Source organism: Alosa sapidissima, chromosome 11, assembly GCF_018492685.1.
Source record: "Alosa sapidissima isolate fAloSap1 chromosome 11, fAloSap1.pri, whole genome shotgun sequence".
Classification (NCBI taxonomy): domain Eukaryota; kingdom Metazoa; phylum Chordata; class Actinopteri; order Clupeiformes; family Clupeidae; genus Alosa; species Alosa sapidissima.
Window position 1 is genome coordinate 35,733,608 of NC_055967.1, and position 60,948 is coordinate 35,794,555.

Here is a 60,948-nt window from a genome sequence, read left to right on the forward strand (position 1 = left end):
GCGGCGAAGACGCATTCCATTGAGCCTGTGTCGGTACTGTGGTGCGGCTGACCATCAACTACAGGACTGCAAGTTGAAACCATCTCAAGCCAGGTTTAATCCCAGAGGTGATGCAGACAGAACAACTTCTGTTCCTGGGGTGAGTAAACCTTCAAATCCCTTGTCAGTCATTTCTGATTCCTGCAATCAGACACTGTTCTCCACTTCAGTACTCATTGATTCTGGAGCTGCTGGGAACTTCATAGATTAGGCTTTAGCAAAAGAATTACAGATTCCAGTCAGACTTCTCCAGTACCAGTGAAGGCCCTGGATGGAAGACCCATAGGAACAGGATTAGTCACACATTTTACTGACCCCCTCTCCCTAACTGTTGACCAGATCCATCAGGAGAGTCTTAGCTTCTTAGTCATTCAAGCCCCAGTCCATAGAATAATTCTTGGCTTTCCGTGGCTCCAACTCACAACCCTTCCATCTCCTGATCAGACCTGAGTGTCACTTGGTCAACCTTCTGCCAGAGGAATTGTCAGCCTGCCATGCTGTTCGACCCTAGTGGAGAGTCCCCCAGTTTCACATCAACCCATGATACCTGAACCCTACCTCGACCTGAAGGAGGTTTTTTCCAAGGCTAGGGCTACCCACCTGCCTCCTCATGGCCCATGGGATTGTGCCGTAGACCTCCTACCCACCTGCCTCCTCATCGCCCATGGGATTGTGCCATAGACCTCCTCCATGGGATTGTGCCGTAGACCTCCTCCATGGGATTGTGCCGTAGACCTCCTACCTGGTGCCTCCCCTCCACGTGGCAAGATCTACCCACTGCGCCATGGACGAGTATATCCAAGAGGCACTGAGTCACGCGCCATGGACGAGTATATCCAAGAGGCACTGAGTCACGCGCCATGGACGAGTATATCCAAGAGGCACTGAGTCACGCGCCATGGACGAGTATATCCAAGAGGCACTGAGTCACGCGCCATGCGCCATGGACGAGTATATCCAAGAGGCACTGAGTCACGCGCCATGGACGAGTATATCCAAGAGGCACTGAGTCACGCGCCATGCGCCATGGACGAGTATATCCAAGAGGCACTGAGACACGCGCCATGGACGAGTATATCCAAGAGGCACTGAGTCACGCGCCATGGACGAGTATATCCAAGAGGCACTGAGACACGCGCCATGGACGAGTATATCCAAGAGGTACTGAGACACGCGCCATGGACGAGTATATCCAAGAGGCACTGAGTCACGCGCCATGGACGAGTATATCCAAGAGGCACTGAGTCACGCGCCATGGACGAGTATATCCAAGAGGCACTGAGTCACGGGTTTATTCGGCCTTCCACCTCTCCTGCCTAATCAGGATTCTTCTTTGTGCAGAAGAAAGACGGAGGCTTGCTGCCATGCATCGACTACCGGGGTCTTAATGCTGTGACGGTCAAATACAGATATCCTCTCCCTCTGGTGCCATCTGCCATTGAACAACTCCGGGGTTCAAGCTCGACCTCCGCAGTGCCTACAACCTCATCCACATTCGCGAAGGACACGAGTGGAAGACTGCTTTCAGGACCACCAATGGCCACTATGAGTATCTGGTAATGCCCTATGGATTGTCTAACTCGCCTTTTGTCTTTCAGGCATTCATTAATGAAATTTTTCGTGACGTGCTGGGAGGACAGGTGGTGGTGTACATTAATGACATACTCCTTCATTCTGCCACGTTGGACGAACACATCCCTCTTGTCCAGAAAGTGCTCCAGCGACTCCTTGACAATCACCTCTTTGTGAAACTGGAGAAGTGCTTGTTTCATCAATCCAGTATCTCTTTCCTGGGATATAAGATCAGTGCCGAGGGTGTAAAAATTAATGAGCAGAAGGTAGAGGCTGTCAAGACCTGGTCGGAACCCAAGACCATCAAAGAGCTGACGAGGTTTCTAGGCTTCGCCAACTTTTATCGCCGCTTCATCCAGGGTTTTAGCACTGTGGCAGCTCCTCTCACTACACTCCTGAAAGGGGACCAACGCAAATTGGCCTGGGGAGAAGCTGCTGCTACTGCTTTCCACAACCCTAAGGAGCGCTTCACTTCGGCCCCCCTGCTCAAACATCTGGATCCCTCCTAGTGCTTCACTTCGGCCCCTCTGCTCAAACATCCGGATCCCTCCTAGCGCTTCACTTCGGCCCCCCTGCTCAAACATCCGGGTCCCTCCTAGCGCTTCACTTCGGCCCCCCTGCTCAAACATCCAGATCCCTCCAGACCGTTTGTGGTTGAAGTCGATGCTTCCGAAACCGGCGTAGGAGCCGTCCTATCACAGAGACAAGGTACTCAAGGTATTTTTTTATCATTCCACATTTATGGATGTATTTCTTCAATAGTATGTGTGTGTGTGTGTGTGCATGCGTGCATGTTTTGTAATAATTTCAATTTGTCTGTTTTACAATTATTCTGTTGATCAGCATGTGTGTGTGACGTATTTCTTGATGTATTTTCTTGATTTCGGATTCAGTGATTATTACTAACAACTTGGCATGTGGGAGTGAATGGGTGCGTATGCATGTAGAAGAGCAGGGAAGTGAAAATACTCACGTGACAACACCAGCACCTCCAGTTCCACTATCCTCGTGTGAGCTGCATCCAATGCACCTACCTGATGCAAACAAATAGACAAGTAGAGAAATAATGAAACAGATCACAACACCTCTTTAAACTCAGTCCATATCAAGAATAGCTTATTTTCCTGATGCTGACATCCTGGTAAACTGTAAACAACAATGCTAATTAATTAATTACGATACACTACAATTACTGTAGTGTGCAATGATGACATACTGTAGTAAGTTATGAGTGCTGTGACACAAAATGACATCACAATAATCTGTGTTTCAGTAAAAGGTGTATGAAATATATAAGCATGAAATAATCTTGTTTAGTTTAAAACAGACACAGACACACTAACACAATTTGCTGTCTAAACCTAGCTAACATTACTATCTATATCTTTGCTTTGTTACCTAGGGCTATTGGCTCTGTGCACTAGGTAGAGACAAACTCCACTTAGTGCGCGTAGGCGGGTGCAGAGGTGGAAAGTAACGAAATACATTTACTCACGTCACTGTATTGAGTAGTTTTTCTGTGTATTTTGTATTTTTTAAGTAGTTTGGTAAAATTGGTATTTTAAATTTTACTTGATTACATTTTGAGTGAAATATTGTACTTCGCTACATCAAAAATCCCATCCGTTACTTGAGTAAAACAAAAAGTTAAGACTAACGAAAACAGAAAGGGAGAGAAAAAGAATCGCGCCCTAAACCACTAGCCTAGTGATAATGATCAGCATGTAGCCTACAACAGAACATGAATCAAGCTGGCGCCATGCAGTCTTTCTGAAAGTGATGGAGGTGGAGCTGGATCACGAGATGCATCAGATTAGCCTAACCTATGAAAGTGTATTTTCCGCTATTCCAATGGGTTGTCTCAGTTCGTTTTAGCACCAATGATTGCGGAGATATTCAAGCAAACACCATGGGATTTCGTGTTTTGACGTTTGTGCTCACCTTTCTTTGGAAAGAAGTTTATTAGCAGTTGTTTCCCCTCATGTTGATGTCTCTCTTTTTCCTGTTTTGGCCTTTGTTTTTAGTAACCTTACTTGGCTTTCTTGGAGAAAGACATTGCACCAGCAGCACAACAATTAGCGGTCCACTAGCGATGCTCAACTAAATAAACAAAAGATAGACTACCTTATGAATCGTGCAGGTGGACTAAACCATTTAGCTCTTTAGCAAGGGAGAGTGAGAGTGACCTTAGACCAGTGTTTCTCAAACTTTTTTTCTGGGGACCTACTTTTTAAAAATGACAGACTATCGTGACCCAACTCGTGACTGTGAACTAGACAGTTTTCACTATGTTTTGTATACAAAATCCAGTTAGTCAAACTTTACATTTCGTCTGACATTCATTTTGACATTTAATTTGTAAGTTAAAATATTCAGGTAAAATAAATATATGGTGGAAATAAGTATTGAACGCTTAATTGTTTTTCAGTAATTAGCCTAAACTTTCAGTGAGTATATTTGAAATTTTCACCACACATTATATTAACACACATATAAAAAATCCAAACATAAGAGTTATGTGTAATAAAGTGGAATGACACAGGAAAAAAAGTATTGAACTGAAATTTCTTCAATACTTTGTGCCCCCTGTATTCCACTTTTCAAGGGCCCTCTCCTCCATTGGGGCCCTATACTTCCCACTTTCCCCCACCAGTTCGACACCCTTTAACCTGCTGAACCTTCTGCTCGTTTCCAAATATAAAAAAAACTTTCTGCAACTCAACATTGGCCTGCCTGCCTCAGCTGCCTGTGAGGGGCTTTTCAGTTGTGCTGGATTACTGTTCACTGCAAAGTGACCCAAGGATGAGTGCAGCTAACTTTGAAAATCAGCTACTGCTCAAACTTAAAGGAGAACTCCGGTGATTTTTCACATAGATCTCCATTTCCCAACGTCCTTATCAGGCAAGTACCTCCACTCGGCGGCCATATTGCAACACTTTTTGGGCACTTATCGTGCATCTATTTCGGCAGAAATGCGTGTGCGTAAGGCTTCACGACACCAATCTTGCTCCAGCAGCGAGATCGCAACAGATGATTGGCACGATGTCTTCACAGCACACCACTTGATTGGCTCAATGTATTTTACAACACACCACATGATTGGCTCAATGTACTTACATGTCGACGTTTTGCCGTAGAAGGGTTGTGATATGTGTAGACAACTGCGTTACAAACTAACCCCATGCATTACTATGGAGGATTTTTTGAGTGCTGTATCTCCTCATTAGAAAGTCTCTGGTAAAACTAGTTGTTCTGGTACCCCCCCCCCCCAAAAAAAAAGTAACTAAGTAACTTTTACTTAAAGTACATTTTAAATGAACTACTTTTTACTTTTACTTGAGTACATTTTCAGATCGGTATTGTAGCGATCTCACCCTCAGACAAGATTCACCTTTGGCCAGGACGGCCATTTATTGGAACAGGAAGACTCGGACACAATCAGACAACTACATAGGGCAACACAGGGGTAGTCTCAGCCGCACATGTAACACACAATAAGGGTTCACCACACACATCAACACGTGGATAAACACATGAGGTACAACCAAAGAGACTAACACGCTAACAAATACACAACATGCTAAACGTAACTACAACTATTATAACCGACATTACACATTCTAGCATTCACTCGCACTGCATTCTGGGAGACACTCATTCAACGTTAAACATGTACATCCACCGACGCTACAGTATTTTAACTTGTACTTGAATAATATTTCATCAAGGTATTGGTACTTTTACTTGAGTACAATATTTTCGTACTTTTTCCACCTCTGGGCGGGTGGAAGCTAAAATCACGTAAATATCTACTTGAAGCCGAGCAGACTGGCACACAGCAGTGCTCCTTGGAGCTGCCCACGGGTTTAAGAAGCGTAAAACACTTGCATAAATTGTATTTCATACATTTTGGCACAACTGAAGCATTCATCTTTAGGTGCTTTTTTAAAGCGATTACAACGAGCGAGAAACGTGTGCCGTTCACCCACCATAACACAAACACGAAGTTCGTCTTTCATATCATGCCGTAGGCTGGTGTATTTAGGAAAAAGGTGGAAGCTAAAATTGCGTTTAAATATCGACTTGAAACCGAGCAGACTGGCACACCAGTGCTCATCAGTCACCCATGGTTTTAAGAAACTTAACACTTGCACATTGGAACGGTATTTCTTACGTTTTAGTACAATTGAAGTACTCATTATCTAGTGCACAGAGCCAGTAAAATCCTCCAAATAAACATAATGTATATGCAAATGTACATCTGGCTATTTATCTCCTTGCCAGTTCATCTACTCAGATCAAATCTTACCAGGGGATGGTCGTGCGTCGTAGTCGTGGTCCGTAGCTAAGCTAGCTAGCTAAGCCAGCTAGCAACATCAACATCTTCGATTCCACAAGGTTGTTGGACTTCATTAACATCAAACCCCAGTCTCTCAGTTGTCCTCTCAAAAACAGACTTCCTGGCTTGGGTTGTGTCAGAGACCCATGAAAAAACAAAAGGTACCACGTCTTGTTTAACTCTGGTTTGTTAAAACCACTAGGTGTTTTGTACAGGTCACTGCTACGGAAATGCATACTAGAAACGACTGTGCTATTAGAGACGTTAAACAGTGGGCCTTCCTCTCTCCTGATGGCTTAAATCCATTTTCTTCGACGGTCCACATCACGGGGAAAATTATGAAAGCTCAAATATGGTTGTTTTTGTCTGCTGTTGGTACACAGAGGTACACAATACCGCCTTGTGCAAATCGTCTGTGCCATTGCCATTTACCGTGAATGGTGCTCCGCATGACCGGAAGTAGCGATCCGTCTTAACATCGCAAAACGGAAGAGACGCCATTTTTAGATGAGATAGGCCTATTCACACCAAAGATCCGCGTTGAGACGAAACAGTCGCAGAAGGAGTTGCAGCTGTGTGAATTAAATGGTGCACGTTGTTGCCAGCTGTTGCAAGCCATTGGAAAGCATTTAACGTTACCTATATCTAGTCGCAGCTCATCTCGTTGCGAATCTACCTAGATGATGGCCCTAGTTTCGGACTCCTAAATAGGTGTGTCAAAACATAAACTTTTCTCTTTTGTCATTGCTTGTGTGTGATGCCAATGAAACACACTTTCGGACATGGAATAAATCATTTAATTTTGTCTGTTAACCGAGCTAGTTAGCTAACGTTAGCATAGTAAACTGAAAGTGAATGGGAATGATGGCTAGTGATGTTCGCTAGCTAGGTAGCAGCTAAAGACTTTAGTTAAACTTATATGTAGATAGATAGATAGATAGATAGATAGATACTTTATTGATCCCCAGGGGAAATTCAAGGTCTCAGCAGCATACATACAACACAAACACATTCTTCAACAGCAGAAAGAGTAATTAAAGTATATAATATAAAAACACAACTAAGCAGTAAGGACAGTAGAAGATAAAAAATATGCTAAATATACTAAAATACAAATTATACTAACACTTAATACAATATATAAAAATATACTAAAATACAAATTACAAAAATACAAATTATACTAACACTTAATCTAAATCAATTCTAAAAACAGTATCCACATAGTGGTGATTAATAAATCAGAGGCGCTTGCAATGACTGAGGCAGGGACTGAGCCTGTGATTCTCTGTGCATAGTAAGGTATGGTAAGGTGCTCTAAGGTGCTCTGTGTGAAGGAGTGTCATGGTGGTAGTGCAATGGTGATAGTGGTCATGGTGATAGTGGAAATGAGTAAGTCAACAGTGCAACAATGCAGAAATAAAGTAAAGTAAAGTGTAGAAAAGTGTGTAAAGTAAAGTGTGGCCACAGTTCGGCTGTGGCATGGAGGGGGGGGGGGGGGGGGGGGGGGGGGGTTATGCATATGTGCTAATGTGCTAATATAGCACGCAAACAGTGAGGCATAAAGACAGTGGTACAAGTGGCTAGTGGACAGACAGTACCAAACATGGAGGGGGTGAAGAGGCAGACAGACTATGCAGAGAAGTCTATCTCTCCTCTTCCCTTAAGTGAGGCATTGAACAGTTATGTATGTCAATGTATGATACATTGTTGCAAACTAACCTGAAATAACATACATTCAGCAACTGTGTGGTAGGTCCGCTAGTTCTAGCAAAACTATGGTAGGTTAGTTTATCTGTAACTGTCTCTGGGTCTAGAGCACTTTGAACAGGTGGCTGTGCACAAGAGTTTTGCTGAGACAGTGACAGATCACGAATAAAGTTATTTTTTCTCTTAATATGTGTTTCGTTAAAATACAATGCCAATGTCGGAATGTTACGAAGACATGTAGTTTGTAGAAAATTAGTTCATAACTTACATCGCTGAATGTAGGGAAATTCAGCAGATGAATCCAAGAAAGTTTTTCTTCGCATGCCAAAGAAGGCGCTGTATTTCACAAATGTCCCCAGCTGCTCACCGTTATTTTAAAATGGCGCACGTAGATGGAGCGTTACAACCCCAATTATCACCACTTTAGTTAGGAAATTCTAAAACAACGATGTTTTTTAACACTTCAAAATAACATTTGCTAAATAAACCTTACATTTTTCAGTAGCCATAGGTGTGTAGATTTGAACAAAATCTGGTTTGGTTCTTAACGGGAGCATTTACTGCCTGAAATATCCGATTTTGATTACCACGCTCGGAATTATAGTGCTGGCCTGATGGGTCGCCTATTTACGCCGTTTCAACGGCACATGAACGGTTAGACTGAGAATTCTCGTCATGAAATTAAAATTTCACTGGAGCTCCAAGCGGATGTGTACACACAGCCTTACAACACTGTTTTCAGCTCTTCGAGTCACGGTAAAATGTCATTTTTGGTACATAGCTAATTTAGATACACCTATGGTGTGGGTGCTTGCGTTTCGTTAGGAATCTGCCGTCTTGGTTTGTATAGAAATGGATATTAAGTGACACATACACAAGACGGCGGAAATACAGGACCGACGGTAATGGGGGAGTTCTGATATGTATGTTATGCCGATTTCTAAGCCCATATGTGGGTGTTTCTTCAACTCCGGGCACTTTTGGCCTTTCAACTTTTAGAAAATTAATTATCTCCAAACACACATTCAAAATCATTGATACACTCATTAATATGTCTTGAAACAAAGTATGATACTGGGCACAATTGCATGACATGGAATATTGTTATTTTTTATCAGTTTTCTAAATCGTAAGGGGAAAATGTCATTTCCACCACACCTCAAATGATGTCCTTTATTTGCAGATTATACAATATAATTCATTATGTTACATTATATATCAGTTACCATGTCTATGACTACCTAATCATACCACATAACAAATCCTAAGACTTTGTGAACTAAATGTATATTGCTTGAAGTTGCTCGGTACAATGAATTATGTTTTTCATAATCAAAAATACTCTTTATTTAAAGTATACATAAATGATTAAAGTCACTCACATGTTTTTCTATTAATAATGAAGTATGGATTATAGTTTCTGAAAATAGTATAAGTCTATGTCACCTGGAATTATGTTTTTTTCCCTTACAACATATGTCGTGATGGTCATTTTGTGGTGGAAATGACTGTGGGGACTGTGGTGGAAATGCCATTGCATCACTGTCTTGCTGACTTTGTGGTGGAAATGACCTCAATTTGTGGTGGAAATGACATTCTCACAGTTTTCAGCCATATATAATCACATTCCATTGCCATACCCAGATACTTTTGGAGATAAGGCACAATGTATCCAAAATACACACAACTATGCTTTTTTTTCACTTTTTCACTTATTTTGCATATTTTGACAAAGTTACAGCTGTGGTGGAAATGACGTCGAATAAAAATACTCTATTCTCAAGTGATGGTTACAATGATTTTTCTTCAGTTTCTGATCACCATATGTCTCTGATATTTGCCATCAACCTTCCTCTTTAGTAACATGTTTTCCCCTGGTAAACAAATAAACATTTTTAGGTAAAAAACTATATATTACTGACACGTGACTTAAGTCACGTGACGGCTCCATGCTGGACGGCAAAAAGATGGGAGACGGACGGCAAATTACATTATGTCATAAAGATTATGATGAACTGAACACCATTACTATAACATCTTTGTAGTTCAATGTATTGCTGTTTGGGGTCTGATAGTCAAAGAAGATGCCAGTGGTGTTGTTAGATGAAATGGGTCATGATCGCAAATGTAAAGTTGGTTATGGATGGATGGATTTAGCAGACGCCTAAAGTTATTAAAAGGTGGTAACAGCAAGGGGAGATAACATTACGTTAGGCTACTGTAATTAACATTATGGTAAATGAACACCCATAAGTATTTCTGGACTAAAATATTGCAAAGCGATTTGGTTACTTTATTTGTCTTGCTTTTATCAGTTGTAACATAGTCAAAACGTTAAGAATGTCATATCAGAACATTAAATAACTAGATGTACCGCATAGCGGTACAAAATATGACCGCCGCTCAGTCCTGTACATCCGTTCCGCGAAAATAAATCACACTTCAATTTGTCTCCATATTTTACTCCATCCCCCACTCTTGAAACTTTTGTGTATGCTTGTTTGGCATGCCTGAGTGTGTGTGTGCGGCTGCACAGAAAGTACCCTACTGGTGCTGAAAAGGTGAATAGAATGTTTCTTCTTCTACATAAGATTTTAGTCATCTTTAGTTCATGTAATACTTTATTGTCAATGCACAAATTAAGTAACAGTAGTCTGAAACGTTATTGTTAATGCACAAATTAAGTAGCCTAGTCTGAAACGAAATGCTGTTTTACATCTAACCAGTGGTGCAAATAACTGACATGTCCAAATGGGCCTTGATGAAATGCGTCGCTAGACTGTTCATACACATTTTAACGGGCCAAAGTTGAAGAGCTTTTGTCCGTTATTGTTAGTGCAAATATAGGCTGATTCATGTTCCCTTGCATTGTTTAACTGAGGTCCATGGCTAGACTGGCTTTCATCAGACCAAGCTCAATCTTTTAAGAAATCAAAAAATAAATAGCGGGCAGATCAGGCTGGGTTCACCCAGCCTAGTCCATAGGCACCCGATATTGTTTAATTTTCCGATTGAGATATACACGCTCTGGCTATTCTAAATGCAAAAATGCATCAGGGAGTTATGACAAAACGGTAACTAACAAACTAGATCCTAATAGAAAGCTGTTAGCTTCCCTAAACTACAGGTAGGATTATAAGGTAGGCCTATTTACAACATAAATTGTCAATAGGCTATGCTGGCGACACAAATAAAATCTCCTTTGGAAACCAATAGCTTACGCCTTACAGTATCAAGCGGACTTAAACTGTCATATCGTGGCGAAAAGTTGTAATAACATTCACGCAGCTCCATGAGTCAAGGAAAGCTCGAATGAAGTAGCCACTTCTAAATGGGACCCACTACACAGTAGCTTAAGGTGTTTTGCTAAAGCAGCCATAATGAAATGAAGGTGTCATTGTTTGGATACTTCACACACACGTGCTTTTTAATTTCACAGACTACAACTACCAAGCTGTAATCAAAGCACATCGATTCCCCTCTCACACCCTGCACACACTTAAAACAAAATAAACAGGCGTCTCAGTCTCACGCATGTATAGGCAAAACTGTATCAGACCGGTGTAACGTTGGTAAATCTTCCATTGCACAAAATGATTTTGTAGCACGTGCAATAAATGACAGTCGAAACATACAAACAGTGCTGCTATACATTTGCTTGGTATAACCGCATTTATAGTTTTCTACAAATGCAATAAATCAAATGCCTCCATCACTCAACCAACGCTAACGGTAACATTACCTAGGTCCTTATTGATATTACAAGATTAACGTACCTGCAGTAAAAACCAAGCATGTCCGATAAACATCCTCAGATTTATTTCGGCTTCAAGAAGAAATGGGAATTACACTTCATGTGAACATCGTCCTATCCTTATTAGATGTTCGCTGCGGTAAATTACAGTCCTTGTATGAAGCGTCCATTGTTTTTTCCAACCCACTTTTAACTTCCAACAAAATTACGTCTCACTGCAACGATGCGCCATCTAGTGGACAAACGACTACTTCTCGACAATACTGAAAATGCAGCCATGACGATGATGATGAATATTTATTTTGGCTTTCTTTTAATCCTACTGATTTTCATTTTTTCCGGGGGGGCAAATCACAAATGAGTGATTATGAGCCAGGTTGATGTGGGCCCTTGAGACCAACATACCATAAAAGATTCACAGAGAACTGTGTCTGCCCTACCCTCCTTTCGGGGGGTCCAGTCCAGCGGGGGGGCTGCAGATGAAAACGAAAAATGACGGTTCCATGCTATCCATGTGGGGGTACATGCCCACCAAGTTTTGTGTACCCCGGTCTTTCAGTGTCCCGGGAATCCTTGTTGGTGTACGTCACTAAATGTACACATAAATTATTTTATTGTAAGGCCCCCCATGAACGAAAGTACACAAAACTTGGCATGCATTCAGAGGGTGTCATAATGATCCTACACTTTTAATTTCGTGCAGTTTTGACCTTGTCAGCCAGAGATATTGAGATGAAAACACCTAATTTTTTGCTTTTTAATTTTGAACTAGGTGGCGCTATACATGAAATAAGTGGTAATGGGATGGGTTGACATGCCCCCTTAAGACCAACATACAAAAAAAAGGTGGACCTCCTAGGCCCTACGGTTCTCGAGATATTCACAGAAAACTGTCTCCGGCCACCTACAGGCCAGTTGGTGTATAGTAACATAAATTAATTTATTGTGTGGCCCCCCATGAACGGAATTCCACAAAACTTGGCGTGCATACAGAGGGTGTCATAATGATCCTACACTTCCAATTTCGTGCAGTTTTGACTATGTTAGGTCACAGATACCTTCAATTACACCACCTCATTTTTACTTTTTTGTGTTTAACTAGGTGGCGCTATACATGAAATGAGTGGTTATGAAATGGGTTGACATGGCCCCTTGAGATCAACATACAAAAAAAAATGAGATATTCACAGAAAACTGTGTCTGCCCTACCCTCCTTTCGGGGGTCCAATTCAGCGGGGGGGCTACAGATCAAAACGAAAAACGATGGTTCCATGCTATCCATGTAGGGTTACATGTCCACCAAGTTTCGTGTACTCCGGTCTTTCAGTGTCCCGGGAATCATTGACGGAAATTTGGGCATGCGAAAAAGAAAAAAAAAAATTTTATATCATAATAACTAGCTGCCACACTTAGAAGCTAGCTATTCTAGCTAACGTTTATCGTAGCTCATAGTGCTAGGGCTAATGTATCTCGTCAGTTTGTACGTTGCCCAGCGAATAAACTTACTTCTTACATGTCTTAAGTTAAAGAATTGAAAGAAATAGGAAATAAAAAAAAAACTTGAACGGTATTATCTGTTTACATTCAGATCTTGCCAAAGACTTTGCCTAAGTGCTATCTGCCGTCCTGTTCAGAGTCTATGGTTGCTATAGCAACCGCTGCTGTGCTTCATTCACTGAGGAGATAAGCATGCAATTGTGGTTGAAATACTCCCGAAACACAAAGAAAACAAACCAAAATATATCTATGCAAGAACATGGGATGTTGTTGTATTCCAAACAATAAGCCAACAGTCGTGGAAGGGCATTACTACGGTTAAATCTCACTAGAATCTCCTAGCTGTGCGATATGTCCCATTACAACCCATTGATTTGATTCGTGTTCTTGCCGTCCACTAGGCTATTTTGCTGTGGCGCGAACAAAACGTGACGTCACTTGCGGGGTGAATAGTTTGTGTGGTGGAAATGACGGAAAACCTGGGGACACTGATGTTTTCCCTAAAAAATAGTATAAATATATTATTTGCATTAGAAATTGAAATGGTATGTGTTTATTTAACTATTTCTTGCAACAAACATGGTACAAAATCATCTAGGTTTAGGTCTTTAGTGTATTTTAACAGTTAAAGGTTACAAGTCTGGGTTGGGGACAAGCTCAAAACAACCAAATCCACTGATAAAAGCCCCTCTAAGAGCAGTAAATCAGAATATATAGGCATGATTAATTTTTTATAGGATACTGGTGATCTGGCCTTTGGAAATTGACATGATTGAAACAAAAATATTAGGCTATATTTTTCCACAAAAACAACCACAAGGACACAAAAGTGCCTGTAGTTGAGAATCACCCATGTATGCTTCGGTGGTGGTGGTAATTATACATGAATGAGGCCACATTCTACTGTATGCACAATTGCACAATTTCAGCCAAATTTTGCTGCTCTTATTTCTTCATTGTATGTGCCTTCTTATTTTTACTTTTTATATTGTTTACTTGAATGTTATGTTTGTCTGTGGACCAAATTGGTAAAAGATGTCTTGTCTCCACCGTGGGATAGTAGGAAACGCAATTTCAATCTCTTTGTATGTCTTGACATGTGAAGAAATTAACAATAAAGCAGACTTTGACTTTGACATTTATGAATGGGAACTGTTAATATAGGCCTAGGCCTACAACCCCAAAACAGAAAAAGTTGGGACATTGTGTAAAATGCAAATAAAAACAGAATGTGATAATATACAAGTCTCCCAAACCAATATTTATCAGCAAAAAGGACATAGACAATGCATCAAATGTTGAAAATGAAAATTTGGACTATTTCATGGAAAATATATGTTCATTTTGAATTTGATGCCAGCAACATAAAAAAGTTGGGACCGGAGCATGTTTACCACTGTGCTGCTTCAAGTCTTTAATTAACAAAATTCTGTAAATGTTAAGGAACTGAGGAGATCACTGCTAGAGTTTTGAGTGTGAAATGTTGTCCCATTACTCCCCAATATAGGATTTCAGTTGCTCAACAGTATGGGGTATTCTAAGTCATGTTTGTCATTTCATTATGCACCTAATTTGACAAATCTGGACTGCAGACAGGCGATTTTAGCACCTGGACTAGGTCTATGGAGAAATACTAAAATATGTGCAGAATTCATTTTGGCATTGTTTTCCTGAAATATTCAAGGTCTTCCCTGGAAAATGCATTGCCTGGATGGGAGTATATGTTGCTCGAAACCTGTATACATCATTCAGAATTGATTGTGCTTTGCCAAATGTGCAAGATGCCCATGCTGTAGGCACTATGCTCCTCCACACCATCATAGATCTTGGGTTTTGAACTGAAGACTAAAACAAGTTGGATAGGTTGGATACTTGGATAGGCCCTCTCCTCTTTAGCCCAGATGAGTCCACGATTTTCAAAAAGAATGGCAAATTTTGATTGGTCTAACCACAGGACCTGTTTCATGTTACCTCAGTCCATTTTAGCCCCAGATAAGACGGTGGTATTTTCTGTATCATGTCTCAATACAATGTTGGCTGTTTTGACTGTTACAATTTTGGCTGTAGTTTTTTAATTGAGTATCAAATGGTTATCAGAGATTTTCCTGAGCCCCAACAATGACAGGTCTGGAAACAGGTCTGGTGTTGATGCAGTGCCATCTGAGGTCCAAAAGACCATGGCCATCCAATTTGTTTTTCAGCTCTTTCCCTTGTTTGCAAAGATTTCTCTGGATTCTCTGAATGTTCTAATGATATTATGTCCTGTAGATGACGAACTCCCCAAATACTTCACAATTGCATCTTAAGAAACATTTAAATTACATTGTTTCATCATTTGTGCACACAGGTTTACACAGAGTGATGAATACCCCTACCCTACATCTTTACTTCTAAGGGACCCTGCCTTTCTGGGATGCTCTTTTTCATACCCAATCGTGTTGCCAGTTACCTTTATTAGCTGTGAAATATTCCTCCTTTTGTTTTCTTTATCATTGCACAACTTTTCCAGCATTTTAGCCGTGTCCCAACTTTTTTTGAAACATGTTGCTGGTATCAAATTCAAAATTAACATATATTTTCCATGAAATAGTCACATTTGTCATTTTCAACATTTGATATATTGTCTGTGTCCTTTTTGCAACTTAATATGAGTTTAAGAAAGTTGCAGATTATTACATTCTGTTTTTATTCACATTTTACACAATGTCCCAACTTTTTCTGTTTTGGGGTTGTAGCTAACAAATAACTGAAAACATTCCACACTGTCCCGTTAAGTTTCCACCTCTGTTTATTGCGAGACAACCGTTCATTGAGGGCTGTGCTGTAATGGAAACCTTTTTGCATAGCCAAGTAGGCCTAGCCTAAAATGATTTATTGGTTAATTATGCATGATTTACTTTTTAGTAAATTCGTAGGCTGGAATGCCTTCAGTCGCGGCAACAATTGTGTTTAGTAACCTATACTTCAGCCTAAGCTCGAAGGGGAGGTGGATTGATAGCCCTACTGAAGGCAATTAGGCTATGTGTTCTACCCCGTCTTGTATTTGGGGATGCCTTTTATTTGTCCGGCTATAAATAGAATAAATCCTGGGCATAATTTGAGGATTTATGGTAGCCCTCCTGCTCATCCCGACATTAGTTGTTATGTTTATTTATAACAAACTCAACTAGCCTACTAATCAACTTGTTTTCACTAACTTATAAAATACAAGTCTTTTTTTTCAAACATAATTTCAAGACACAAAAGCTGAGAATTTAGCATGTCACTTCTGCCTGTCAGTAGGCCTGACTATTTAATCATGTATGTTTGGATCATTGGCTTGATGAACTTTTGTTCATTCATGGCTTTATAAAATATCAACATCCCATGTTGCTTTTAGAGTATTCTACCATTGGCCCAAGTAGTGTGAAATAAATCTAAAAAATAAATAAAAGTAGAATTGCACACAAGAAGCTGGTCTGAGGGCAGATCTGGCGTTGTGCTTATCTCACAGTTTTTACTATTTTTATCATGACATTTTCAGTCATGTAACCTGACCCACTTGACTGTAAGCTCCTAATATTATTTTTTTCAGCTGTTCTTTGGGAATGATTAAACAGAAAAGTTAGATCTAATGTTTATAAGCTGTGTACTGTATATGTGGCATACAATTGGCACAAGCAGATGTTGCCCGTACTGTATGTCGTCCTGCAGCGAGTGCATGAAGTGGACCCTTTTGGCTTCCTCAGTTGACATTCTTTTTTTCTTTTCAACAATAAAATTGTTGTTGTTTTTTTTTTACAGAAAAATCCCTATTTAGGCCAACTTTGTAGATCTTATAGCTTTTGAATAAAACAGCTAACCATTTTAAAACTTCTTCAGCATAAACATTCCCTCATGGACTCTACTTCTACAAAGTTTGAGATTGTAAGTGCTCCGCATTCAAAATCACTACAGAATAAAACTAGCAGATTTTCCAGTTGCAGTTCTAAATGAATTGGATCCTTACTTCCGGAATCGGAGTGGGCGGTCACTGTTTAGCTGTAAGTAGGCCTAGCCTATGGACGGACAACAAGGTTGAATTGTTATTAACTCATTGAGTGCCAACCTTCCCATGCGTTGAGTGCCAAAAACGTAATATTACGTTTTTAGCTTTTTTTTTTTTTTATTACGAAACTAGACACTCTAACATATGTGATTTTGGGAACTCTGTGATGAATGGAAATGAAATATATGACGATCGTGAAACTCATGAAAACGCACAATCTGGACATTTTATCATAACTGGCGTTGCCGCTTTGGGTCGAATCAGTGACGCATGCACGTCATGTCAAAACCAGGCCATTTTCGTGGGTCTATCACTAGGTGGCAGTCTCGCCAGGTCTCGCTGATCACTTCCCGGAAAGTTTACACAAGTAAGTAACATGCAACACTTCATATTTCATGAAAGATGTTATATCTCCATTTCTAGAAAAAAACAGCGATTTTGATGCAAACTAGCCACTATTTAGCTTGGGATTTCTCAGGAACAGAGGTGTGTAGAAATACACTGTTTGCACCCACCGAGAGCTTAGTCTCACCATTTAATCGAGCTATTGTATGTGTTCATAGCTATAACACAGAACATGCTGTGGCTGTACAAAAATCATCAACAATGGTCTAGATTGCTGGCACTCTAGGACAAAGCTCCTGAAAACAGTTTGCCATTAATGAGTTAAATGACACATTACTTGAGCTACGGGTCTTGCTATAGCAAAATGGCATTTTTAAAAAATAGCCATTTGAGTGAGCTAAAATGCTTACATGTGGACAAAAGACCCAAATGCTTAAGAAAATGTTTAAAAAAATATCCAGGAAAGTGTGCATGGTCTTATTTTAGAGGCATAATTTTGATGTGTAGTAAAGTCCTCTTCTATGTATTCTTTTTGTATCCTCAGCAGGAGATGGATGTTGCGGGTCAGGGGTACTGTGTGAGGGCAGCCAGGGCCAGGGATCAAATCTGCAGCCCAAGAGAGGTGCCAAGGAGAAAAGCTGTACTGCGGACATGTGATCCAGGTAAGCGATATGCCACTGGGGCGTCCACTCTCCCTCTGTAGTTGTGGGTAAAATCAGCTGAGTGTGCAGAGACTCCAGGCCGTAAATGAAGAAAAATATTTATCAACATGCTGCTCTCAAGCCAATCAGAATACTTCCCATGCCCGCGTCCGCCGCAGTTCATCTAGTCAAGGAAGCTAGACCTTCAAACAAAGGTGATTGTGCCCGTGGCTGACCCTATCAATCAACATAATTACATGTATAGTGATTTCATCTGCGGTTTCATATGGTGATTATTCTTAGTAAAACAATGAAAGTTGGAGATACCCACTCTTCATAATAAAGTCCTCTACATCAACATCCTGAATTTCCCCTCGGGGATCAATAAAGTATCTATCTATCTATCTATCTATCTATCTATCTCTAAAGTAGCAATAAATAAACATGTTCATATTTAACATGTGTTGCCCATAAACATAGAGAGAGAGAGAGAAAGAGAGAGAGAGTTGGTGAGTTATGCACAAATATGTGATAGAATATGGGGTTTTTGATAAATTACCACTATTTGCTTTAAAGTATCTATGTTTCATGAGATATTAATTTCATATTCATATTAATGTATATTTGTCAGACTTAAAAGTGTATGCGAAAAATGAATTCATAAGTTGGGACAAGTAACACAAGAAAATATTGTATTGTGAAATTGTTTGGGAAATCACACAGTCTCCTCATCTTTCTGAGCTAGCATATTATCCAATTTGTGATGTTATGATGGGGGACGGACAAAGGTAAGGTATGACCATAATAACGGAGTTGTATTCGGTTGTGAAACTCGGTATACAGTACATAATGTGGTAGACACATTCTGACATGCTTGGTTCACTAACTCATTTTCTTTATAGCTTACAGACAGAATTATGATGGCAACAAACTACTTTTTTTCAAAGTAGATAGTACTGTTTTAACACACTTGGCTGTTCTTCTTCTGTCATTGTCATTAAAGGAAAATTCAGGTTCAAATATTGAGCGGTTGAGGTGTCTGAATAAATAGTTCCACAATAGCAAATAAGACGGCTGGAAATCATACATTGCGCCGATATATTTGCTTTTAATAATCAACGAACACCACTAACCACTCTGTGAGTTGCACAGTTTTGAAAAACGAACGTTAAGGGTTGTTTTAGGACATGTTTGAGTAGCCTACAGTATGCCTGTTGGCAGCCACTCTGAGTAGTCAAAGGCGATTCAAAACGAGTCAGAAAAGTCGAGACATGACCAATCGTCAAAATTTCGGTGTCCACCACTCTAGTTCATCCAAAACAAACCAAAAAAGGGACTCAAAGTGCTAAATACCGGAATTTTCCTTTAACCTTTTTGGGTATGAATGTAGTTCACATGAGCAGAAGCTGACTTCCTTGCATACTTTATGGGCCCATGTATAAAGGTGGCTTGTGCTGCATGTGGCCATAGTGGTAAACAGTAACATTGTGAAAGTGAGTTCTTTTCCAAAGTGTTTTTTAAACTGATATTAAATCTTCCATCACTCAGTCTATAAAAAGGCTGGATGCTTCCCCCAGACACTTTCTGACCAGAATGGTCAGGGAGTCATGAATGGGATTCAGCTAGAAGGTGCCTAGACAGAACTAAGCAGTTGCCAAATACAAAAATGTTGTGTAACCTAAATTTAGGTTATCATTTTTAAGGCCCTTTCATTGCTTGGACACAAAAGCTTCTGGTATGGAAATCTGAATAGTGGCTAGTTATGTAGTAGTCATGTTGGTCTACGCTGAATAGATTCCCTAATAAAGGCTTTAATAAAACATGACAAGATTAGACTTGCCAGTGGTCTGAAAACATAAACACTTGCACTGAGAGATGTGGAAAACTGGGCTTCCAGATGTCATCTTTGCAAACCTGGTTTCCAACAGTAAGGTTTCCAGGGAGCTGAGGCCCACAGTGACAGGATAGAAGAGAAAGGAAAAACAAAAAAACAGGCGAGGGGAAAAAAGAGCGAAAAAAAAAGAGTGTGTGAGGAGATAAAATCAGCACACTGTCTGATAGAGAAGTATGTAAAGACACTTAATGACCTGAAGTACACATAAACCATTTTCAGAAATGTGGAGTTGGAAAAGAAGTGGATGAGAGTATGAGAAGGTCTACACAGCTTAATAACCATTTATGAGAGCCAACATACATGTTGTTGTAGAATGCAAAACCAATCATAAAGTTGGCAAAAGAGAATTTCCATCATCAAAGTTAGTCGAAATGACCAACTTTCACATATAATGTTATTGGGGTTAAGATATATTACACAACCTGTTACATAATGTGAAATGAGATAGATAGATAGATAGTAGATGGAAAGCATTATATTGTACTACTGTATGTACAGTGGTTTCTGAGTATGGCTCAGGGGAAAGTGTTTTCTCCTACACTCGTAGTCGTGTGCTTCCACTTGGTATTTTGTGTGTAAAAATATTTGAGGATGTTGCACTGAATCATAATATAAGTCTCCACAGTGCACTTATTTTAGAAATAGCAGGGTGTAGACTTCAACAGTTATTGCACAAGCAAACAAAAGCAAACAAAATGGAAACTTCTACCCTTAATAAAGTGGTTCTCAATAAGAAAAGCCCCATGAAAGCCTTATTAAAATGACTGATTAAAATGTTACCAAATAGAGAAAGCTCCATGGACTTGAGTCAGAAGGAAGAACTGATCTAATCTTGACACAGAAAAGGCCTAGCCTTGTTATTATAAGCTGTGCTATGGTGATCCTTTCACAAGCATAAAATTGTTCTGACTCGCAGGTACCAAAGTGTCTGTTTAAGCATAAACAGAATTAGTAGCTGATCTATTTGTCACTAAAAGCCTCGTCTAAACACAACACCATTCTGTGTTTACTTAAGGTGTTTTATGTTAACAAAGCACAATGATTTGACCTTGCTCCAAGAGAGGGTGTAAATCTTACGGTTTTAGAAATATTAAGAGACTAAGAACTGAATTATTGTTCTTTATTACTTATGGCAAGCACATACAGGATGGTAATGTTTAACCACTGAATAAGAATAAAAGGAACCATTTCATCCCTCATAAACAATATCATGGGAAGAAAACAAGAATAAGTCTTTACAAGCCATAATTGTTCGTAGATTCATCACATGTCGTAAAATGTCATTAAGTTCACTTTTCCATCCTATTTAACTGTCATTCACTTACTGCTGTAGGCCACGGGCAGGGAAAGAAACCCACACTGAACTTCAATTAGGGGGCAAATAAATACTAACGACCTGATTGACATTACACAGTGTGCTTTTATCCATTACAGAAACGGAGCTGGGAATACAACAGTGACCTAATGTGACGGACCCTCGGCCATAAATAGAGTAATTGGGTATAATGATCAGCGGTTTGGCCTTACTGCCATTCTTGACATTAAAGAACACTTCCTGTACATAAAGTTTGTACACTGCCCTGCTAAGCTAGACCATTCACTCGTTTCATCCTCTGATTTTCTTTCTTTGCTGTGACCTCCTAAGCATTGCTTCCATCCTTATATTTGAGGCACTGAGGCTGCATCTGAAACAAAAGCACAATTATGGGTCTGGTTTGGCTGGTTGGGAATGGAATGACCCAGGCATGTGGTTCTGCCGCGCCAGACCAAGGAGAGGTGAGGTGAGGAGAGGAATTTGTGTGAATCTACTGTGTATTTGAAGAAAGCCCAACCGCAGCTAATTTGAATGCGACATTAGCAGTGGGCGGGGGGGACCTAAAGCCGAGGCCAGCGGATGCGCGCACAAGAGCCACATAGTCCTAAAGACATCACTTGCTTGGACGTTAGAGGCGTGACATGAAGGGGACCCTCTGGCCGGCTGGCTACTTATCACCTCGTTTGTAAGGGAACAGGACTGTTGTCTCAAATGACCATTTCTTCCCACACTGTTTATCATGGTCAGGGTTAACGGCAGGAACAGTCCTGAGACTGGGATATGACTCATGCAAACAATAATGACCGTAATCTGCTATTTTAGTCCTAATTTTGTGTGTAGGATTAGTGTAGGATTTAATGCCCCCAAAATGTGAGTATATCAAGTTATGATGATTATACTGTAGAGTGAGAGATTGAAGTGTCCAGTATATTAACTCGAGGTGACTCGTTTCACCCCTTGGACTTGATTAGAGACACAGAAAGGAAATGTTTTAAATAGAAATCACACACAAGCAACAATGACCAAAAAAGGCTTTACAGATACATGAGCTCTGTGAGAGTTCCCTCCTGTGGACTGGTGTCAAACTGTGTGGTCTCCCGGCCATATTTATAACCCGTGGGTGACCACTGGACAATTAGGTGCACCATGCATCACAATGGAGGCAGCGAGTGAAATTCTTTTTAATGGAACAGCCCTCCACATGTTTACCTCTCATACGCTCTGCTGTTCAGCATAGGCATGTGATCCGTCTGGGTCAGGATGATTACATGATATGAATAACATCATGATAACTGCACAAGACAGTGTTGTTTACGGACTAAGCCATGAGTCTTAGCTCTTTTTCGTGGAAAGTCTTACAGCATGCAAATTTGACCATTTGAGGTTAAGGAAGAAAATTGGAAAGACAAACCCAATGTTCTGGAGCGGAGGAGTGTGATGTATCTCAGGTGACGTTTCCCACAAATGTGCAACGTCCATCTTATGTGGTCCTCCTCAGCAGTTGGGTGACTAAGGTATGCTCATACTGTAGCTGCCCCTAGGGAGCCCACTGTTAGTCAGTCTTAAGCCATTGGACTGCAAGATAGCTCCTTTAAATTGGCCAGATTAGGATGTCTCCAAAACTATATCAGTTGTTTCCATATTGGTAATGTGGTTCGCCTGAGTGTATTTGACTGGGGAAAAAAATGAATGCTGCAGTGTAATGATGTGGTTTGAGGGCCACTATCTTTGGCTCCACACTATCGTCAACTGCACATGCACTGGATTTTGTTTGATACCCAGAAAACTGGATTCTGTAATATCCAGAAAACTGTATACTGTAATATCCTTAGTAAAAGTGTATTGATGGCGTGCTCGTGAAGTGTTGACATGGTTCAGGTTTGGGGTGTGCTGCATTAGCTCCCCGCCCCCACGTAGACCGTTGCCCATCCACAAGCGTGAGCTGTCTAAATCTTTAAATTACCATAGTCACTTGACACTTGCCAATGAAAAGCATCATTTTTGCAAAATCCACAATGTTTTCATGCCATCCCCTTTGCCCCCTACAATTATTGTACCACACACAGTCCATTTAGAATAACAACACTCACCCCGAGTTTGTAAAACCATCTTCTTGGCAACAAAGTTCTCTAACTGGTGGGTTTAATGGAATTAATTGACTTTCCCTCAAATTGGCATTCAGTGTTCCTGAGCTGGAGTAAGGAAGCGTGGGATGTGCTACAGTCGTATCCCATGTCTCCTGGCCAACATGGAAAATGGCATTACTCACACACCAATTTAGCTACTGTACACTGACAAGTCACTTTAAAAATAACACCATCAGTGGAATTGTGAAAACAGGATTAAAAAAAAAAAATCCGTTGTCTCTTTTCTGCATTGCCTGTATTTGACAAGTTCCAGGAGGAGTCGGTCCTCTCGTAGAGTTGTTCCTCATGTGTTCTAGTAGCGTGTGAGAGAAAGACTGGCTTGGCTGATCCTCCAGCTTTGGCTAGACGTTGAGGCCTTAGAGTGACCAGTGACCATTCACAGCCCACTCTGAGCCCGCTGCCATCCCCCAGCCACTGCTATGGTGAGCGGGCACTGGCCAGGACGTGCCTGGGGCAAGGTGATGTGTGTGGTCTCTGCAGCTCCAAGGACAGTTGAGGCCTTTGGCCAAATCCACAATGGTGCATAAGAGGTAATGACACATTCTCAAGTTAAGAAATCATAATTTAGGAAATCTGGAAGAACCTTGCAAAATACACAGTTTTTGTGCTGATTTTTAGAAAGATGAAACTTACCACTATAATCACACACTAACTGCCATGGCTTAAAAAATGTCCTTCATGCATACATCTGATTATTTGTTCTAATTAAACATAACATGACTCATTCCACGAGCAGTGTCAGGCTTCATAGGCCATAGCCTGATGAGCAGAAACAGAATCTTTCAAGTTTATGTCATATGCACACAAAGTGTCAAGAACATATGTACAATAAAATGCTTGCGGTGAGATTCAGATATGCACATCTCTTCATAACCTAACATACAGCCTAACCAAATATTTAATGATACTAATAATATTATTTATTAAATTAGTGATATATATTGAAAAGGTTTAACATAATCACCGTAATAGAAGAAGTGTAATGTCACAGATCTAAACAGCAAGTGTCATTTCCCAAATCCAAGTAAGTCCTTAGCAGTGGTAGGTGAGATGAAGTGCTATTGAACCATTTCAGCATACTAGAAGTATTAGATGAGTTCATTAAGATGAGGTCATACCCGTTGGTTCTGGATGCTGCAGTCCCGTCTACCAGATGGCAGGCAGAACAGGTTGTGTGGTTGCAGTCCCTGATGAGTGCCTTGTGAGGCTTCCTCAGACGTTGTTGTTGATAGATGGAGTTTGTTGCTGATGATGCTCTCTGCTGTTCTCCTCACTCTCTGGAGGGCCTTATGGTCACCAAGGGGATCCGTTGCATTACCAGACAGTGATGTAGCTAGTCAGTATGTTCTCAATGGTGTTCATGTAGAAGTTGATCAAGATTTGAGGGCAAGAAAATATTTTCTGAGTTGCTGACGATTTCATCACTGTGTTGTCCTTGATCGATGTTGTCCACATCAACTTCAGAGCTGTATGATTGTGAAGAGTTCATATTTTCACAGTGACATAATCCCATTGTAACTTGACATGGTTGAGAGGAGAGATGCTCAAATTCTGCAATGCCCCAGACAAAGATGTTCTGCACTCAATTGTGGCGACAGCGATCATTCCTTTTTTTGTTTCATCTCTGAGACAAACAAGGGGTACAGTAGTTCGCAGAGACTGCATTTTCCATGGAAGAATAGCCACAAAACAACATTTTAAAAAGCTGTCAAGAATCATTGGCTAGGAATGTGAAACTTTTACTTTCACACAGAAAGAAAGAATAAACAAATTCAAAAAACAAAACACGGATTTGAATTGGCTTGGCAGATAGAACCAGGCTTTGCCAAGATTTCAGCGACAGGGGCCCTGCTGGAAAACAAAGGGACTGAGTAAACCACCATTCTCCTGCACTATTGCTCACATTTGAAACTGGTTCTGGGGTTGGAAGCCACAAGACCTAAACAAAAATCCCCATTGTAGCTGCAGTGGGTGAGCCAGACAGCCTCGTCTGTGAGACAAGTAGTCCCGTTTTACTTGTTGTTTTCCATTTTTGTCGTCAGAGTTGTTTATTTCCAGCTGCCTCTGGAGGAGACACTTGTGGGATATAAAAATGTCCAGGACACCACATTGTAGGACTGGGATCACACAACCTGTACACCAGATCTGGAATGGGCTTTGGCTTATGTGGATTGTCTTGAGAGTTTTAAAGACTTTGGACATGTAGAGAGGAATTATGTGAGATGTATTATTATAATATATTCTTATATATTAATATATAATCTTATTAATATATTCTAATATATTCGTATGCATTAGTTTTCTTCATATATAGCATAGGATAATAGGATATCCTACTTGACTTAGGGTGACAGAGCTGAGAGATATTGCTGTTTTTTCTTATGGAAATGGGGGGGGGGGGGGGGGGGGGGAGTCAGAAGGCACAGGCTTTGATGGCTGGTTGACTGTTTGCATTGCAGTGGAGTGAAAGGATCCATGGTTCTCTTGATGTTCCCCATGTCCCCAGCCAGCCACAGTAACAGGATCTCCTGGTTAATAGTTTAATGCAGCTGAGGAGCCGAGCAAGTGGTTTCCATTCGGCTGCACTGCTGGTAAACGTTTGCCCCAGCAACCACAACAAAGGGCTGAGACATGGGGGAGACTTCCTCGCTAACCCTCTCACTAAGCATGTCAAGGGGGATCCCTGAGGTGGGTCGTCTGTTGGGTTACAGAAAATCCGACCAGTCTGCTGATTGCACTGCACTGCGAACTCCCCCCATCCCACCCCCTCACTCTAATCCCCTATGATTGGAATATGCCAGGAAATGGCAAAGAAGAATACTTAATACCTAGACTTGCTTCTCAGGTAGCCGATATATTGTATGTCAAATGACAAAAGACAATGTTTAGATCGAATACCATTAAATTCCATCACTGACACTAGAGCCTGGAGACAAATTCTAGAACAATACTTAAATATGCCCATTGGCAGAAAGGGATTTCCATCCACTCAAACTGGATGCTGGCTTTTATAACTTAGCAAACAGCTGTACTTGCATCTGCGCATTTTTCCTCTGCACTTCGGTTGGGAGCTGGAGTTAAGGGGCCGAGGCATACTTGAGATCGAAGACTTTGTTCTTTTGTTCAAAGGGGAAGAAGGAATGTGGACACTCCAAAAGAGCTCTGAATCAACACAGACTATGGTCAGAGTCTACTTGCCATACACATGCATATACGTATTCATTCACGTACAAGCACACACACACACATGCACTTCTGTGACAAGAACAAGGAGGTGATGGAACAGCATATCTCACACAGTCATTCTATAAGATTAAACATTAACAGCTATGACTGTGTGCTAACTAGTACCAAAACAAAAATACAATGATGGATTTCACCCTGGCGTGCCCAAACAAAAAGAAGCCAAGGCCCACTTTTCAAGAGCCAATGCAGGCAATTAGTAATTATTAGCAATAGCTTGCCACATTTTGTTTTCTCACACCAATCATTCATTACATATTCACTTCAAAACATCTCGCACTCATTTGTAACAGGGGGACAGCCTCTTTCTTTCTAACAGCCTCCCAGTCTAGTACTTTTCAGCGGCTGGAAAAGGAAATAAAATCATGCAGACGTGCAGCAAGTGGGTCCAGAGCAGGAGGCGGTTCAAAGCTGTGACGGTGCTGAAAAGGGGAACTGGGGAGTTGACAGGAACATCATGTGACTGCAGCAGCTAAATGTTAAACTCTCTGTAAATCTAATGTTCCAGCTGGAATGTGTGTCATGGAGTTTCTCTCACTCTAAAGCTTTTTTTTAGCTTTCTGTGTTTTAAACAGACATAGCCTGTGTTTACATGCACTTGAGTATCCTGATTCTGATGCTTATTCTGATTTTGATCATATTCAGGGTATGGTGTGTATATGAACAGAGAGAAAGGTGGTTATTAATATCCCTCTATACATAATAAATACTAGTATCCCTGTTACAAATAATAAAGTTCTGTTAGCACAGTAGCGCATGTTTGCATAAGGAACCAGGATAATGTGTAGGCTATGGAACAGGATCCCGGATTCTTTCGCCATACTCCAGCTAGCATAACCGGATTTCTCAAAATCGGGATAAGGGCTTGTCTGGGGTCCTGAAATCAGGATATGATGTTTACATGTGCAAACACAAAACTGGGATTCAAAATACCAATAGTGATATTGATACTGAAGTGCATGTAAACGCAGTCATTGGTAGTGGTACGACACAGATCTGGAGACCGTACCCTTCTGAATTGCTCGATCATTTCGTGGAAATACAGTTTGTGGATCATTGATCACGAGATGTTAAAATTCAGTTCACAGTTTTCATAGAGATGATCTGAAACAGAAAGTTGAATGAGGAGGACAAAGTGGTACTTTTAAAATTTGTAACTGTGTTTCAAACCATAAAGATTGATAAACGCTGTTGGAAAACAGGTCTGCAGATTATACTGTAGCCTGATCTCTATTAGTCTTTTATATTCTCTGCCCTTTTCTCATGTCTGGACTTCATTGTTTACTAATTGAAATTGCATCCCAAATGAAAAGCAACTTTTACAACCTGATGTCACTATCTATTTTAGGTAGCCTGTGACCATATGAGGTACACTGGGCCTCATCTTTCCTTTAGGCCATACGATATCCATCCACCCATGCTGCATGGACGTCACAGAGTGCTCTTTGAACTTCAGGAGTAGCACTTTGGTCTGAATTTTTTCAAAATACCAATAGTGATATTGATACTGAAGTGCATGTAAACGCAGTCATTGGTAGTGGTAAGACACAGATCTGGAGAAGAACCCCTTAGTTTGCTTGTCTGTCTCGAGATCCGTTCTGTGGTTTGTGGTACCCTTCTGAATTGCTCGATCATTTCGTGGAAATACAGTTTGTGGATCATTGATCACGAGATGTTAAAATTCAGTTCACAGTTTTCATAGAGATGATCTGAAACAGAAAGTTGAATGAGGAGGACAAAGTGGTACTTTTAAAATTTGTAACTGTGTTTCAAACCATAAAGATTGAAAAACGCTGTTGGAAAACAGGTCTGCAGATTATACTGTAGCCTGATCTCTATTAGTCTTTTATATTCTCTGCCCTTTTCTTATGTCTGGACTTCATTGTTTACTAATTGAAATGGATAACTTGATGCCATTTCACTCACTGTAAATGCTGACGGCAAGTGTCAGATTTTTCTGGGCAGGTGCAATGTCAGTTCAGTACAATTGCTGGTGTGACACCACAAATCAAAACATTTTCTGTGTAATTGGTCTTTTGAAACCTAAGTCCAAAGCAAGACCCACTGTGTGACACCCAGTGAAAGGCAAAGTTCCCCCCTCTGGCCCCCTCTCCTTGTCTCCTCGTGCTGCATGTAGGGAGGTGTGAGACAGGACACTACGTCCACGAGGGGAGGACAGTAGGGTGTGTGTTTGCCGACAAAGACAAAACAACACACTGACAGACGCAGCAAACTCAGAGTTGTTTTTGCAAAATAGGGAAAGTTAAAACTCCGGGGTGAAAGGGTCAGTGATGTCAGAAGAGCTAAAGCAGAGTCTGGCGCTAACTGCTGCCTTCTTTGAGTCACTCAGTGCAACACTGCACTAATGGCATTGGCTGGAAGACAAAAAGATTTTTGTCCACCACTGAATATACAGAAGACCTTTTATGCATTAATGTTTTCATGTCACCTTAGCTTAATTACAAATAAGTAACTTCTAAAATGTTACATACACTCTAATATTGTTTATTCTTTTCATTTGAGGTACAGCTATCTTCTAACTTAAAAACGCTGCCTAATGTTGCTGCCATTCTACATATCCCCCTGAAAATAATAGCATTTCAGTTCCTTAAGAACTCTGGCAGCAGAAGGAAAACATGCCTCAGAGGATTTTTTTACACATATAATTTTCAACAGACAAGCCTTTTATCTTTTGAAGTGGCATTCTCCATTATTGGCTATTTACAAACTCGCAGCCAGTATGTCATTTGGCGCACGCTTATTTTCTTCAATAAACAATGTGCTTTTCATTCTTATGAAGAACACATTTGTTTTAAATGTCACCCCAAGTCATAAAAGTAGAATAAATATGTGTCCGTCATAAATAAAGCAATGTTAAAGCCATCAATTGCATCCCAAATGAAAAGCAACTTTTACAACCTGATGTCACTATCTATTTTAGGTAGCCTGTGACCATATGAGGTACACTGGGCCTCATCTTTCCTTTAGGCCATACGATATCCATCCACCCATGCTGCATGGACGTCACAGAGTGCTCTTTGAACTTCAGGAGTAGCACTTTGGTCTTCTTTTCAGAGCAACAACAACAACAGAAAAACCTCGACTTTGAATTTTCATGAGTGTGGGGTTGCTTTCGATCCCCCTGTTCCGAGCTCCATCGCCCTAGTGTATACTCTGGCATGGCTTTGAGCTCAGCTCTGGTGGAAGGTGGTTAGGTCTAGAGCAGTAAGTTATGGGGAGTCACTCGCCTCTATTGAGCACATTGCTTCGGGTGAAGGTGGAGCTGTTGGCTAATCACTTCTCCCTTAAACCTCAGTGAATTTCATTGATTCCTTGTCAAGCGCCATTGGGAGTGTCTGCATGATTGCTCCTTGAACAGAGCCTTGGGAAGCCAAAGACTGGTAGTTTCCAGTGAATGGTGGTGCACGGCTTAATAGAAGCTCTGACTCGTAGCAGATAGACACTGCAATGAGAAGACTGTCATTATGTTGTATATGCCTGCCACCTATTGGACTTTCGTAAAATACCAGGAGAGCAAAAGCAGCCTATTAGGTTAATATAAGATCTGAAATATTTGTCTGTACATTCCTATTCACCCGTAATTGCCCTTTAAGGCATTTGTACATGGAGGCGTAGAAGCAAGTCAAAAATATGGATGGAATAGGAATATGACATAATTACAATTATTTATAGAAGTACAGTTGTGGATTCAAATATTCAGTTTGCCAATAAAGAATTTTTTTTTTTTTTGCACAGTTGGATTCATGCTGATTTCTTTTTCTTTCATTAAGGGAGGCTGTTGCTTTAAGAACAATACCTGTAAGACTCTTTAACGAGCAAAACCAGGCCTGCATATAAGGGGAGTTTTGCAGCCTGCAGGATTCACTTGAGCCAAATTTTTGTGTTTTCTGTAATGAGAAATAGCGGTTTGTAAAATAAAAAAGAAATACCCTGATTTTATTAAAAGAACTCACTTATATCTTATAACATGTGTTGCGGTGAAGTTCGGGGGAGGCAGCCAGGAAAAAAGCAGGCACGGGAGTCCGTGGAGCACGTGCGTGTGCAGCAGCCCCCACTAGAGTCTACACGCTCCTGGCCCTCGGCCTCTGGTTGGTCCTGGCAGCCTCGCCTCGGCGGATACCTTCCATACCCCACTCCCTCAGAGGAGCCAGAAGGCTACCGTTCCCTCAAATGCCTTTGCAGCATCGCGCCGCAGTGAAATACACATGTACAAATCACCACCATGACCAAAAGAGGGGGGAAAAAAACAGCAAAAAGAAAAACACAAACTCGCACAGGTCCACTATCCTGCAATTAGTCTATGTTTGTTCCCCAGAGCAGTGTTTTTGGCGCTGAGCTGTGCCATGCCAGTGGCTCCTGGCAGCTGGGCAGCTGTCTGGCGAGCGGTGCGCAGCCGCTCCCCCTCCCTCCCCCTCCCCCTTCACATGTGTGTGGTTTTTGCCAGTGCTGTCCTGCAACGCTAAGCCCCACACAGCAAGCAGCTCGTCTTGGCCCTGTGATGTTTCTGCTGGCTGATGTCATCTGCTTTTGTGGGTTATTGTTCACTAAAAGCTAGTGTCGTGTTACCATCTTTAAGGGTGCCGGGCACATCAGCGGCTTCTAATGAGGCCAGAGGAGAAGGAAGGCGCTCGGCTGCAAGAATATAATGTTACTGGGTGAAGGGGCTGCAGGGAACCTCAGGTCTTGGGAGAGGAAGAGTTTCAGTGTGTGCACGCAAGCATACATGTTCATTTCAATACACATATACATTCACATGTGCACACTTGCAGCCACTCAGATGCATATATGCTGGGTAGGGTTTTGAAAGAACTTTTCATGTCAAACCACAAACCTGGCCCTCTTGGCCTCCGTTTCTCTCTTCAGAAGGGGAAAACCCGTTAGAGTTTGAGGCGTTCATTGTGTGTCTTATTCCCTATGCAGACTACATGATTTCAGTCTGATTTAACCACGGTTTTGTCGTAGCTGACAAATTTCCAGGGTCGTGCCCTAATATTAAAAGTTGAGAACGACGTCGAAGGAGGAAGCGTCTTGTAATGTGAGATATTCAATGACCCGCGATTTCAAAATCTAAAGCATAAAGTCTAACATGTCAGAATTTTTGGGGAATCTCCTATGACTCCCGTGTGTACACTGACACTATGACGACACGCGATGAGAAGGCTACGATAGATAGGCTACATGATCTTGTAATGTGGCCAATCTCCCGACCAAGACGCAGGCAAGAATTTGGGGTTCTCTGATCGCCTAGTCTGACATGGTCAATTGTAAAAGACCATTGTGGAAGACAAAAAATGTGTAATCTGCACAGGCCATTAGTCTATGCATAGGAGTTGGCCCATGACGGATAGCTCTCCAGCTCTATTGTCTTTGAAGCGTTGGTCAGCGGTGGTTTGGCTTGACCACAGTGATGATTAGAGATCCATGGTAAGGCCATTACCGACATCTGGTTGAGTGAGTTTGAGTTTGTCTCATGTCCCCTCACGGAAAAGGCAGTTTAGGTTCAGTGACATATGCTAGAGGGGTTGTGGTCACAAAGGCTCCACTTTCTACGCTGCTTGGCCCCTCCAGATGGTACTAAAACCCGACATAAAATCCAACCAAACTTAAACACTGAACACGAGCGGAGATATAAAATAGTTAAGGCAGCAAAGAGCATGAATGCAATGGTTTCTTTGACATTTCACTTTACTTCCTAATATTTGGTAATGGGGAAGATGGTAATATTATTTTACTGTTGAAGGGACCTAGGCCAAGTTACATGGAAAGTTTAATTTATCAATGATTTGAAACAACTCAACAGAAATATACTCAAATTATAATCTTGGGAATTATTGAATAACTCGTAGGAAAGACTTGGATGTAACTAGATATGGAAATGGTTTTCTAGCCACCAGGTATTTAAAAACATGGCCATCTTGTAATTCATGGTTTACGGTCCCATTATCCATTTGCACAGAAAATAGTGCACAATTAAAAGTCAAATAGTAAACATTTTATTCATCAATTGATCCTTACATAATGAATTGTGATATGTAACTGAATACAATATGAATGAATACATCACAACCAAGGATCACAGGTACATTCAACTTTTTTTCATTTCATCATTCCAATGTTGTGAAGTCCTCATAGTTTACACCATGTCATAAAGCTTGGGCATGGTCAAGCTTGCTCATATGTGCACACTCAGCCATGCACTTAAGACCTAGCATACTGCATCTTAAAAGATCAGGAAGATTTGTTCTGTGTATAATCAAAAGAAAGGTAAAAAAAAAGCAGCAAGTGATTTCTCACCATAAGAACACAAACATGTAAGATCTTCCAGGCTAATGAGCTTTTTACATGTTGCATGCAAATAATAATCACGTGAACTCATTCATTTCGACATCTTACGTGTTGTTGTGAATTTGAACATGTCAGTTTTGTGCTTGGGTACGTGAGTGAGTGTGCATGTCATTGTTGCATTCGCCTAAATGTGTGGGTGCATGTACTTCAGGGGATGGTGTGAACGGAACTGGGAATGGGAAAGAGTAGGCGTCTCCCCCACTTAGAACCAGAACTCGGACACAAAGATGTGGACGTTGACGATGTTCCGATGCGAGACGACCCCAGACGTGACGTAGTTCATGGCCAGCTTCAGCACGATGTCCACTGGGCCGATGACGCGCTTCACCTGACGCACGACCCCTGAGAGCACAGACACACAAAGAAGCAGCAGTCAGACGAGGAAGTGAGAGGAGTCAACAAACATGGCAGCACTCCTCTCACTCTTCTTTGTTCAACAGCGGATTCATAAACACTCACACACACACACACACACACACACACCCCGCTGAGGGAGAGAAGAATGACTCAAACCGCCTGGCCATTTTAACGCCTGGAAGTGATGAGGGCGATGGACGAATGCACAGTCAGGCACTAAGACTCTACGCTAACCTCGGTTAAACATGATGACAGGACTGTCAGATCTCTTTCTTGTGAATCTGGCCTTTGTTTCTTCCAATCCCCCCATGTCCCTGTACACCCTCTCCTCCCTCGCGTGCTCCTCCCTCTCCCTGCGGATGAGACACCCTGCTCGAGAGTGATGCGGGGGAAAACACAGCCCGAGCCCCGACCAAGGATTACCCCATGCCAGAGGAATTCACTGGAAGATCTTTTTAAGTGAACATGCGATTACAGAGGAGGGAGGGGGGGAGGGGGAGGCGCTGTGTTTACACAAGTTGTCAGCGCTAGCTTTCTCCCCACCGTGCACTGGTGACATTTCAACTCCGTCCTGCTGCAACAGCCATCAACAGCATGCAGCCAAGCAGTACAGTCCCTCCCCTGTCCCTCTTCTCCCCTGTCCCTCCCCTGTCCCTCTGCTCCCCTGTCCCTCCCCTGTCCCTCTGCTCCCCTGTCCCTCTGCTCCCCTGTCCCTCTTCTGTCCTTAATGTCCCTCCCCTGTCCCTCTTCTCCCCTGTCCCTCTGCTCCCCTGTCCCTCTTCTGTCCTTAATGTCCCTCCCCTGTCCCTCTTCTCCCCTGTCCCTCTTCTCCTCTGTCCCTCTTCTCCCCTGTCCCTCTTCTCCCCTGTCCCTCCCCTGTCCCTCTTCTCCCCTGTCCCTCCCCTGTCCTTAATGTCCCTCCCCTGTCCCTCTTCTCCCCTGTCCCTCTTCTCCCCTGTCCCTCTTCTCCCCTGTCCCTCTTCTCCCCTGTCCCTCCTCTGTCCCTCTTCTCCTTAATGTCCTTTACTCTCTTTTTCGTCCTTTTCTTTCCATGCCCCCCATCACACACACACACACACACACACACACACACACTTTTGGGTTATATTCACACACACTCTCACACACACTTTTGGGTAATATTCACACACACTCTCACACACTTTTGGGTTATATTCACCTACAGAACATCAGGCACCTGGCTGAAGACATTCACAGCCAGAATAAGAATCAATACCATGCAACCCTCAACTCTGACACTGTCGCTCTCCAGCTTCCTACCACACTGTCACTCTTCCTCCATGATACTGCTGCCATTGCAGGATTAGAAGAAGGCGATCAGCATCTCGGTTCTGGGTGGGGCCTTACAGAAGTGATGGTCATGTGGGCATGAGTGGAATGCGTGGGGGGGCCAATGGGATATTAGCACACTGGGAGGCAGATGCACTGGGAAGGCTGCTTCTGCCACTGCCACTTCATCCTCCTCAGCCTCAGTCTTGTTTGTGGCACAGGAGGGTAAATGAGTCCCATGTGTTAGAGTCACGCAATCCGCAGTCCCCGTCGGCATTCCTCTGGGCCTCCAAATTCAGTTCCACCATGGCGAGAGTGCGCGTGCAAAGCGACTGAGCCTCCTCGTCTAGATCACTGCGGCGGGCTTGAAGATTCCGGCGATAAGCATCTGTCGGCGAGGAGAGAGGCCCAGCTACCAGGAGTTGCCACACTTGTTTTTGTGTTTTGGGCCTCTGTTGCATAGTGACACTCCACTGTGAAGAGCGGGATGGGGGTTTTATTGTTTCCAAACCATGAACGCCATTAGGGTAGGAACCTTTCTGTGAACTCACGCAGAGCTGTGGTAATGTTCAGAGTATTGAGGGACATGGAAAGATTTTCCCTTTGAAAATGAATTTTCAGCACAAATGTATGAAGTGATGCTGAGTTGTTAAATTCAGGTGTCTTGGCTTGCGCTGATCAGAACTTCAAATCCTGTGCCTCAATCGTTTTCCCATATTTTTACCAGAAATCTCCGAATGACCACTATACTTAACATTGAACATGTACTGGACAATGTGTACTATGGCAATGACATAATGATATGATACTTGATTTCACATTGAAATAGCTTCGCTGTTTGGATCACATAAAATGTCACATTCACATGGGCTGACCACACTTGACCTTCTGATTGTTCCTTGAGGAAGGCCAGAGAGTGGTCAGAGATGAAGACAAAAAGAGCACCAGTGACTGAAAAGGGGTGTAAAACAAAAGGCCAGAGCAAACCTCTGGCCTGTGCTGAGTCTAAGAATAGCACCCCACAAGAGTCCAGTTTAAGAATGGCAATATGAACTTTTCTGGAAATACCAGATTACACAAACGTCAACCAAACCTTAAGTCTTTTTGAGCCTTTGCACACGTCCATATACAGTATTTACACAAGAGTGATTAATGTATTATTAACACAACCAGTTTTTATGTTGTCAAAATCTCTTACATTAACAGCAAAATGTGGTCAGTCGTTCGCCCTTAATTATTTTTTTGTTTCATGATAGGATATTTGCGGCTAGCTCATAAATTTTCATCTTTTCTTCCGGTACCTTTTAAGTATTGATGACACTTAAATAGTAGTGGTCACTGAGCAGTTTGGGGTTTGCAGCATACCACTCATGCCATTTGGGCTCTTCACAGTCATGTTTGTGGTGGCTGCAGAGGTGACCCTACTATCGCATAACCATCTACACATAACCCCTGTTTTTCAGCGCATTTTGTGGCACTGTAAAGTAGCCAGTGAAGAGAAAATAGTCCTAAGTGTATGGTAGCTACACAGGCACTGCCTCAAAACAAAGTCAAGTGAATGCCAGGAGGCATTTGTCATCCTCAATGGCTACAAGGGCTGCGATATTGAAGGGTTACATGTAAACAGTACAATTTCTGGGTTTTATGGTTTTTACAACCCTGGGTAGGAAGTGTATGACAAAATCCAAAATGAGTGGGTTTAACACCAGGGACAAATGAAGAGTTTGACTTCAGGCCTCACCACAGTGTAGTATAATGACACGCTGGCTGTTGTGGGATGCAGGCTCGGCGCAGTTAAAGCCTTTCGTCCGGCCCCAAGCGGCGCCCAGCGCACACAGGGAAGACCTGTGATCCAGGCCCCAGAGGGCTCGGCGGCATGGTCCAGATGGGCCCCAAGCGGCGCCCAGCGCACACAGGGAAGACCTGTGATCCAGGCCCCAGAGGGCTCGGCGGCATGGTCCAGATGTGTGATTCCCCACCGCCTGCTTACTGCTCTTTGGTCACCCTAACCAAACACCCCCTGTAGCCACTCCTGAAAGGAGGACGTTGAGCTGGGCCTGTGCCCTTTAAAAGGCACGGCATGTGGGATGGTATCATCTTAAGGTCAATTAACGATGACTCATTGCTACTGATCTCCGAAAATTGCACGGGAGAGTTTTCTGGAACACTTCTCTCTGTGGAGTATTTCCATGGTGGAAAGGAGCTGCAAATTCAAGTTTTAAGTGTTTTTTCCCCACAGTGGTCAGCTGAATAAAGTGGCAGGATTGGTTCAACCCGCTCCTACTGAATTATGTGCATATACAGTGGGGAGCTCACATGTTAATAGATGTTTACTCAACCTTATCGCAACCTTTTTGCTTTATCGTAAAGTTACACTTTGTTAAGATTTACATGCAACGTAAGCTAATTGCTTGCCTCTCAAAGATGAACAAGTGCATACTTGTTTTGTTCCTTCATACATGAAAAAAAAAAAAATTTCCACCATATTTTCTCACATTGCAATATCCAACATCGCTCTTGCCTGTCAAATGAAACATATACACATATAAAGAGAAGCACCCAAGACTGTACTAAATTAAAGCCGATAATAAATCAATGGGCTCAGATGATGAGTGTTTCTGCCCTGTCTCTGTGGAGTCGCTGGGACACATGCAGTGAGTGATATCTGCCTCGGCGCCCAGACCACCCGGCCAACGCGCCTGCTGTCAAGCGAGGCAGACACTGTTTTCATTATCTCCGGTAATCCCTCTTTTGACAGAGCAGGGATTCCTCGTGGGCTTGGCCCGTCTGTGTGTGCCTAATGATGCCATTTCATGATTCATTCCCTGACAGCTCTTCCCATCAGGAGACCTCCTCGGCTTCTTGCCCTGCCTTGCCCTCGCGCTGCGCTGCGCTGCTCTGCGATCCCAACACTCTCCTCGTTCGTCAACTCGCACGTTCAGTGAACCATAAAAGCACATTTTCCCGCATTTTGTGAGAGGATTTGAAATTGGTGATGAATAATAACTCTGTAGAATTCCGACTGGCCTGTTTTTTTTTTATGACATTTCTCCTCAAATACTTTCATCTGAGCTCATGTTTTATACACTGCTTGTAGGATATTTTGAAAACCATCAACAATTCACCTGCTTGAGCCTCAGTGTGATCCCACCCCTCCCAAACAGGACTAATATCTCAAACCAAAATTCCTCTGTGGCCTGTGAAGGATACGAGCAAATGACACATACCTAAGCCCAGACCGAATTTACATCTCCATTCAAGTTTTCACTGCTGTGGCAACAGTATCGCATCAAGGGTTTTTATTGTTTGGACTAGGCCCTGACCATAGAAGTCTTTCTCTACCTGGTGTTTTAAATGATTGGAATCATCTGTGGTTGACACGTACTGCACACTGGCTGTGAATCCTTCCTTGAGACAGCCCAATGATTACTGGACACGTACTGCACACTGGCTGTACATCCTTCAGTCCAATGATTACTGCACCTTACGCTCCTCCGCCTTGCTGTTGCTCTGGTGAATTCCTCATGCCCGTGGTAGTCGGTGGGAAACGCTGCAGTCCTGGGCATTTCTTTTTTGTGGCTGCTATGTCATCCGCAGCCCAGAGAGCCTGCCTGCCTACCGGAGCGTGGTTTGCGCTGACTGACTGGCAGCCCGTGCAGTGAATGAGAATGGGAGCGGTCCTCCACTAATATTGGTCTCTAAGTGGAGGCCTGCGCTCCTGTTTGGAAAAGCTGAACAGGTCACTGAGGCTGGATACGTGCAATTCTGTACTTGCATCAGCACAAGGAAACGTCATCTATGCACCCCCCCCCCCCCCCCCCCACACACACACACACCCACCACCACCACCACTACCTGTTGCCAGCCCACACACCAGAGAGGTGGATAGCTTGAAAAGGCCCACAGCAACAGCTGCCTGTTGAGAGATGGTTTGCTAAAACAATCTATCCCAATCAAAGATGGATGATTGTGTGAGTCATGCATTCATCTCCTGTTTGTCTTTCTGAAAATGTGTGTGATATGTGAGGGGTGTTGTTTTTGTGCTCATATACTATCAATAGGCGTGGGTCTGGATACCTACTGGGTGGTTTGAGCCTGCATATGTTTTCAAATATCTTTTTTCTTTCACTCTAAATGGAGGGGTGAAGTTTCATGCTGGATTTCTCAGCGTTTGATAGCTCCAATCAAGCTGTCTCATGATCTCCGGGGTTCCGCAGTGTTTGTACAGATGCACCAGACTGCCAACGTTCTCATCCAGACGTGAATCCCAAAAGAAAACCTCCACTCAGACAGACAGTGATGGATGACCGAGGCAAACTAAGCTCCAGTCCTCCCAGTGTGTGGTGCATCACACAGGCCAGGGAGATGGAGCTGGGGAAACACTGAAAGAGTGGGTGGGTGTTTTTTTTCCAGGTCATTTCTGTGAGCTAAAGGTATAATTATACACTAGAGGGATTTAGAAACCTTTCAATAAATTTATTCTAGGGCGGTCAATTGATTAAAGTATTTCAACACCAATTAAAAGCTAGACTGTCCACAATTTTTTTTTTGTCTAACAAGCAACATATTCTATTCGGAAATGTACTCGCATCAACATGGGAGTGATGCAAGATGTGCTTGCTGTATGCATATTATGTATTCATTACTGTAACAGGAGAGCTACATCAGGCGTGTGACTGAAGCATTCCATTCGTGTTGCGTCTGCTGCAACAATTAGCTTCCACTACGATCAATGGAAAAAAAAAAATATGCGTCACGAACGCAACGCTTCAGTTACGCCAGAGACTTTCTAATGAGGAGACACAGCACTCAAAAAATCCTCTACAGAAACGTCGACATGTGAATACATTGAGCCAATCATGTGGTGTGTTGTGAATACATTGAGCCATGTCATGTACATTGTCATGAAGCCTTGCGCACGCACATTTCTACCAAAATAGATGCCTGATAAGTGCCCAAAAAGTGTTGCAATATGGCCGCCGAGTGGAGGGACTTGCCTAAAAGGACTTTGGTTACACGCCTGGTGTAGCTTCCCTGTAAAATCAATGGGCAACATCATTGTCCAATGTCAAAGATTGTCAGAAATTCTCACAACTAGGCTGTAGAATTTAGTTCAAATCACAGCGGAGTTAACTCAAACTTAACTGGTAATGTATGGCAACAATAGATGAGCACACTGCCCTAATAAATTTACCATTACTTTAATATCATAGTAGTCTTAAAAAAGACTACTCGACATACGTCGACATACGTTGTCCTCATAGTTGATAGGGCAAGAATATCCAATTGCTCGGCGATCAAGTGTTCTTTGAGATCAGTGGGCCACCTTTATTAGTTGTGTGCTTTGCTACAAAAGGATACCTTATGGTAACCTTACTGTCAAATCAGGAATAAATAGCTAATAGCTTCATTCTTGCCGATAGACGCATCTTACAGGGCTTTGAAGTTAAACATGCCTTCAGATCAGATGTAATGCTACATGTAATGCAACACTACAGATTCTAGATTTAAGATTAATTCATTGTTACACCTCCTTATGTGTTTTAGGAGAGTGAAAATCATGGTTTTCCTAACAGAACCAGTGTCAATGGCATCAAAAACATTGAGGTCATGAAACAAATATGTGTTAAAGGGGAATTTCGCCATGTTCATCAGCCCAAATGTTCATCCCGCCAAAGTGTAGCACTGTAGCTGCCTGGCCACTTTAGCTGGTCCACGGAACAGAAACCTATAGAAAGAAATCTATAGCATTTAAATAGACTTTATTTTATCTTAGTAGCGTTACCACTGCGTTGCCTTCCTGTTCAGCTGGTCACCACATAATTTGCTCATATTACGACCCATTTGTTCATTGTCTTGAAGGCAATTATGCTCCCATTAGTCATCTCCCACCAGCCAGATCAACAGATACCTTGTATTAGCTGAATTACTGAAGCTAAGCAGGTGTGTGCCTGGTTAGTACTTGGATGGGAGACCTCCTTGGAAAACTAGGTTGCTGCTGGAAGTGGTGTTGGTGGGTGGTCAGTAGGCGGCACTCTTCCCTCTGGCCAAGAAGATAGATCCCAATGTCCCAGTGCAGTGATGGGGACACTGTACTGTAGGAGATGCCGTCCTTAGGATGAGACGTTAAACCGAGGTCCTGACTCACTGTCATTAAAGATACCATGGCACTTATCGCAAAGACTAGGGGATTCCTGTTATCCTGGCTAAATTCCAACCTGGCTCATTCAATCTGGCCCCCTAATCATCCCCCACTGTAATTGACTCCTTCACTCTCCACCTCAAGCTGGTGTGTGGTGACCATTCTGGCACATAATGGCTGCCATGCATCACCCAGGTGGGTGCTACACATTGGTGGTGGTTAGTGAGGTCCTCCTTTCCATGTGAAGCGCTTTGAGTGTTGAGAGCGCTATATAAATGTAAAGTGTTCAGGCAAAAAGCGCCACTCAACAAAAAACAAACTGTTGCCAACAGATGTCACGGAACTCATAGACAAGGTATTTCAATATAAAACAAATATGTTTGCCCTTATATTTTGTTTTAAGTTAATAGTAAATAAGCACTATTAAATCTTAAAACTCTGTTTTAGTAACCAAAAAATACATCTGAGATGATAGGCTATATACAGTACAATATATCTGTCAGCCACCTACTTTGTGTTAGCATCTTAGCAAGCAACTACCAGCCATTACCCAAATCGAATGTGGCGGGATGTGGTTGCCTGTTCTCTACATTACTGCACAGGAAAACTGAAATCCTGTGAACTATGAGGTCCATTAATTGATTTCAATGGTGACTTCAAAAGACTTTAACATATCCTACATTCTAGCCATACATAATGCGTACTTATCTTTTTCAAAGGGGTCTCACACATTGAATAAAATTATGTTTCTGCCTCAGTTAGACCTTCAAAGTGTTCTGACCCCAGGACTAGGATTCATGTCACTTGATGTCTAACAAACCAAGATTAAAGTGTTTCTGGTTATCTACATGGTCATAACAACTAAACTACCCTGAGGACATATTATGTGCGTACAGTTATGTACAGTTAATAGTGCTTTCCTTGTGCTCCTTAATGTAAAGCGATGTCATGGCCACCAAGGACGTATAGACATTACTCACTGCATGGCTCACAACAACGTATTGTTAATTACTTGGAAACCCAAGAGACGGAAGATCATTTATGGAATCGCGCTGTAGTCATTCCTGCTTGTATGACTTGTCAGCCATCTCTGACAGCACTGTGGCCAATGTTTCCCAATGTTTCTCTGAAGATTTATAAGTACCCTCCATTGCGAGGCCCTGACATGCCTCTGTCACCACATTAGACGACCTCCAGTGAGTTTAATGAACAGAGCCCTCCTCACGTCACCAGGCACCCTATGAGAGCCATCTGACTTTGATAGGGGGCCTCTAGCGAAATGGACCAACCTGCGGGCAGCAGCGACTCACTCACCAGAGCTGCATCCAGCAAGGAGCCAAAGCTCATGTGAGAATACTCTCTTTACAACGAGTGCAAGACCGCCTTTCATGTGGTCCGCAATTAACAGCTCTACAGTCAGACGAGACACCAAGAGGACGCGACAGGACATCTAACAATACAGGCAACCACATGAAATAAAGCAGCCAGAATTACGTCTGAATACATTCACATTCACAAACGCACACACACATACTCACACACATAGTCATGGGTACAGTAGACACACACATTCGTATACAAAAATCCAGTTAATGGGAATTAGTGACATCAACAATAAGATTGGCTCCGTCTGTCCACTGGGATGCCTAATTAAGCTCATCGCCACTCCTGCAGCTGACTATGAATCTTGTATGATGTTGAGCTTTTGTGAAAAAGACATTTATTTTAAATGATTGATAAATTATAAGGGCAGGACTCGCCTAACAGTGTGGACCAGATTTAATACTATTTCTTCTCCACTCTCACAGACTATGGTTTAGCTTTTTTTTTCCATTTCCAGTCTGCATTCTTAGTTACCCAGCGGAGGGAGACGTATGTCCTCTCCTACTGTCTGGGATCCTTTTCTGCACTGAGTCCATCTAGCCATTGTGATTCTCTGCTACTAAATGCCATAGCACTGTCTAGACTAGGGGAATTGAACTGATACAAATCAAGCCAAGTTCCTGGTGAGGAGTAGGCTTCATCAGCCTTAAACCATAGACACATGGATGTTTTTCTTTTTTCCCCAAGAGAGGGCATGTGAAGTTGCAACTTAAAAGAACCACTTAAGTAGTGCAAGCATCCACATTTTTGTGCTTTTCAGATGGTCTATTTCCACCCACCCCCAACCCTCCTTCTGGCCTCACACAGAGACACATGTGCATTTCGTTTGGTTGAATAAAGAGCTGTATCATAATGTAGAATTAGGTCAGAAAACCACTTTTGTGTCTCGCAGCAAATTTAATTGAGGGAGGCCTCGGGGGTTAGTCAATGGTCCCTGGGTATTGTTAGCTAGCCAAGTGGATGCCAGAGTGCCACTCACCCACGATCATTCCATGCTCATAGCGCTTGAGGATGTCGAAGGAGTTCTGCATGTTCCCCTCCAGGATGTCAAAGACAATGTCTGAAGAGCCGAGTTGAGGCAGTGAGTGTGCTGGAGACATGGTTCTCAGGAAAACGATCTCTGTTGGACAGGACAGTTGGGAACAGAAATAAAGGTTGTTGTTACCACTGAAACTTTTCCCCAATTCATGAGACACATATAGAGGACAAACAAAGCTCCTGGTTTAACTATTAGCTGTTGAATTACAACATGTCGAGGATGAAACATTGGTTCAGACTTTTAGACTGATTTTATATTTAGCAATTCACCTGGAAGATCCCTAAAAAATGTTGGCCAATCAGAGTAAATCCAATCAAGTTTGATACCAAAATAAAAGCTCAGCACCAAAATCAGCCTACAGGGTTTTCAGAGCATACTGGAAAATCAGGAGAAAACAGCCTTTTTCAGTGAAAAACTTTGCAGTGAATGTTACAAATTAATTGAACAAGAGCAGTTTAAATGCCTCGCCGTTCTGTCAGAGAAAACTATAGGTAAAATTGTAAAACAAAAGGTCTTCTTATTCATAATAAGCTACATAGCTATTGTATCATCCGTCTGGTTGTGTGTGAGCCAACATAAGCAGTCATTTGAAATGATTTTCAAACAATTGCCAGTCAGTTGTATTGTATACTCTTGTATACCACAAAGTTAAGACAGCAACAGGTGTTAACATACACATTTCATTTAGCAAGTGTTTTTTGAAGATGCAATTATACCAGGGTGCAGGGGAATTGTGTGTAGTGTAAAATCAGACTAGGGGAAATTGAATACACTGTCGGACCCTGGAATCATAAGAAGCATAAGCACTTGGAGTGAAAACTATATTCAGAATAATGCTGTGGTAAGTCTGGTAAAGGCTCCCTGCTTCTCTTGAATTCAGAGGGTGCTGAAAGAAATGTTAAGTCGAAACTACTTTTCATAAAATAAAAGAACTGATTTTCCTTAATGTGCAGCTCATAAGTGTCCATTTATCATACTTATATCTTACACACAGATTGATCTGCTGAACAATAACCCAAACATTAAGCTAAGTCATGAAGAAAAATTACTGCGGTTTTTAGTTTATAAGACTTTTAGTATATGCTATACAGTTTGTTTTACTAATACATAAATAAGTAACAAACTGCAAATGCTGAACAACTATTTCTCATCCAAGTACAAAACTGATTTGATTGAGCTAGTCCAAAATGACCACATATTACAGATGAAATGCTGATGTCAGTTTAAGTAAATGTCAGTACTGAGATTAGCAATGTTTTATTAGCCATGGCCCATAGCAACCATTGCAACATCCTTACCAACAAAAACATGCAGCTGTGAACTGAAAGAACCCAAGTGGCCTACCTTCTGGTTTGGTGAACTCTCTGAAGGTGGGCAGGGAGATGACAGTGTGGGAAATTGAGTGTACTGGGTCCAGGACACAGCTGATGTCGTTAGGCTGGCAGGACTTGACACAGCGGATGGTGTCAGCTCTCTCGACCCTCGGCCTGCTAATATAGGGGAGACAAAAGCTCCTGACCTTCTGCAGTGGCTATAAAAAGGCCTCACAGCCCGACCGCTATCCTCCCTTAGGCATACAATGACAGGGCATCTCAGGGAGCAATGCACCACATAATCAGCGGCACAGCAGGCCAGCGAAATGTCCACTACACAAATATTATTTGCACAAATACAGAGAGCATGCTGGATATAGAACTCTAAATCAAACAATCGTGTCTGAGGAAGAAAAACAATAAAACAACAAGTTGCCAAAAATCACATAGTAAGAAATGGGGTGGTCAACTTGCGTCCTGCCATTCATGGTTTTGATGCATTCACAGTGGAGAATGAAACGCTACACCCAGTCAGACACTGTTCCACAGCCTACACGAGAAAATATTTGGGTTTGCTGAAGCGTCCGCAGCACTCATATCCGATAATCTCTCGTAGAGAATTTATGGGGCAAGGGAGTGCTAAATTCTGGAAAACATGACAAGACAACTCCCTTGTCTCTCAGTTTTGTTCTCACCATTATTTAGGGTTTTGTTTATTTCAGTGCCTAATCAGTGGCAGCTCTGGGGTCTGAACTGGGTATGCTGCAGGGCAACACCCCCCCCCTCACACACACACACACACCTCCAGCTTGCCCTGTTTATGAGCCCCACCTACGCACCCACGACAACGCCACAAGGCACGATCCCCACTTCCACATGCCTTGTGCCGGAATGGGGCCTCAGCTTTAAACATCTGGGTCTTGCAAGTCGATGAGAAAGGCAGGCCTCTTAAAAAACTCCCTCTGGGTCTGTCAGAAGTTATCTTCCTTGCCTTGTTTCTTTAATAAACTGCACTGTCTTACCCACTTCGTATCAGTTTCACGGTTGTGCCAGAACTGTTGTTGCTTGTGCAGATGTGGCTCCTCCACAAGTCACAAATTAAGGGATCTTAAGATGTTTGGACAGGCAGCAAATCTGAAGATAACGATGACATTAAATTATATCTTGATAGTGAGACACCCTATCTACATTTACTGTATCTCAAGCGGCCAGGCAAATCCCTTTTATTTGTCAACTCAACTAGTCCACAGCGATGTCTAGGGTCCACTGCAGTTGGTAGGCCCTACTGTAGAGTCTAGAGTCTCAATGCGCCAATGCACACTGAGACTCCATATCCCACCCCCTCAGAGCTCCCTCAGCATGATTGTATGCTGGTGAAACCCCTGAGCCAATATTGGGTTGCAGGCTTACTTTCATGAAGAGCTGGGAGAAGCCCCTGACAAGAAGTCAAGCCACTGCTGGGTACCGACTTATAATTAGCAATTAGCGGGGAGGTCCACGTTTTGCTTTGGGCCAGGCCAAGCCACAAAATGTTCTCCTAGTTTATAATACCTCGACTCAGGCGCAGCACAGAGAGGAAGCCCCCAGGGATTTGGGCGAAGCACCATGACAGGCGATCGGGTGAATTTACGAGAAAATAATGACCCTGGGTGAACTGCCACTCGGCACGGAGCACCAACTTCAAAGTAAGGCAGCAAGTGGAAGGCTAATTATGCCCTGTGTGTCTTCACCATAGGAGGGGTCTGCAGTTCTATGCTCACGTGGCTCGACACAAAATCCCAATATTTTAGGCCAGAAATAAAAACAGCTCTTTGGATGGAAGTCTTTCTGGTCAAGTAGGAAATTTTTTCATTTTTTTAGGTAATTATTTATAGTCGGGACATTGATAACGCCCCAACATAAACACTGTAGGCCATCATTCATGTTCAGAGCGGTGATGTTGCTCCACCACAAATTGTTCAGACCACCGGCCAGAACCCAGATCCCCATAACTCAATGTCAGAAAGTCAGAAGGAAAAAAATGTCTCTGTCATACTATTACATTAGGAACAAAACAGAGACGCACCTCCTTCTGCCGTTTCAGGTCTACCTGGCTAGTTATAATTGATCACAAACAATGAGTGGCTCTCTTAGGTCCCCCTACCCTGAGTTCTCAAAAACCGCTAGCCCATCAGTGTAGACTGGTAAACAAGACGGTAACTGGTGCCCCGTCATTTGTTTAATTATGTGGTAGTAAAACTTCATAACCATGGAATTAGGTGTCTGAGATTTATCCTCATGAGAGCTGAACAAACCAAAACATCACCACATACAACTTGTATCTAGTTCTTGAAATACATCTCTTTTTTAATATCAGCAAGAAAATCTTAATTTATCTTGAAGCTGTAAATGAAATCCATTAGTGACAGGAGAGATCTCTAAATAATTAATAACATGAACAAAATAGAAAATGAAGACATTTGACACCTACTTGAGGACAACACAAATGTCTCTTTAAAGTAGTCAGGTAGTTTGGGTGGTTTATTAGCCTTTTAGAATATTTCTTAGCCCTAAAGCACCACCTAGTGACTAAAGATACGAGGTGTCTACTTGTGCTTCAAAGCCTGTGCATGTGTTAAGATCTCCTAGGAACGTCCTCAACCAACGGAAGGAGAGAAGAAGTGGGTTAGTGAGTACTTGACTGTATCAGTGGCTCTCTTATATGAGTTATCTGTTCATCTGTCATGATGATTACATAAATGATCTCAGTAACCATGGTGATGCTCAGTTAGGGGTCACAGTGTTAGGCAGGCTTGGCTGATCCTCGGTGACAAACACCAGCACTTTGGCCATGTAAGTGCTGAGCATGCCATGCCGAATGAGCGTCATCACGAGAGACACCTCGAAGTCCTTTGGTTTGTCAATGGGCCGCTGCACTGTCATCACGCCACCAGAGGGCACCCTCTGTGTGCCAAAGTAGCCATCTTCGTTGCCCTCCATAATGGCGATGTCGACTTGGTCGCCTGGGAATATGTTGGAGGGCCCCATCCGGAAGATGTTGGTGGGCGTACGGATATTGATGGGGAATGTGAGTTGGTAGTGGGTTATTCTCACAGGCAAGGTCAGGCACTCGCTACTCTGATTGCAAATCAAGCGCTCACAACGACTGTGAAGGAGAGACAGTGGGAGGAGACACACAGAGGAGTCGGAGAGAAACAAAAACAGACAGCAGAGAGAGAGAGAGAAAGACACAGAGGAAGAGTTGATGAGTTGAATGCAGTGGGTGGCATGCAAGCAAACCAAAGTGGTGTGGTAGAGAAGTTGGCTGGTACACATCCACACAAGACTTGAATTTCTATCTCACGTGCTTCACAAACAAACTTCTTCCTCAGTGCAAATGCATCTACTTTATCCAAAGGTGCAGTAAAGTCTGGCATTCACATATTTGTCACAGGCCAACAGTTCCTCTATTCATCTCATCATGTGCCTGCATTCCATTCTCTGAGAACACATGCATGCTGTGATTGATGTGTAAACTCATCAGCATTGAACATGCAGATCGTTGCAGCCAAGTAAGAAGCTTTAATTGTTCCAGAGTACCCACAATGGGCGTTCACTCTCTTTGTAAAATCTCTGACAACAACACATGCAGAAACTATCTTTTTCTCTCTTACACCTCACACAGACAGAAGGTCTCAGTGAGGCTATAACTAATGTGAACAATAAGGATGAACCATGTTTCTTTGACACAGCGTAGTGTGTGATGGATTTTCACATGCAGTCTCCCGGATTTATATGTCCAATTTAGGTGTTGTTGTGTTGCTTTTGTGAGCAGTGATTTCTGCATTTTTGGGGGGCAGAGTGGGTGTGAGCAGAAGCCTGCGGAATACTCACGTCTCTCCGGAGCGCCGGTAGTTGGGAGGACAGGTGAACGACAGGCAGCGGAATCCACCCTGAACGTTGAAGCAGCTCTCTGATTCTGTGCAGGTGTGTGTCCCTGCCAAACACTCATCCACATCTGGGCACAAAAGACAGGATGAAAATCATGGTTAACCTCTGGAGTTCGCTTGCATGTGTGTGTACAGTGGAGGCTTGATATAGGATAGAAAATTGTTCCAGAAAACTAGTCAAAACAATGTATGGTGGTAGAAAATGAAAATGATCAAGCATGCTAATCCCTAGTCATGCTTTTACTGCATTCACTTATGTCAATGTGATAGTATAATATCATTATATAATTAATAATTATTAATTATGCAATAATATTAATAATGATGAATAAAGAAGAAGAAGAATGTCATAAATATTTATAAATTTTTCTGCGTCAGATTATTCGCTATGACATTAACCTGCCATTGGAGATTTTGGCCTACTTGGTACCTTACAGAAATGTTGAATGTTAAATGATTAAGCAGCTTTATTTGAACACAAAATGCATTTTTGACTTATTTCTGATCTTCAGATGAAACATCTCAAAGACCACTGCAACCTACCAGCAGAGGGAAATTGAAGGGTTTAACACATGCCTGAGAAACTACTCTCTCTTAGATCTCACCAGCTCCACAGTGGAAGAGATACTGTAGTAGAACTGCAATGTTACTAATTGCTAATGGCCATTGATGAAGAGTTAGAAAGGACTAGGTCATCAAATACAGTGCATGACAAACAAATAGTACATCCCAGAGACAGAGCCTCTAGAGCACCCCCTGCTGGAAAGAGCTTGCAGTCTTCAAAGGTGCCACTGGTTATGGGACACCAAACCTGTGTATCAGTGCAAGAAATAAGCAACCTCTAGATGTACACAAACAAGTTTCCTACATTCTTGTAATCCCTGTACTAAAGTGAAAGAGAGATTGGCAAATATTAGTAGTTGCCTAGGTAAAATTACATAACATGCTTTATGGTGTCAGTGACTGACTGGACAGTGGTGGGATTGCTCACCCTGGCAGCTGCGTCCATTGGGGGCTAGTGTGTAGCCTGTGTCAGGACACGAGCAGTGGAAGCTCCCCGGACTGTTGTGACAGCGATAAGAGCAGATGTGCCCCCCAGTGGGAAGTGCACACTCGTCAATATCTGGAAAACAGAGCAACCCAATAAGAGTGAAGAGGCGCTCAGAGCAGAAAGGTGGAGCGCTCGAGGCAAGATATCCCTTCCCTCTTGTTGCAACAGGATATTCAAAAATTGAACAAACAAACTAATTGTGGACATCTCCTATAGTGTGTGAGAGGTGACCAATCCATAGCTAGCTTACCCTCACAGGTGATGCCATCTACATCGCTGAGCTGGTATCCACGGCGACAATAGCACTGGTAGGAGCCATAGACATTGGCACACTCTTGGCTACAAGGGTTGCTCTCACACTCATTAACATCTACACACAATAATATCACATGAAGTTAATGAATGACTAAAACATATAGGCATACTGTACAGAAACAAAATGTCCAATTACACAGCGTCTAGTAACAATTACAATGATATTGTGATATTTACATATAAAAATGTCTTATTCAGAAGGTGACACTGGGAATGTGAGACAGGACAATTACACCATTACATACAGTTAAGGTTTCTGGTTCTTTGAAGCACCCCTTACCATCACAATTTCTGCCATCACTGGAGAGTTTGAAGCCTGTGGTACAGCTGCATTTGTAGGACCCGAGAATATTTTCACACTTGTGGGCACACAGGCGGCCAGGATAGTGCCTGCACTCATTGATGTCTGAGTTGCAAAGGTAAATAAAGGCAGGTTAACATGCCAGTTACAGCACAAACACATGGAAGGGATGACTAATGGAGCACTCCTTACCTTCACAGACCCTGGAGATGCTGTTGAAGATGTAGCCACTGCGACACTCACAGCGATATGAGCCCACCAGGTTAATACAGCCATGGCCAGCACAGGAACCATCGGGTTGTGTGCACTCATCAATGTCTGACACACAACACATGATAAACAGCTCAATAATTGTCGTAAGAATGACTGGAGAGATCTAATGTATAATTTAGAAGTATGTTTCCATGATAACAAAGAGGTGTGTTATAGAGTGTGGCCCTCTTTTAGCAGCTGAAGGGACCTGGTATCTGACTCACCCACACATCTAGTGCCCTCTTCGTTGAGGTGGTACCCACGTCCACAGCTTACAGAGTTTCTCTGGCAGGTGTAGGAGCCCACGGTGTTGAAGCACATCTGTCCAGTGGGACAGGGCCCACTCTGGCTCAGGCACTCGTTAATGTCTGCCACAGAGACACACAGTCATGGAGCTTCAGGTGCTAAATTACATATCCATACATCCATTTAACGCATTCAATTGCAACAGGTGATCAAAGATGTACAGAGAGGATCAATCACAAATATATTGGGAAAATATAGCTGTGTGTTATCCTTCCTGTATTCATTTATCCATTATAAAGTGACAGTGTGGCAGCAAATACAGAATATTATACATATATATAATAATATGAATATGAATATTTTGAATATGAATATTTTGTTAAGGCAATCTGTGGTACACTCATCCAGTCAGTGTTTGCATAATGTTTGCCTAATGCTTGTTTTATTGAATAATGTGATTACTATAATGTTTCTTTGTACAGTATAGACAAGTATTTGACAAGGTCAAAGAATTATCAGAGCAAGAAGGACTAATGCATGCACTATGACAACATAGGTCTATTTGCTTTGACTGAGCATGGTGGATATTAATGATTTTTTGGAAGCCTTGAATGTAGAGACTCCTGACTCCTGAGCTCTTCCCTCACCAATGCAGCTGCCCAGGGCGTCCTGTATGTAGCCATCTCCACACTGCACTTTGGGCCGACACCGGAACGATCCCGGAGTATTCTGGCATGCAAACTCTGCAGGACAGTTATGTGTACCAGTCTCGCATTCATCAATGTCTAGAGGTAAATCAACAAATCAAACAGCGGGGTTTTAGTTTGAGCGCTCAGAAATTAGTTAAGCATAGCCATCAAATGAAGAAGAATCAAATTAAATGAGAATTTTCAGATTGATATACAATTTACACTGATCATAAAAATTAAGTACCTGAAATTACCCTGAACGTTTTGTATCGGCTCGTATAACAGTGTATTAACAGTATTGGTGTACTGGAGAGAACCCCATTTTGTGTTTTGGGTATAGGTATTTTGGGTTAAAGTAAAGTACTAACTCCAAACCCACTTCACATGGGACACAGCCATTGTCCAGTTTACTGTGGTCTTTTTACCAGCAGGTGGCAGCACTGAAACAGACCTTTGCATTGGTTGCTGTCGGTTAGCTCGTAGCCCGTGCCACAGCTGACATCGCGTTGGCAGCGGTATGAGCCCAGCGTGTTGATGCATCGCTCCCCGGGCCGACAGCTGTAACTGCCCAGCAGACACTCGTTTATATCTGCGCCAGAGAAGACAAATACTCAACCTAATCAATCACACGCTAGTGACAAATACTCAACCTAATCAATCACACGGTAGTGACAAATACTCAACCTACTGTAATCAATCACACGGTGTTTATTTTAGAGAAATTACACTTTTTGAACTTGCAGTACACTGAGAAGAGGGATGATGCTGTAATTTTACAAATTACTGCATTAGATCTTCAAAGTTCACAGAGCTCCAATCACAGCCTCTCTTAGTAATATGTTTATTAGCACTTAGGAGTAGTGATGTGTTTTATCATCAAGAAGAGGAAGTCAGGAAGTCTAACTTTGCTATAATGTCTGAGGTCAGGGCAAGCATGTCACTGGCCTCGGGTGTTCCATGAGGTTACTATTGGGGCATGTATGTGTGTGATCCTCGGTAAGCTTGTAAAAATAACTGGGAGTTGAAGAGGAAGTCGTCTCACTTACCTTCACAGGCTTTCCCATCTGGTTTGAGTTTAAACCCTGCATGGCAGGCACAGGTGCCATTACCTTCACACTTCTGACCACACTTAGCCTCTGCCAGTCCAACAGCATCCATGGCCACATGTAGAGAGAGGGAGACGGAAGACAGAGAGTACGACATTTCAAAATAAGATTCCAGAAGACACCCCCTCCCTCATGTTGCTCTACTCGCTACACTTTACAAAGTAGCTTACCTTTGCACAGCTCGTTGGGCTCGGAGAGGTCTGCAGAGTCAGATCCCGTGCCTGAGACTATATGGAGAGAGTGGTGTCAGCATGGATGTCCTGCTAATAGCCTAGGCTACCACTAGAGGTCAGACTACAGTTGACAAATGTCTGGAATTTGGTTTAGTCTCTAAGATGTACAACTCAGGGCATTAAACTACTACTGAGTCAATTATTCACGGGAGATCTTTATAGTATTCTTTAGGTCATCTCCATGCATTTCATCTCTGGAGTAGAGTTTTCTGTCACCAGTCAACACACACTGCAATGGTATTTTCCCTGGGGTCAGTATTGGTCTGAGCCCTTACGAGCCAATCTCTGACAGCATGCTTGATTCGTATACACTGTTGCCTAGCGACTTGTGTAGAGCGTTAGAGCCCCTAACCCTGTGGAGAGCTGTTGTCCTGGGCGTCACCTGGCAGGGTGCACAACTCAGGGCATTAAACTACTACTTGTGTAGAGCGTTAGAGCCCCTAACCCTGTGAAGAGTTGTTGTCCTGGGCGTCACCTGACAGGGTGCCGTTGCCCTCCAGCTCCGGGCTCCCATAATTGCAGCAGGCGCGGGACACCAGGCCACACTGGTAGCTCACGGAGAGACTGTGGTCACAGGCCATGCCCGTCTCCTGCGCTGCCTTCCCTAGCAAGCAGCAGTCGCAGCACATCTGAGGGGTGCAGGGGGGGGGGGGGGGGGGGGGGGCAGATAAGGATGGAGGAGGCACAAGTTCAAACCAGCCACTCGTGACATCACTCTCATTCATGCTCATATGGACCCTTTCCAGAGAGTTCCATTATCAGCATCATAGTTGGCCCCACAAGACTTCCTTTTTAACATTCCATATGTTATCTTAATGCAGAGGAAGTAGATTGGGGCCCAAATAGAACGTTCAAGTATTGTTTGTGTTTACCTTGTTGAAAGGGTCTATACCTATCATAAGCAGTCAAGAACTGTGGCATGCACTCTCGTTATCCTTAACAGGGCTGACACATTTGTAAACCACTGTGTCTGGCGTACGTCCTCAATGTTGAGTGAAGCTGTCCAGATGCTACTGAGTGGTAATGAGCGGTAATGAGTAACATACATAGACCGCAGTAATCACATTAGGGATACAGAGCACCAGGTTATTAACCTGGTTTCCTGTGCATGACACAAAGCCGTGAGCCCACAGAACACTACGGTTCAGATTTATATCCGACACCGACAGCTACACGTTCCAGTGCTGTTCTGTGCAACGTGTTTCATCCTGCTTAGTGTAAACACAGGCAGGAACAATCGCTCTTGTCCTGACACAGCACATCCGCTCTAGGTGAGCACAATTTAAAGTGTACAGACGATCTCTGGCAGGCTGCACAAATTCCCTTGTTTCTGTTTTGCCTTATTTACAGTTTAATGGAGGTGCATCCTATTATAGCCTCCCTCCCCCAAATACACACACACATGTAGTTTATGTTGGAGTTACGAAAAGGAGCAGGGAGTTCCATATTTCATCGCTCACCTTAGCAGTCTTTGCCTCACAGGTGCTGCCTGTGAGAAGGGCCTCGCAGGCACCTTGGTCCTTGGCCATGTTTATGCCACTAGTGCAGCTGGTGTCCTCCAGCACTGCTGCACAGCACTGCTCCTGGGCTATTCTGTCACGACACACACACACACACACACAGACACAGAGAGAGAGAGAGAGACGGAGAAAGGGATGGAATGAGAGAGAGAAAAAGAGAAACACAACAAAAGTCAAAAGAAAACAAACAAACAAGGAACAATAACAAGACTAGCCAGTCTGACACTGTGATACTTTCAGCAGTTGCGAAAGACTCCTGGTGTTTCCTTTCCATTGTTTTTCCCTTTCGCACTGCAGCACGTCTCCCCGAGGAGAGGTCTTCCAAAACCACAGGACTCGTTTTTATGAAGACGACAACTGTGAGCAGTGAATTGGCCCTCTACAACTAGAGTGCCTCTGACAGCCCCCATGCACCCATGAGCCAAGCTCCATGGACCTCTCGTCTACTCATCAGGTTGAGCATGAGCCAAGCTCCATGGGTCAGTGGACCTCTCGTCTACTCATCAGGTTGAGCTTGAACCTGAGGCCAGCGTGTGGTCTGTAGTTCACTGCCAGCCTCTCGCAGCCCGACGGACACAAGGGGACACTCACTCCTGCTATTGTCCAATCCAAAGTGCCTCTTTATCGAGCCGTACAGGAAAGCTTTCCATATAAACGGGGGATCGTTCTTTAGCCACAACAGAGCCTTTTAAGGGCACAGACATGGGCTGGTGTTTTTCTTTTCACTGCTTGTCTTCGTTTTCTTTTTGCCTCATTTTTTTCCTCCTCATGTGTCTGAAATAATCCTCAGATTTCCTGTTATTGCTCCTTTCAGCCCTCTCTTCGACTATAGTTTCACCTCCTAGGTATTTCCTGGATTTGGAAATACCCCCTTGCTAAACCCCCCTCCCACAAAAACCATACAACCACCCCCCCCCCCACCCAGTACTCTCACTACTCTACTCTGAACAAATTCTAAATCCTGCTGCTTTCCAAAAGAAACACTTTTGCTGGTGGCAGGCGGATTGGGTGACTGATTTGGTTTGCAATCGCCCAGACCCATGTGCCACCACATCTCCTCCAGTTACTCCCTATTATTGCTGTTCCTGCTCCAATTACTGCATCTCCTGGACTTCCAGAGGACAAATGATGTGGTGCTGGCTGGTCGTCTTCCTCATGGAGGTTTAAGCTGTGTCGGAGGATCAAAGACGCGGTGGGCCACCAGGTAACAGAGTGGGTGTGTGGGTATGAAAGCGTCACCACTGACCTGCAGGTAGTGGACTCGGAGATGAGTGGCAGGCTTGAGCAGTCCTGGCTCTCCTGGCCTCGGTCTCGTCCGTCCTTACAGCAATCCTCCATGGATATGGGGTCTCTGCTCTCTGAGGCACGAATGTGAAATGCGTTGGAAAGGACAAATAAAACAGGTTCATATTATCACTGATTACATTTGGAAGCTCTTTGAAATTCCATTCAGAAAGTTGTTCCCTAGGGCTAATTTGCATCAACCATCTGGATTTGCTGATTTGGACTGTGTTTTCTGTCCAGGGTGAAAGAACTGATAGAGGAAATCAGATGGCTCAGCGAATCAAAATGGATTGAGCATGAGTATATTAAAAAAACATGGGTACTGAAAGATACAAAAAATAAAATGTACAAGCTTTAGGAACTAAGGGAAATTTACTTCAAAGACCAGATTAATAATATGTTATGGAGACATGAAGCCACAGTCCTTCAATGTTTTGAACTCATCTGTATTGGTTTTCTCATATGAAGTGGTGAGAGCCTCCTTTGTTAGAGTGTGTTTGAAATATGCTTATATGCCATGACTTGCCTTGCCTGTGAGATTCCAAGTATATCATCGCGGGTAATCAGTGGGCTGAACACAGGGCATCCCTTTCTCTGGAACAGTCAGACACTCCCAACTCAAACAATCCCAAGCCATCAAAGCCCACTGCCTGCCTAACTGAGTGATCTAGCTGTCTATAGAGAGGCGGATGGGCGAGTGCTCTTAGTTGTTCAACTCACCACACCCTTTCTGATATTTTTCTCAGGGCTGAAATTAGTACAAGAAAGAGATCGCCTTGTATCAGTCATCAATCAATGGTTCAAGATAAGCTCCATAAAAAAGACAGGCTACAGCGCCCATACCACCTACAGACCCAAGTGCCCACGGGGACCCAGGTTTGAATCCAACCTGTGGTCATTTCCTGGTCCCACCCCATCTCTCTCCCACATACTTCCTGTCTCACTCTTCACTGTCCTATCCGAATCCGAAGGCAAAAAAAAACAAAAAAATATTGAAAAAAAAAAAAAGACTGTTTAACTCCATAAAAGACTGCGAAGAATGTGAAATGGCTATAATTGATAGAGACATGTTTTGAACAATGTTAAATGTGTTTATTTCTCTCCCAATGTAGACTGTGCCTGGAAGGTTACCTGTATGCAAGCTACAGCCTACTGTAAATGTTTTACTTGTACATATTCCCAATAAACCAAATGGTCTGGGAGAAAGTGATCTGCAGGGTCATTTAATCTGCAGAATAAGTTCAAATATCTCTCAAAGACTTGACAACAGCAAATATCCAAGGCCTCAAAACAACAACTGGCCGACTCAATCCGAACAAATAGACTCATTACGTTGTGGTTTATGTGATCCGCCAAGCTGGGAATAATTTTGGCAGATGTGTCCTTTGGACTCTTGGTCTAGGCCTCAACATAGTCTTACTGCCAAATAGGTATTATCTCTACTAAGTCTCCAAAATGAGGACCATATCTTGTGATTTTTCTCTTCTAAACATGACACAAATTGTCTTTGCTGTTCTGTTTTGGACTGTTTCCAGCCAAACTCTGGGACTGGGCTTTTCTTTGCCCCAAATGTCAAAATAAATACTGGTCTATGAAACATTTACGTTTAAGGTTACTGAACACTTAAGAAAACGGTGGTTTAGATAAAGAACTTCAGCACATACTTTGTTTACCAGAACAGTTTTATATTGTTAATATAGGTTAATTAAATGTAATGTGGGAAAATGCTCCATGCACAAACAAGTGGGTCCAGTCAAGAACCTTTCTACTCGTACTTTATCAACAAACAGACAAGTAAACAACACGAGTCCATGGTGTATGATGGTTAGGATTAGACTGACTGATGCATTGTGGTCATTTTAATAAGCATTAATAGTCTTTTTTTGAGAAGCATGAACACAAGACTGAACAGAAGTTTTTGCTAACCCAAGATACAGCAGAGTCTTTTTAGAGTGATGGAGTTGCTCGTGTGCTGGCAAGCACTGTGATTAAACTTTATGGAGCAAGAAATCAAGATGTAAAGAGCCGTCAAATACCCAGCATGTTACCACATGCAAACAAAATGCCACAACCGAATGAACATTTAGGTGGAAGTTTATGGGCTAGAGGGCTTTCATGTACCCCATGACAAATTGTATGATTTATCAACCTTGTTTTTCTTTCCCCAGACCATGTTATCGGTAAAATCAGTTTAGGACAATGGTAAAAACCAGCCATTAAGACATGCTTGTCAGGACTGGTCGGCTTCCAGTGAGTAACAGCTGAAGCCCATACCTGGCCCCGTTAGTGACTGTGTATGCTGGTGCCAGAGTGGAGAGTTTCCCGCTCTGGGTAATAAAGCAAGAGGAGGAAATGAGGAGGCCTTTTTAACAAACCCCCTGCGAACTCTCATGTGGGATCCCTATTAGAGAGCCGCTCTCGCCACAGATAAGGGTGCACTTTACGCGCTGTGCTGAGGCCAACAACAGGGCTGTTCTTAGAAAGCAAGAGGTCACCTACAGGGATTAGTTAGGCACATAAACATTCAGCCATTTGCTGGCACCTCTTGTGCAACAGAGAAACTGCTTTTAGCTGGCTCTTCAGACTTCCTTTTGGTCTGTTATCATTAGCAGCCACCCCCTCCCACACACACACACACACACACACACACATACATACCACCAGCACACCAAATTTCTTCTTGGAAATCAAAGGTTTCCTATTAAAGAGGAGGCAAGCCTCTACAAATTCAGATTTCCAGGACCAACCCCTAGACAAAGCATTAAAACTGTTCCCTTCCAAGCACTGAGTGACTAAGGCTTTTTGTGGGGGTTGACGAGAAGCAGCGGTCTCTTGCACAAGTTTTATGGAGCTTTTGTCTTGCAGATAAGTATCCTGTCCTATGCTGTTCTAATCCTACCCTACTCTGGCTGTCGAGCCCTGGAGTCATTTTTCATCGGTGATGGTCTGCAGCTCACTTATCCATCCAAACTTTTAGTAGGAGCATAACAGCCATCCCTCTTTGCTGTTGTTATTTTACCCGGCTAGACACTTTTACTCCAGCCCAAGTGATCTCACAGGCCTTCCCCCATCAGTGATGCATTGTCTGCAAAGGCTGGCTGCCACCTTGGAACGTCATTGCGGTTTTTAAGGGCCACGCTGTTTGGGTCTGCACACAGCAGGCCCGCTCTGAGAGCTCGTGTGTAAACACGCCCTAATGAGTCTGGAGCAATCGCATCTCTCAGAGAGCCCCCGTCCCAGCACAGCTCCTGAATGCCCCGCTGCACAGTCCACAGCGTCCAGCACAGCTCCCGAATGCCCCGCTGCACAGTCCACAGTGTCCAGCAGGCCCACTGTCATCTACAATAAGTGCCGTTCTGTGGTCGGCCCATTGGTGTCAGCACGTCGCTGTGTAAATACCTTTGCCTGAGACGAAATGACAGCTGCTGATGAGATATTATTTTCACCTCAGGGGATGCCTGGCTGCTGAGGGGCCCCGTGCTGAACGAATGTCCAACCAATCAATCAGTCACTCTCTTAATGTGCACAATGCATCGCAATCATTTGAGTAGCAATGCTATTGAGTGGTTGCAGTAGAGTGGACTGAACGTGGCAAAGGTGGCATCGGAGCCGGTCTGGAACTTCCAGAGGGGTCATCGTCATCAGTGTGGTTAGTCTGTTTCTAATTGACATTAAAGCGTGCAGTGCCATGGGGTGACCCTTGTGTCGGTCTGATTCATAGCGTGGCATTTGGAGTAGGGAACCCCACTGATAACGAGAATGTCCCCCAGTAAGCCTGGAGAACCCCTGCCCCAGAGCACAGACACTCCCACGCCTCACTGACCCTTGATGCAGTTAGAGTGTAAATCAGTCTTGATGGAATGGTTTTTCTCAATCACCTGCAACACCAGTCTCTCTCTCTCTCTCTCTCTCTCTCTCTCTCTTTCTCACCCTCTCTCTATCACTCACTTCCCCACTCTCTCAAATATCCCATGTTATATCCATATGATCTTGTATACCTCTATAAAACACCTCCATAGTTAGAAAAATGTACTCACTTAACACCAATTTAATTACAACTCACCCACACATGGTCAATATAATATTGATTAAATGAGTGGGGTTTGAGTCGTAGTGGGTAGTAGCGCTGACTTCACTTATATCCTCTGCAAAAGGACTGGATTTCGATTAATAGGATAACAGTTTTTAAATTTTAGACATATAGCCTACTTTTTTGGCGTCTTAAGTCAGCTATAGCCTACTTATATATATATTTGCTATTAAACACACCGAGACACACAAACAAACAATGTTAACAATAATTTCCTGGTGAAATTACCAGAATCTCAAAAACGACACACTTCATAGATCACAGACGTTTCAACTTAACCTCAATTAAAAGCACCAAAACATGACTAAAAAGGGGGGGGGGAGACTTACCTTGGCCATTGAGAACTCCGTAAATAGAAAAAAGCATGAATATCAAGGGAGCCATGGAAAAAAATCAAACGGGAAATCGTCTGTCTTGTAATATTCGGATGTATGAAGTTGGCTGCACGCTGCAGAGTGCTGGTTAAGGTTGCAGACGAGCGGTACGGTAAGGCAGCGTGACTGTCTCAGAGCGCCTAATTAGTCCGTTTAAGCTTAACCGGTCCCTTTAGGTGGGCGGGCTCCACAATACGCAATCAGTCATTTACAAGTATCAAGCATGCTATCATCAAACTAAAACCAACATTAAAGCTAAAACAGATATGAAACAAGCAATTCGAATCCTACTGAAAACCTGTTTTGACTTTTGTAGCGAATAAAGTTCCCCTCCCTTGGATAAAATAAGGACATTGCAGGACTCAAGAGCCATGTTGATTTAAGCGACATATTCGTTTGATTGGTATCTAACTCTGAAACGCTCTTTGGCTGTGTCGCCATAATCCTACTGATTATTGAACATCTGGAGTGGGTCTGTGGCGATTCAAAATGTGTTGTGGTTTTCTCCAGACGGCAGTGTAATAAATATTTAAACATTTTTGGTTAGGTGAAATGTGAAGTATGTAATGCATATTCCATATTTTGTAATATTTACGATCTTTCACAGTAGACAATTTTGTGTAATTACTCGCCACAATATTTTCGGCTGACGAAACTCTCCCTCAAGGAAGCTGATTGATTTTATTGAATCCTCCCAGACGTCTTTGTGGTGAGCCTCTGCTTTCATCGAACCAATGCGCTAGGGAAGTAGTCGCAGACATGTGGAAAAGGCAGAACCAATGCGCTAGGGAAGTAGTCGCAGACATGTGGAAAAGGCAGTTCTAGACTTTTCCCCAGACTTCTCAACTTTCTGCAACACTTTATAAGACGCAGAGACAGAAACTGTTTTTATTATCTAGTTTGTGCAGGTACTGACACCAGGTCAATGTCCTTTTTGTCTCGGGAGATATTGGGGGTACTGTGTGTTGTGAAATATTATAAAACCAAAAAAAAAAAGAATAAAAATATTGTATGTTGTGGACAGACGCCGGACTAGTCGTGTATCATCACCACTCTTTCCAGGTGGAGGGACTAAGTAGGATTGCAAAGGGACATTATAAACAGTTTTTATACCATCGAAGTCTGCTGTTTCAATCACCCTTTTG

The 60,948-nt window shown here is 42.7% G+C and overlaps 1 protein-coding gene across 3 annotated transcripts; it reads right to left on the reverse strand.

The window, feature by feature from the left end:
* Window positions 1-32,521: 32,521 nt before the first annotated feature.
* Window positions 32,522-60,244, reverse strand: fbln1 (fibulin 1). 3 transcript variants are annotated; one of them, XM_042109286.1, is made up of 17 exons: window positions 59,759-60,244; window positions 55,302-55,413; window positions 53,996-54,128; window positions 52,981-53,164; window positions 52,473-52,529; window positions 52,243-52,332; window positions 51,648-51,785; window positions 51,155-51,292; window positions 50,486-50,629; window positions 50,202-50,327; window positions 49,989-50,114; window positions 49,644-49,763; window positions 49,334-49,465; window positions 48,287-48,410; window positions 44,445-44,590; window positions 43,041-43,181; window positions 32,522-33,231 (listed from the first exon to the last, which is right to left on the reverse strand). In XM_042109286.1, the coding sequence occupies exons 1-17, from the start codon at window positions 59,811-59,813 to the stop codon at window positions 33,092-33,094; spliced, it is 2,106 nt and encodes a 701-aa protein (XP_041965220.1). In that variant the 5' UTR covers window positions 59,814-60,244; the 3' UTR covers window positions 32,522-33,091. The 3 variants fall into 3 exon arrangements, with proteins under 3 accessions (XP_041965220.1, XP_041965221.1, XP_041965222.1); XM_042109287.1 differs by having other exon boundaries at window positions 53,011-53,164; window positions 59,759-60,236; XM_042109288.1 differs by lacking the exons at window positions 32,522-33,231; window positions 43,041-43,181; window positions 44,445-44,590 and adding an exon at window positions 46,734-47,558 and having other exon boundaries at window positions 59,759-60,084.
* Window positions 60,245-60,948: the final 704 nt, after the last annotated feature.

Excerpts from the sequence above, each read along its gene's own strand:
- fbln1 (XM_042109286.1), bottom strand. The coding sequence starts at position 59,813 with ATGGCTCCCTTGATATTCATGCTTTTTTCTATTTACGGAGTTCTCAAT. Across the intron at positions 52,530-52,980 it reads GGACAACAACTCTTCACAGG|TCTCAGGCACGGGATCTGAC; the intron begins GTTAGGGGCTCT and ends CTCTCCATATAG. Across the intron at positions 50,115-50,201 it reads CATCTCCAGGGTCTGTGAAG|ACATCAATGAGTGCAGGCAC; the intron begins GTAAGGAGTGCT and ends TTTGCAACTCAG.